Source organism: Arvicola amphibius, chromosome 5, assembly GCF_903992535.2.
Source record: "Arvicola amphibius chromosome 5, mArvAmp1.2, whole genome shotgun sequence".
Classification (NCBI taxonomy): Eukaryota; Metazoa; Chordata; class Mammalia; order Rodentia; family Cricetidae; genus Arvicola; species Arvicola amphibius.
The window spans coordinates 14,262,290-14,333,948 of record NC_052051.1 but is presented as its reverse complement, the minus strand read 5'-3'; the positions used below and the strand labels follow the sequence as shown (position 1 = coordinate 14,333,948).

General features: G+C 41.0%; 4 protein-coding genes and 1 non-coding gene across 6 annotated transcripts; 3 read left to right on the top strand and 2 right to left on the bottom strand.

Annotated features, from left to right (window-relative positions):
• Positions 1–5,334: 5,334 nt before the first annotated feature.
• On the bottom strand, positions 5,335–5,622 carry LOC119815489 (small ubiquitin-related modifier 2-like). 2 transcript variants are annotated; one of them, XM_038331629.1, is made up of 2 exons: positions 5,469–5,622; positions 5,335–5,411 (listed from the first exon to the last, which is right to left on the bottom strand). In XM_038331629.1, exons 1-2 carry the CDS (start codon positions 5,620–5,622, stop codon positions 5,335–5,337), a joined length of 231 nt encoding a protein of 76 aa, XP_038187557.1. The 2 variants fall into 2 exon arrangements, with proteins under 2 accessions (XP_038187557.1, XP_038187556.1); XM_038331628.1 differs by having other exon boundaries at positions 5,335–5,622.
• A 7,203-nt stretch (positions 5,623–12,825) lies between these two features.
• Positions 12,826–13,891, bottom strand: LOC119813993 (seminal vesicle secretory protein 3A-like). Its single transcript, XM_038329228.1, has 2 exons — positions 13,819–13,891; positions 12,826–13,583 (listed from the first exon to the last, which is right to left on the bottom strand). Exons 1-2 carry the CDS (start codon positions 13,889–13,891, stop codon positions 12,826–12,828), a joined length of 831 nt encoding a protein of 276 aa, XP_038185156.1.
• A 2,272-nt stretch (positions 13,892–16,163) lies between these two features.
• On the top strand, positions 16,164–16,296 carry LOC119815979. The gene has a single exon (XR_005285649.1). It is a non-coding gene; the product is annotated as a small nucleolar RNA SNORA84 (small nucleolar RNA).
• Positions 16,297–45,051: 28,755 nt separating this feature from the next.
• On the top strand, positions 45,052–46,132 carry LOC119814034 (seminal vesicle secretory protein 3A-like). Its single transcript, XM_038329284.1, has 2 exons — positions 45,052–45,124; positions 45,357–46,132. The coding sequence occupies exons 1-2, from the start codon at positions 45,052–45,054 to the stop codon at positions 46,130–46,132; spliced, it is 849 nt and encodes a 282-aa protein (XP_038185212.1).
• Positions 46,133–58,041: 11,909 nt separating this feature from the next.
• On the top strand, positions 58,042–58,948 carry LOC119814040 (seminal vesicle secretory protein 6-like). The gene is made up of 3 exons (XM_038329289.1): positions 58,042–58,117; positions 58,581–58,628; positions 58,761–58,948. Exons 1-3 carry the CDS (start codon positions 58,042–58,044, stop codon positions 58,946–58,948), a joined length of 312 nt encoding a protein of 103 aa, XP_038185217.1.
• The last annotated feature ends 12,711 nt before the right edge of the window (positions 58,949–71,659 follow it).

Below are 71,659 nucleotides of genomic sequence, written 5' to 3'. Positions count from 1 at the left end.
ATCTCCAGATGTTTTTCATGATTACAATCCAAATCTGTGGTATTAGGTAACACTACATTTCTCTCTCATCTCAGGCCCTCAAAACCTATTAATTCATTATGTGTCTCTAGAAATGTTATCATCCTGGGTACTTAGACAAGTGAAACAATACAATACTTATTCTTTCATATCTGGTGTTGTTTCTAATTTAATAAAATTTCAATTTTTAATAACTAAAAATTTAAAAATATTTTTTGTCTTATGTTAATGGGTGTTTTTCCCACATGTATGCCATGAGCCACATATATGTTCAGCACCTGTGGAGGCCAGAAGAGGGTGAGGATCCTCTGTAACTACAGTTACAGATGCTTGTTAGCAGCCATGTGGGAGGAGGAATTGAACCCAGGTCCTCTGAAAGCAACCAGTGCTCTTAACTGCTGAGCTTTTTCTCCAGCCCCATCCCATAATTCTATATAATCAGGAGTTTCTAAGTGTTTCAGGATAGCTAACATGAAAGGAATCAGCTGAATCAAGTCAGGAAAAAAAAAAAAACAAATCCAAAATGCCAGAAAAGTTGTATTCTTTTGTTAAAACTTGAAATTATATTTTTAGGAGTGTAAGAAATGAATAGTTGGATATGTTTTTTCAGTACAAAAGGAATCAGGAAATTTACAAGTTTATCAAATAAGACGAGGAAAGTACTTCCCATCTGAACGAGACGCTTGTAAGTTTCTGGGAGGAAAGCAGAGGTAACTGCATAGCATCTACTAGCCTGGGCTGTGCTCATTCATGCTTCCTCCACCACTGACACTCTGATGAATGGGGTGGCTATACCCATTTTTAACTCAGTCTAGATGTGTTCCAAGTGGTAGACTTGCCATACCTACCCATTGTAACTGCAGACCAGAGTGTCCCTGCAGGCCGCACGCAAAGACCCCAGCTGGCAACATAGGAGTGATATTAATCTCCAAGGAGGAATCACACATATGAGGTGTGTTATGTGACAGGTGCTCTGCTCGAATCTCTCAGAGCAACAACAAACAGGGAGACTTTCCCCAGATACAGACAGCATCCTCGGTTCTCGCCCAGTCGTGTCCTGGTTCTGGGAATGTCCACTCCCAGCAGGATGTAACTAGCTGAAGCTAGCTCTGTCCTAGCTCTCTACACACGCACTTTACCTGTGAGCCCTGAGATGGAAGATTCTGGAATAGTCAATTGAGAAAGGAGATATTTTTAGAACTCCTGATAAACAACGCTGTAGTCGATCTGGATAACCCCCTCACACAGGTGCAAGCGTTGAAGATTTGTTAGTGGGAGGTGCTTTGACCGCAGGGAGGTGTGACCAATGGGAAGCAAAGGCTTATTGACCTATACTGTAGATGAATAGGAGATGTGGCGATGGTGGCTTAGAGAAGATGGTGTTAACCATGGCTTTTCCGGGTGAGGACGCCCAAGGTTTCCTGAGCTTCAGTTGCATGGTGGTTTAGATATGATGTGTCCTGAGAAGGATTCGCATGTGGAAACCTTGGTCCTCATTTTTAGGATCCCACCACCAAGAAGGGATTGTGATTTGATACCTCTGGCATCATTGGTAAATCGATCCATTAATAAATTAATTCCCTGATGATATTACTGGGAAGTGATGGAAAAGAGGAAGTGAGCCCCAGTTGGAGGAAGTAACCCCTGCAAACATGCCTAGGGAGGGTGTACCCGCACCTCCCAATATTTCTCCTCCATTCTGCTTACTGGCCTGATATCACCACGTGAGGAATTTCTCTGTCACATGTGCATGCCACCATGCTGCTCACCCTTGCCATAGGCCCACAGCAATGAAACACACCAACCATGGACTGAAGCCTAGGAAACCGCAGGGCAAAATCAATCTTTTACTATTTTAAATCATTTGCATCAGCTTTTCTCACTGCAAGGAAAGGCTGGGAAATACAGCACCTTTGGGGGGTTTCTCCTTTTCTCTTGGGCCCACCTGATTGTCCCTGTTAGAGGAGCAGACCACTGGTAGCTATAAACGACATTTGCATCTGTTTTTCTAGAGGACCTATGGGACCATTCTGGTAACTGTCCCTCCTTCTCTTCTTGTTCTTTTACTCAGTGGGAGTTCAGTTTTCCCCCAAGTCCTTCTTCCTCCAGAATCTCAAGGAAACTTCTGCAGGACCATTAACCTGGAATGAGCATCCCATGATGTTGCTGGATACTGAATCCCTTAGACCTAAGGTTTGAGACCAGGGCAGGAGCCTTTAGACTCATTTCTGTTCTTTTCTGTGATATTTATACAGTTTAGGTTTTCTAGATATTCTTAAGGAAAGTACCATACTGTCTGTTACTCTCTCCAAGAGAGAAAATAAAGTTGTCAGAACTGCTTTACAGTCATCCCCTTTCCTTCATTGCTCTAGGATGGCCTCCTTTGAGTATCAAGATGCCATGCTGAGGGCTTAGGCTCCACCAGCTACTACTTTCCTTTTTCATATCACAGGTTTCATCTTAGCAATACATTAATTCTCCATGCTGATTGGTTCTCCTTTCCCCATCTTTGTTTTACTTTGTTTAATTAAATTTATTATTATTATTATTTATTATTAGTACTAACAGCAGTAGTATTTCACAAACTCTAAGCCCCTTGTGTTATCTGTGTCTTTGGCTCAGAGGACTGGACAAGGACTTTGTTCTCTGACCCATGAAAAAGATCAGCATCATCCTATCTGTTTTATTACAAAGCTCAGTAAGAACTGGTTCTTGGAATACAGTAAGTACTGAGGTCACAGGCACTGCGCTCAATGTTAGTTGCGCACTCTCTCAGTCTAATCTCCAAAGCCTGCTTAGGGCAATGGAAAAGAATTAGACAGATTCCTAGAGTACCACGTAGCTCTCCTATCTCAGATTTGACGATTGTGCTTTTATCTATGTTCCTTCTTCAGCACAGCACAGGGAATGGATTTCTTTGTGACATTTCCTCACAGGCACTTCGTGTACTTGGCTCACACTCCGCCTCCACTGCCTCGTCTCATTCTCTTCCACCTCTCTCTGCTTGTCTTCCTTCACCCAGAGTCTCTCTTCTGTGCTCACATATACATCTGTCTATGAAATTCTCAAAAATAAAAGATTATATGAAGGGAATCTCATTAGCGGTCTCACCGGTATGTCCCTCTCTGAGGGTTAAGGATGCTGGACATCATTCATGTATTTGCTGATCAGTTGCACTTCATCTTAGAGCAAAATAAAACACCTGTTTTATTTGTAAGCATGTATGCCTGCGTGTGTGTGTGTGTGTGTGTGTGCACCACATACCTGCAGAGACCCTCAGAGGTCAGAAAAGGGTGTCAAACACCCCAGAAGTGGAGCTATCGGTGGTTATGAGTCACCCTGTGAGGGCTGGGAACTGAATCACCGAGCTACTGTGCTAGCCCCTCTATTCCTTTTTTTTATTTTTTAAGACAGGGTTTCTCTGTGGCTTTGGAGCCTGTCCTGGAACTAGCTCTTGTAGACCAGGCTGGTCTTGAACTCACAGAGATCCGCCTGCCTCTGCCTCCCAAGTGCTGGGATTAAAGGCGTGCGCCACCACTGCCCGGCTTCCCTCTACTCCTTCTTTGAGAAGTGTCTGTCCAGTTGATTTGTCTGTTTACTGATTGGCTGACTTAGGTTTTAGGATAAAAGTTTTGAGTTCTAAGTATATTTTAAGTATCAATCCCCTAAGAACTTAGCTGGCAAAAGCTTTTTCTTTTTTGTATGCCGTGTTTTCATTCTGAGCATTGTTTCTTTTGGTCTGCAGAATATTTTTAATTTGATGCACCCCAACTTGGTCAATTCTTGCTGTTATGTTTGAGCTATTGGAGCTCTCTCCAGAGCACCACTTTCTATGCTCATACGCGGAAGTATTTCCCTCTAGCAGTTACAGAGTTTCACATTGTACATTAAGGTCTCAGATCCGTCTGGAACTGTTATTTATTATTTGCCTTTTTTTTTTCATTTTAAACAAGAAGTTTATTTAAACAACAAGGCGCTTGACTTGAAGGGAAAACTATCTAGGATCATTTTGTTCAAGAGTAATTTATCCCTACTTGAAGACAGATTGCCCTACATGTAACAGCTACGTACAAAAAAGTTATAAAATTGTTCTTGGTTTTACAATGATAAATGAAAAACATTAAAATTCTCCAATCGAACAAGGTATGCAAGGATTTTGTGGTTGGGTTCTTTTGTTAAAACACTGAGAGCAAAATAACTTCTTGGAATATAAAGATAAGAGCTGAATGAGCATGCCTCTAATGGGGCAGGGGGATTTTTCACAGAACTAGTACTTTCCCCCGGACCACCTCCATCTGCTGTCAATCAAAACAGAACATTGGCCATTTAGTTTAAAAAAGAAAAAAGCGCAATATGCTTGTGCACATACACCAGTTACTTTATGTGCAATAAAGAAATGGGCACAGGGAAATGAAAGAATAGAGAAAACTTTACTGTAGTAGTCAGGATGTGGTGGAACCAAATTGCGGCTTTCTTTTTTTTTTCTCATTTTTTTAATTAAAAATTTCCATCTCCTCCCCTCCTCCTCCCCCTTCCCTCCCCTCCCTTCCACCATACCCCCACTCCACCCCTCTCCAAGACAAAGAGCCATCAGGGTTCCCTTCGCTATGTTAAGTCCAAGGTCCTCCCAGCTCCCTCTAAGTCCAGGAAGGTGAGCAACCAAACTGACAAGGCTCACAGTGAGCCCGTCCATGCTGTAGAGTTCATGCTCATCGCCGTTGTCCTTGGTTTCTCAGTCCTCCTCCACCGTCAGCCACATTCAGAGAGTCCGGTTTGGTCCCCTGTTCCATCAGTCCCATTCCAACTGGACTTGGTGGTCTCCCGTTAGATCTGTCCCATCGTCTCAATGGGTAAACGCACTCCTCACGGTCCTGACTTCCTTGCTCATGATCTCCCTCCTTTTGCTCCTCATCAGGACCTTGGGAGCTCAGTCCGGTGCTCCTATGTGGGGCTCTGTCATTTTCTCCATCCAATGCCAGGTGAAGGTTCTATGGTGATATGCAAGATATTCATGAGTATGGCAATAGGATCTGGACATTTCTGGCACCCTCTCCTCAGCTGCCCAAGGAACTAGCTGGGGGCGTCTTCCTGGACACCTGGGAACCCCTCTAGAGTCAAGTCTCTGCCAACCCTAGGGAGGGGGGGGGATAGGGAGAGAAAAGTGTGAAGTGGAGGATGGGAAGAGCTTGGGGAAATAGGATGGTTGGGATATAGGAAGGGTGGATATGGGAACAAGGAATTAAATTGCAGCTTTCTAATTGCGAATGTATTCTTGGTCTATAACAAAATTCTGGAGTAAAGTAGCAGGTTCCCTTTTTAATAGACACCTCCTGTCCGCTGCTGGAACACATCGATCGTATCTTCATCCTCCATTTCCAACTGTGCAGGTGTGTCTGTTTCATTGATTGGCTGCCCATCAAACCGGAATCTGATCTGCCTCATTGACAAACCCTGTTGTTCACAATAGGCTTTCATTAGTTTACTAAATGGTGTATGCCTCTTAATTTTAAACTGCACCACAGAGCCATCCTGCCCTGCCACCTTCAAATTAATATGGTCGTTGTTCTCCGTCTTGACTCCTTCCTTGGGTTTCTCATTGGCCATGGCGAACGCCCGAGTCTCCTCAGCTGCTGCTTCACAAAAGAGGCACCAGGTCTGCACTGAAGGAGCACATAGGCAGCACCAGGAGCGGCCTTATTTGCCTTTTTCAAAAGTAACATATAACATGCTAAGTTTCATTTTGACATTTTATTTCCTTTTGTGGTATAAGAATTTTAGTTGCTTTTTTGTTAGCATCTATATAAGCTGTTAGTGTAAGTGTTAATACTTGCACTACCAAGAAACAAACTAATTTGGGAATTTAATTCTTTGGCAATTTCACACATGTACAGGATGTATTCTGGCTACATTCTTCCCACAACCCCCTCTTATCTCCTTTTCAAGTCTATCAGCCCCTTCCCCTACCTAACTGTCCCTTTCCCAGATTTGTGATCTTTGGTTTTGCTGCATGACCTATTTAGTTTAACCAGGGACATCAGTGTGACTATGGGATTGGGACTATCTACTGGAGCCTGCTGGGGTCACCAGGGGTTATACAACCGAAAGTCATGAGTTCCCATTTTTTGAATCTACATAGAGAAAATGGTTCATCAGTGAAGGACAGGGCCCTCTGAGTTCTTCCTACATTCTTGCTGGGCTGTTGATGGACCCATTCTTGTGCATACCCAATGCAGTCACCTTTAGTTGTTCAAAGTTCCTGATTGCGGTTTCTGTGCTATGCCTAGAGGATGGCATTTCTGAGCCCTTTCCCCTGTCTTAAAGCTCCCCACCCCCATTTTCCACAGTGTTCTTCGAGCTGTAGAGATACCCCAAAAACCCTAGATGCTATGACCATTGTTCTTTGTTACCATTCAGAATCTGATGTTTAGACTCTGCAGAAGACTCCATATGCTTGAGTCAGGGACACGGAGAACTCAAGTGCTGGAAGGGTCTGTGTACTGTTATTGAGAGAGAAAAGTAATCAGCGTCGTTGCCAACAGTGAACTCTGCAAGCTACAGTAGCAACTGCTCTAGCAAGATCAGCCCCCTGGTGTAAGAGTGACGTGAATGATGGGAGTAGCCAGCCACTCACTGCTTGGATTTAAAGTCCACTCCACGGTCCGGGCGGTGGTGGCCCACGCCTTTAATCCCAGCACTTGGGAGGCAGAGGCAGGCAGATCTCTGTGAGTTCGAGTACAGTCTGGTCTACAAGAGCTAGTTCCAGGACAGGCTCCAAAGCTACAGAGAAACCCTGTCTCAAGACACCCCCCCCCCAATAATGTCCACTCCAAAAGGTGGAACTCATTCCCAGTACTCTTAACTGGTCCCTGAATCTATGGCTCACTAGATCATGGACCCTAGGGTAAAACTACTACTAATATTCTGCTAAATGTACAAAGTAATAAACGGCCTCCTAAGTTCTTACCTTTATACCCATAGATCAATGGGTCTCGAGAAGATTCCTTTTACAGATTATTGATAGAGAGCCCCACAGTTGGCCAGTGTGCAGAAACTAAAAGACGTCAGAGTATTCTGTTCTAAATGGGATAGTGATACCATCCCGCCTACCCCTATAGATCAGGAAACATCTTAGAAGATGGAAAAGGAAAGATCCAGATACAGCCCTTGAGAGGCTACCCATGCTGTAGTAGATCATCATACACCCGTGAATACTAAGTGAACTCAGTGGGTTTAAAAAAAGAGCACATGAAATTGGGAATGTATAGTGGAGATAGATATAGAAATTGGAGGGAAAAGAAAGGGGACTGAATTTAAGCAAATTTATTACATTTGGATACCCAGTCATAACTGTGAGTCATACTAGTGTGTGACCTCACTTTGCTGATTACAAACAATCTCAACAATCTCATTTCTAAATTTTTCTAATTTTTACTTTCTAGGTCTTAGAAGTCAACATTTCATTTGTCAGAAAATCCAATTTAAGATATAACAATTTATATCTTGTCTTCTAATATTGGCCTTCCAATATGTAAATATATTTATTCTATTCCAATAATAAAAGTCTATCTGTTCCACCCTTGGCTATATAATGATGAGAATGACATGCTATAACTCTATGGGTATAGTAGTGGCACACATACCTTGGGGACAACCAAGAGCCCTCTAACTGGACTCAAGACACCCTCAACAAGAGGAAAACCATATCTGGAAACATAGCTCACTACCTATGGTTACTGAAGTCATGGGCCTTGGGGAAGAACCTACCACCAGTTCATTATAAGCTGCATAATTGCTAACTGCTTTCTAAATATTTGTTCTTATATCAACAGATCAGTAGTCTTCATCCCTTATCAAGAACATTTTCCTTTGCAATAGATGCAGACCATTACAAAAAAACCCCACAACCACTCAAAATGCAGAGTTGTGGAGCCCAGTCCAAATGAGTACATCTACAAAAGAATTTCTCACTCAAGAAATGTCCCTGAAGAGGGGGTGGAAAGATTATAAGAGCTAGAGGATCAGGGAGCTGGCTTCGTCTCCTGATAATGTCAGAAGCTATGTCCATGCACTCCCACCTAAACACCAGCTGAAGAAAGGCAACAATCGCCATGCCAAATTGCACAGGAAAAAGCCTATGAGGCCTCAGCCATACACAAAGAACTACAGGTAACTAAGAAATGCTGAGAGTGAGAGAAACTAACTGATTATCTAATACCAAATGGTCAGCCCTGAAAAGCTATATACAAGTAACACTGTAAGACTGGTTTGGTTATACTTAGGAATATAGAAGTATATTCATAACAACAATTAAAGAAATAAGAGGCCATGCATTTGAAAGAGAGAAAGGGAGTATATGGGAAGGCTAAGAGGAAGGAAAGGGAAGGGGGGAGGAAATTATCTAGTTATGCTACAGTCTCAAAAATAAAAGAACTTAAAACATCTACACAAGTAATGTGTTTCTACTCTAAAGTTGAGAGACATATGTTGGATTATGTCCATTCCAAATGGGAAATTACAAGAAAATTGACTTATATCCACCAAATTTCCAGACTTCCAATGAACTAACACCACTGTGTTCTAAACATTCTAAAGCTCAAAACAATTCTGAATTTTAATATAGTATTGACTTTATTCTTTCATATTATGTATTGATATATTCATCCCACCTTTCACTGGGAGGGGGTTCCTCCACAGTCCATTCCTAACTTTACTACCTCTCCAAACTTCATGTCCACTTTTCAAATATCTCATCGATTCCATATAATTATGGTTCTTGAACCATCCACTAGAGTGTGGTAGATCTATCAGGGTTCATATCTTTAAATAAAACTAATTCTTTCCCCATGAAGCGAGAGACTGTCCATAGCTCCTCAGTTGGGGGGGGGGGGGGTTCATGAGTCCCCTCTCTCCTCTGTATTAGCATGTTGATTGGTTGATCTTGTTCAGGTCTTGTCAGGCAGCTTTAGCATTGTGGATTCATGAATGCAGTGGTCCTATCATGTTCAGAAGACATGGTTTTAGTATAATCCCAAGACTCAGAGACCGTCTTTGCAGAGAGAGAGAGAAGGGGCACAGTAAGATTTTAAAACTGGAAGTTGAGGATCCAAGCAACATCTCTGTTTTGATGCTTTATTCACTGGACACACAGAGAATGTCAACTCCCCTGGAGCTACAGTTAAGGAGGGACCGCTTCCTGTAACTAGAGTTATACTTTCAAAAAGATGGTGGTGCTGACCCCAGGTCACGTGACTCTGGGCTTGTGGGGCCAGGGGTAGGTGTGTCAGTATTTGACCACACTGAGAGTCATTCTTTCCTCTCCACAAGCTTCAAATGTACTTATAAATAAATAAATCAGTCCGATTCCTGTCATTTTATTGCAGAAGTGAGGCAGCCCTCCCTCACCTCAGTCTTCTGGTTTGATGACTTTTTCTTTCTTGTGTAACCCATTGAGTTTAATTACATTTGTCTGAGTGAATATTAGTTAGGGGGATTAGTTATCGGAACATCAATTTATAAGCCACTCTCGACCCTTAAATGTCCACAGGCCTCCATGAAAAGTGGGGTCCACAGGCCTCCATGAAAAGTGGGGTCCACAGGCCTCCATGAAAAGTGGGGTCCACAGGCCTCCATGAAAAGTGGGGTCTCACTGAGGTCTTTGATCCACATGGATTTTACTTTTGTGTAGCATGAGACACAGGAACCTAATTGTATTCTTTTCCATGTAGACTTTCTGTTTTTCCTTTTCTCAGGTATATTTTTTTTTGCCTTTTTGCTTTTTATTGTTTTGTTGTTTTGTTTTTCTTTTACGTTGTGGTTATGGGACTGTGTGGAGAAGGAGGAGCTTTTATTCACTGTTGGTGGGGTACATACTGGTGCCACCACTCAGGATCAGTATGGAGAATCCTCGAGAAGCTAAAAACAAATCTACCAAACGACCTGGCTATATTCCTCCTGAGCATGTGCCCGAAGGACTCAGCATCCTACCCCACAGTTACTTGCTCATTCATGCTCATAGTAACCCTATTTACAATAGCTTAGAAACGGAAAAACCTTAAATATCCTTCAAAAGAAGAATGGATAATGAAAATGTGTTGCAAATGCACCATGGAAAGCTATTCAACTATAAAAAAGGTAAAACCATGATATTTAAAGGTAAATGGATAGACCTAGAAAAGATTATATTGACTGAGGCAATCCAGACCCAGAAAAACAAACATTGTACATCCTTTGTAGTTCCTAGCTCCAAATATTGTAAGTATACAACATGTAGTAACTGCAGAAACTGGAAAAGTATAAAGGGATCATAGGTGGAGGTTGGGGGTTTGAGAGGTAGAAAGAGATTAATGATATAATGTGAGAAATGGAAAAATGGGGAGGGGATTCCAGAGGAGAGGAATGGAGGGGAGAGAGGTCAATATATACTGAGAAGAAACGAGGGACAAATAACACCAAGGTTATTTGATAATTCCTCAAGGAATCAATTTATTTTATATTTACCTAAAATTATACAACTTATGTATACATATATATGTTGCTTAAAGGAAGTTAAGCTGCTTTGGGTTGACCATGCTTTCCATAAAAATCATATAATAAGAAAACCCCGGTACCAGACATGAAACGCTTCTTAATAATGGTTGGTCAGGTTATTCCAAGAAACTTCCAAAACAATATAAACTATTGATGTTACTTTGCTTACAACAATATAAACTATTGATGTTACCTTGGTTACCTATCAGAGGTTGAGAGCAGAGCAAGCCACTGCACAACTAGGATGAAGGACTCAGATGATCTGAAAAGCCTCTTTCCTTAGCCCTTCTTCACCTCCATGGCACCAGGAAATACCATGTGGATTGCCAAGGAAGGGAAGCAGCTGAACAGTTCTACCAACTGCAGCACCTAAGAACCACGGTGGTGGCCAGCATGGCACGGTATCTGCTGAAGGGGGCAACAAGTGCTGCTCAACGCTGGTCGTAGCCCACGTGTGTCTAATTGGACTTAGGCTCACCCTACAGGAGGGAAATCATGTCTGGTTCTGAGAACTTAGGCAACTTCCTAGGCCTAGTGAGGTCATAGAACTTAGAAAAGAGTCAGTTACCCCCACTTTGCTAGACCAGCGTAAGTCCCCTCAATCTTACCCTTACACCCACAGGTTAGTGTACCTACCACACCTCATCAAACAAGCCTCTCTTAACAGATGGAGACTGTCCCAGAAACCACCACAACTGGAAACGGTGCAGAGATCAGTGGAACGTGGGAGTCCCATCCACAAAAGTTACTGCACTTAAGGCTCAGGGAACATTGGAAAGAGGAGGCAAAAAGATTGCATGAAGAAGTCTGCAGTGAAAGAGTATCTACTAGAAATGGTTTAATAAACAAGACAAAACAATGGCAGTATCAATGGACATATTAATATTAAAGGGGGAGATTTCACAGGACCCATCCCTAAACAAGGAACTAATGAAACCAATGACTCCTTGGAAAAGAAGAATTAGTCTACCCCAGGGATGAGCCCCTTAATTGGTTGTAAAAATCAGACTCTTCAGCTCTGCAACCACATTCATACAAACAACAAACATAGACTCAGTAAGTTGTATTTATATGTTTATGAGTACATAAGCATATATGCATACTCAAAAACAGTAATCAAATATAAATATGATATCAACTTGAGAGTTTGGGAGATATGGGAGATTGGACGGAGGATATCTGGGAGGGGCTGGAGAGAAAAGAGGGAGGGGAAAAGGATAAAATTCTATTTCAGTCGAAAATATATGTTTTTGAAAAAGCAAATGACATCAGATAGGATGTCTTTATTAGCGAGCATTGGTGTGAGTATACGCCCAGGTTAGAAAGCCTCGGGAGCAGCAGTGTGAGCGGATCAAGAGCATCTAGGACGGCAGGGGAGTCGGCATCTTGAAGACGTCACAGTCCACACAGGTCAGGCGACTCCTATGGAGAGAGGACATAGATGCTGATGCACAAGAGTAAAAACCAGCAGACAGGAAGCGAGTGGGGCCAGGTCCCTTGTCTGCTTGGACCAAATTATGACCATTTGGAGCACTAGCCACGACTGGTTACTGGACCCACAGTTCTATGCTTTCCTTTTCTTCACACGAAGTGCCCTTGATGCAAACATGTAGGTGAGATCCTTTTCCTCCCCGGAATGCAGATTTCTCTCCCGATAGAGCAAACATCCCCTGGAACTGATTCCTCACCACCCTAGTGCCTCCCAGTCACAGTTCCCGCATCACAAACAGGGATGGTTCTTAGGACTCCTTTGCCTCCTTTATTCACAAAGATGAAGCAAAACCCTGTGAACCAAAATCTGTGGTGTCTACAGGATAAGGGAACCTCATATGGGAGGAAGAACACTAATTGGTATGTAAAACTAAAGCACTCATGCTTTGTAACAATGTAGCAAGAAACTGAGCCATATCCATCAAAAGCATAAGAAGTTACAAAAATACATCTTAATTTACATGATCTTATAAGTGCTACGTGTTCAAAGCAGAATGGCTACACGTGTGCAAAATAAGTGTAGAAAAGACTCACTAAGAAGAGGAATTTGAGACACACTGAGAGCTCAGGTAGCTTGCTCAGCCTCTGCCGGGTGCTTGCTTCACAGAGAATGGAGCTCAGCTCCACACACTTTGCTGTCAGCACATCCATTGCTGTAGCTTCACTACCAACCTCACGCTGGGCCAGGCAGTCCACCGTGTACACCTACAAACACTGGGCTAGACAGCGCTCCCACCTGCTGAGACACTCACCTCTAATGTGTCCTGGCCTTGACTGATAAGGAATGTGTTACTCTGTGAAGGCATCTTCATATAGGATTAACTCTCCGTTTGGACAGTAGCACGTCTGTTGAGGTTGGTGGAAAGGCTTTGTGTGATGAATTCCACCCTGCAGTTGCCCTTGAAACTGCACAAAATACCCATCATAGCCTTGGAAGTGCTGTCTGAAGTGCGGAAAGAACTCTGCTGTTTTCCTGGCCCAGCCAAGCTTGTGTCTGAGCCTGTGAACCGTTTTTTGCTGCTGATGCACCTGGGCCTGGTCTTCATCCAGAGCATGTGCTTTGCCCTTGATTTGCTGAGGAAAGGCTTCCTGGAGAGTTTGTGATGCCTGGGAGGATTTCAGAGGGGCTCTGTGGGATGTCAGCTTGATTTGTGATTTCACCTGGCCTAGGGTCTTTAGCTGGCCTGTTTGGGACTTCACCTGGACTCCGTGGGATTTTAGTTGTGCTTGAGATTTAAGTTGTGTTTGGGATTTTAGTTGTGTTTGGGATTTTAGTTGTGACTGGGATTGAAGTTGGGATTTTTGTTGGCTAATCTCGTCTTCTTCATCACAAACTATGTCTTCGCTTACACCTGTCTGTTCCTGTGAACTCTGAGTCTCTCCCAGGTCAGCATCAGCATCCTGGCCATATGCACGGTGCTTTGTTTGCTCAAAACCGCTTTCTTCAGCTCCATCCTCCTGTGCTCTTCTGGACCCATACTGGAAATGGTCTTTCTGGATAAACACAACTGGGAATGTTTTTACTAGAAACTGTCCTTTTGTCTCACCTGGTAATTGATAAAAAAAAAAAATGTTTGGGTTACCCTGTCTGTACTGCCCCTTCTAGTTTTATCCCAGGATATCCCCCGTCAACCCACTGAGTTACCCACAAGGCAAGTGGATTTGGGTGGACAACAGTCGGCATCCATCAAGATCACCCTGTGGAGGGTTCTTCTCCCTGCCAGAGCACCCTTGTGGACATTCTCCCTGGTGCCTTCCTGCCAGGCGACTCCCTGCACTCACCATAGATTCCTATCCCAGCTGCTTGCTTCTCCAGAAGGAGGAGCAGAGAAAGGCTGAAGAAGACGGACTTCATCTCACCAGGAGGGGCCTTCACTGAGAGCTCAGTTGACCATTGCTTTATATGTTGCCTGCTGGGTGCATAGATGTGGCTGGAGTCACAAAAGGCCATACCCGTTCCCACTTATCTGGCATGCGGCCTCTGCCCTCTTCTCAGTAGGAGATATTGTCGATATTGCTAGCGACCATAGACACGTGATGTCGGAGTCTTTGCCTAACCCCACACGTCCCAGAAAATCTTGATTGCCACTTCAAGATCATCACATGATGTTTCCAGAAGCAATTCCAGGCAGAGATCACAAGAGTGACCTGGGCCTGCCCAAGCTTTGGTGGTTCGAGTGTGGGGCCTTGTCCACAGTGCACTTTGTTTCCTGCTGTATCGCAAACATGATGTGTACTTCTGTTTCTTTCCAATGAGATGGACACGGATCTCTTTCTTCTCAAAGGGCCTATTCATAGAGATTTAAAACAACAACAACAACATAGGACGATTTATCCCCAGTGCATAAAGTGGCTTTTTGGAGTCCATTCCCTATGGAGGGATACCTTTCTCAGCCTTGGTACAGGGAGGAGGAGCTTGGTCCTGCCTCAACTTGCTATGCTAGACATTGTTGACTCCCCATGGGAGGCCTTACCCTTTCTGAGGAGTGAATGGGACTTTGGATAAGGGGAAAATGTGGGGGGAAAGAAAGCAGGAGGAGGGGAGGGAGCAGGAACTGTGGTTGGTATGTAAAAATGGAAAAAATTAAATAAAAACATTTTTAAAACTAACCATCAAAAGACATAGGAAAGAAGGCAAATTTAAAGATTCCATAGTCATTTTTAGAAATAACTGAGATACTGGTTCACAAAAGCAACTCTAAAATGCTAACCTTACTAGTGACTTGTGTGAAGATCCCCCAGTGCTTTCTTTCATTAGTAATTTCTTAGTTCCCCCTCCCTCCTCTCCTCCTGTTCTCCACACCTTCCCCCCACCCCAACCCCATCTGCTCCTCGGAGAGGGTAAGGCCTCCCTTGGGAGGTCAGCTAAGCCTGATGAGAGCCCATGAGGACAATATGGCAGGCCATCACCTGCAGGAAGGGAGCAGCAGAGACAAGTTCAAGAGTGCTCTGTGCTCTGTGTCCATGGAGCAAGCACTGGGGCTGCATCTCAAGAGGGAAGCGGGCTTTTCAAATATGGGAGACATTTACTGTGTTTGGCTAGAGACAGAAATGACTGTGATTAGTTGGAACAAGGAGAAAGGACCCTGTTTTTCTCATTTCAGTATTTTCATGAAATCACCTAAAAATCACAATACGCCCTCAATGAGGGAAAAGCCCTTTGCAATGAAAACAATTTCAGTCATCAGCTATGTCTATCGCCAGTAGTGAATGTGTTTATATATGTAGTCTATGACTGTATTGAGACTGGACACCAAGGGAGCCTGTCCAAGTCCTATAAAAGTGCAGTACCCTACAACTGCAAGAAGACCCCAAATCATTCATAAGGCTGGCCTTTAGTTTCCCAGGCAGATGCGGTGTGGGAAGAGCACAGAATTAACCATCTCTGCAGAGAGCCTGCATGTTCTCACAGCAGCCCGGCAGGGCATCTAAGAGAAGGCTTTGAAAAAGCCCTTTCTGTCTCTCTATCCCCAAATGTAGTTCACCTAGAAGGATGCTGTGTGGAGGGTTAAGGTGAAGTCCACTCATGTTTTCGTGGGAGGAACGAACATAAAGGTACTCAGTCACCAAACAGAACACGAGGATGCTGGCTTTTATCTAGGAGCTCTGAGCACCTCCTAATCTGACCTCTTTGTTCCAAGACTGAAGATAACTGAGTCCTCAGTAGAGATGCCAGTCAAAAGATTTGAAATTACCAAGAAGGCAAATCACTTCCCTTTCTTGCTGACTTCTCCACTACTCCATGCCCTTCCCTTGAGAACATACCAGGAGGCACTCTTCTTTGGAGAGCTGACTTGAAGAAGAATGAGTTAGAAAATGGATTTTGATCACTGATCAAAAACAGTCTGTGTCATGCTCTGTGTACAAGACAAAGATAAAACTGAAGAACTCTTGATATTCACAAAGAAAAACAGAAAAATTCCAATAAACTACCATGAGATCGTGACATCGGAACAGAACTCAATAGCATTTATAATGGCTTCTGGATCTCAGGATGCATGGCAATAATAAAGGTAATCACAAGCTCCATGATGTCTGAAGAAGAAACGTGGTGTGCTGATGAAAACCATCTTCATAATAGTGCATCACGGAGAAGGAAAAACCTTAGGACAAATTCAAAGTAGAATGCCCTGTGGTTGCTGGAGGCTGTTGTATAGGTACAGCATTCTAGTGTATACAATGGGCCAGAGAAATCCTGTGATTTTTGCATGGGAGCTGTTTCTTCTCAGCGGCTGCCATAGCCAGGTCATTGGTACATTATAAAAAAAAAAAAAAAAAAAAAAAAGCAAATTCAAAGTAGAGGACAGAAATGGTGTCTTCACAATTGTTTTAAGTACAGACAAATTATACTTCCAAGGCAGAAGAAAAAATGACTTTTAAAATCTTGTCTTCTTGTTAGGGGTCATGTTACAGATGCATGGTCTGTACCTGGGCTCCGCAACTCTGCTGTGATCAGTTATTCTGTAATGGTCTCTGTTGCAAAGAGAAATTTCTTCCATGAGTGGTGAGAACTACATGCTATCTGTGGGTACAAGGAATAATACTATATTATAATCTCAAAAAACCCTTTTCTATCTAAGAAAACATTTAATAAATCTTTATCATTTAAAAAACGTGCAAGTATAAAACTGTGCCCAATGGGAAGTACAGCGTCAGTGCTCCCACGCTCTCCCTCCCAAGGAGCAAGCCCCACCACCTGTGAGCCACTGTAGAGACTGAGAGCCAGGAGTTTGAGGTTGGTAGATTGCTTGGCTGCTACAGCTCCCTCTGTCCCACCTAGGGTTTGTTGCAGATCAGCTCTCTGAACCTAGTTCTTCCTGTTAGTTCACTTGGTTTTTCCAGTCTCCTTCCTCAGGCAGTGTATTTACTACTAAGAAAGAGCTGAAGGCCTCAGAGTTCTGACTCCTCCACCTTCAACCTCGGTGGAGACTTCGTTGCTTCTTTTACCTTCCCACTCTCTGACATACTCAGGAGTCGCTCCAGGGCTTGGACACTGCTGTCTCTAGGTGAAAGTCTTCTAGAGTGAGTGGGAACCTGCCAAATTCACAGGCTGAAAACTCCCTGGTACCTGCCATGGCTCTAATACCCAAAGGAGGTGCGGTTATAATGTAAAGGCAGCTCCAATGCCGAGAACTGACCCTTGAAGGCGCAAGTCCTCAGCTTGCATAGAATACCAGCTGGAACAGCAGAAATGACAGTGGAGTCCAGCAGTGACTTAGCGTTCCCCCCACATATACTTGGAAGATTTAGCAGTATAGGATCCAGAAATAGGCCTGCCAAATTCTCTGTCATTTTGAAATGATTTATAATTTTTTATTTCTTTCCTTTTACTGTATTTTTTATACTTATCATAAAAGAACAAAAAGCTTCATATAAACTTAATAGTACCACTCTCTCCTGTATTATTTGCATTGAGATCATCTAAAAAGAAAATCAACAAAATTCTGCTTTAAGCAACTACAGATTAAATATGCCAAATAGACATCTGCACACCTGAAGTTCATACTCATTATCAGAAGCCATGGAAATTTGTCTAAGATGGATCATGATTTAGGCTCCAAAACAAAGTTTTAACAAACTCAAAAGAATAAGGCACTTTCTTATATCTTATTAGTTAGAAACACTGCAGAAGCCACAATCGCATAGAGATGAACAATATTCAATTTTCAATGGTTAGTGAGTTTTTGAGGAAATCTGGGGGAAATGAAAAATTTTCCATAACTACTGAAAAAGCAAGATGCTTTGAGATAAGGCAGAGGCAGTTATAATAAGTTTATAGATATGAGTGCTTGCCTTAAAAAGCTAGATCTTATCTTATAATGAAATAGAAACCGCAAAAATACAAGGAATCTGTAAGGAGAACTGATTCTTTGAAAAGATAAACAAGATTGGCAAACCTTTAACTATATTGACCAAAAGTTACAGAGAGAAATTCTAAATTAATAAAAGTAGAAAGAAAAAAAGGGCATTATAACAGATACCAGTGAGACTCGGAAAACCATATTTAAAAACCTCTATTCCACTAAAGTGGAAAATCTGAATGCAATAAAAAAATTCTTGATGCATTCAACAAACCAAAATAATCCAAGATGAAATCAATTTTTACTGACTCCAAAACAGGAGAGAGATTGAAGTAGTGATAAAAGTCTTCCAATTTAAAAAAAAAATGAATGCCACAGGAATTCACTGCAGTTTTACCAGAACTTCACGTGGAGGACTATCATCAGCATCACTTAAATTATGACATACAACAGAAATGAAAGGCTTCCAAATTCTTTATATGAAGTCAGTATTACCCTGACAAACACATACACGCATGCGTGTGTGGAAGCGCGTGTACACACACACACACACACACACACACACACACACACACACACACACAAACATATACGAGAAAAAAAGAAAATTGCAGACTTATCTCTCTGATGAGTATAGATCTAAAAATTATTAACAAACTATTGGCAAACCAAATCCAAAATCATATACAAAAAGATCATTCATCAGAACCAAACTGGTTTCATTCTAGAAATGCAATACTTAAATCAGTAAATATCATCCATCATATAAATAAACTCAAAGGCAAATCACATTATTGGCTCCTTAGATGCAGGAAAGGCCTTTTATAAACTCCAAAGACTGATAACTGACATTTGGGCCTTGAAGTTTAAAAACTTGTGTCGAGTAAAGGAAGTGGCCAGTGGAGTGAAGAGGCACTCTACAGAGTGGGGTAAAACTCTTTCCAACGAAAACAATACAGACGATGAGGGTCCTGCATGTATAAAGAACTAAAAAATCTAAACATAAAAACAACCCAATTTAAAAAATTAAGCTATGGAATCAGACAGCGAACAGAAGGTGAAATAACTTAATGATGGAAACTATAAAGCCCCAAAGACATAAACTCAAGAGTGCACTAGATGTACAGATGTCCTACGAACATGAAGACTACATATTGCAAAACTGGCTGTCTTACTAAGAGAAACCCACAGATTCAATGTAATCTTCAAAAAAAATCCCAATGTCATTTTTCACAGGAACAGAATGGCAGTAATGTAAAATATTTGCAAACTAAGTCCAAGACCATATCCAAAAAGATCATTCATTTTAACCTCAGTGGCTGATCGCAATCATGCAGCCTAACATAAAATATGGTTTATTCTAATCTCCTAAGGGTCTATTGTTGTACTTAGGGTGCTCAGTTTCCTTCACAGGGCAAATCACATTGAAGTTATCCTGATATAAAATTGCTTACTGTTTGGTGCTGAGAAAAGGGCTCAACCATTAAGAGCACTTCCCACTCTTCCAGAGGACCTGGGTTCAACCATCATCCACGTTGCAAGGCCCACAACTGCTTGAAACCCAGTTTTAGGAGGATCTGATGTCCTCTTTCCGGTCTTCTCAGACACACACACACACACACACACACACACACACACACACACACACACACACACGTCATTCACATTGCTGACTGTGCCCGCTTATTTTTGCACCCTCTGCTGCTCTTTGGAGAAAATTTCAGTATCTTTTTCATCCACAGCTTGATCTGGAACTTTACTCATAGTTTTGGATTTCACATCTTTAATCTACTGTGCAAAACATTTATAGACAATACCAACGGGAAAAAATTTTTAAATGAAATCTCCAGAAACTTGTGGACTACAAGTAGCTGGTGATTGTGGTGGTGTTATCAGTCCAAAAATCCGTGGATGTTAAAGAAACATTTCGGCAGTTAAATGTCAAGCATGGAATCAGCATTCTGAGTGTCAGAAGAGGATGGGATCACCAAACTGTTGGTAAGAGGTAAATGAAATTTTCATCTCGAATAATTTAAACATATAAACTAACATGGATGACATTGTCTAGATAGGTAAACACATACAAGAGCTTCTGTAGTGTTGTATACAGGAATGGCTGCCAGGGAAACCTGATATTGTATGTTCAGTTCTTTGTACACTCTGAGATTAAAGAATGGGATAACGTTTATACAACCTTTTTGGCAATTTCTCAGGCTTTGCTTGTTCTAAGCTCTGAGCACAGAACACCATGCTCCAGCCACCCATGCCATTCTGTCCCCAGGAATCCTGAGTGATAAGGGTCATGAGCAGGCCACTATGTGTCCCTTAGCTGAGTCATAGCTCCTCAGTGAATCTGTGGTAGGAGCTCTACTCTGATAGAACCCAATCTTCCTCACCTTGCGGATGAAGAAGCTGGAGTCCAGTTCACTCTGGGAGGCCGAGGAAGAAATGGGCCTGGCAAGTACTCATCCTGATATTACGTCATTTCTCTTTCGGTATGATGCTGACCAAAGTGGAAGGATTTAGTACCCTTTCCCAAATCCAGAACATACAAAGAACTAAAACAATAAAATAAAATTAGAGTAAAACCAAGAAGACAAACAACCCAACTGAAAACCAGCTATGGTTCTGAATAGAGAAATTAAAAATGGCTGAGAAATACTTTAAAAGAGATCACCAACTCCAGTTGGAATGGGACTGATGGATCATGTGACCAAACCCGTCTCTCTGAGTGTGGCCAACAGCGGGGGCTGACTGAGAAGCAAAGGACAATGGCTCTGGGCTCTGATTGTTCTTCATGGACGGGCTCTGTGGGAGCCTTCTCAGCTTGGTCGATCACCTTCCTGGACCTGGGGGGAGTTGGGAGGACCTTGGTCTTAGCATAGAGTGGGGAACCCTGATGGCTCCTTGGCCTTGAGAGGGAGGGAGGGGAGGTATGGGTGGAGGGGAGGGGAGGGAAGGGGGAGAAGGAGGGGAGAGAAAGGGGAGAAGGAGGGGAGGGAGGGGGGGAGGAGGAGGGATGGAGATGGAAATTTTTAAATATAAAAAAAAATAAACCATGAAAAAAAAAAAAAAAGTCAGATCACAAAAAAAAAAAAAAAAAAAAAAAAAGTGTTCAACATCGTTAGCAATTGGAGAAATGCAAATGGAAACTGCTTTGAGGCTCCTCTTATCCAGTTAGGCTAAGATTAGGAAAACAATTGACAACAAATGCTGATGGAGATTCAGGAAAAGGAAGAACCCTCATTCACTTGGTGAGATTATAAACTGGTGCAGTCAATAGGGAAATCAGCGTGGAAATTCATCAAAATGCTAAAAGTGGGTGTCTTAGTATTCTGTTGCTGTGAGGAGACACCAGGGCCAAGACAACTCTTATAATGGAAAACATTTAATTGGGGGCTTGCTTACAGTTTTAGGTTAGTCCATTATCATCATGGCTGGAGCTTGGTGGCATACAGGCAGACATAGTGTTGGATTGGTAGCTGAGGGCTTTACATCTTTATCTGCAGGGAGAGAGAGTGAGAGTGAGCGAGAGAGAGAGAAAGAGAGAGAGAGAGAGAGCTACCAAGCCTGAGCCTGCTGTAGCTTTTGAAAAGTCAAAGCCCACTCCTAGTTCGTGATACACCTCTTCCCACATGGCCACACCTAACCCTTTCCTGACAGTTAATCAAACGGGGACTAAGCCTGCAAATGTATGTGTGAATGGGGACCTTCTCACCCAAACCACCACAGCAGGTCTACCGTATGACACAGCTATACCAGTCCTTAACATACACCCAGTGGACTGGAAGTCCCACTTCATAGATACTTGCTACTTTTCTGCTCTATTCACATAGCTGGGAAATGGAAACAATGTCAGTGTCCTCAACTGATGGATGGACAATGAAGACATGGAACATAATACACAATGAGATTCTTTTCAGATGTAAAGAAAAGGGAGATAAAAAAGTTTGTATGTAAATGGATGGTAAACTGAAAAATGTAATACTGAGTGAGAGAACCCAGACCTAGAAAGACAAAAGACAAATGTCCCAGGCTCTCTTTTATTTGTGGGTCCTAGCTGCAACTCTTCAGGTGTCAGAATATAACCTGGAGTCACTTCAGAAACCAGGAAATCAAAAAGGTACAACGTGTCGGGGGAGGGGGGTAGAGAGGGCGCTCTATAGGGGGGACGGTAGGACGTGGGTGTTATAAAGGAGGGAAGTGGGAAAATGGGAGGGGATTTATTGATGTTTGAAATGCTATGAGAAAATATTTTTGTTTTATATTTTCTTGAAAATACACATGTAGTATATATTTTAAATAAAATCACACCCCTTAGGATGATGATGCTTCACCCAAATCATAGACTAACAAAATCCCCAGTTTCCAGCACAAGAAACTTCCCTTCAAGTGTGGTCAGAGGAGAATTAGAAACTCCCCCAAACAACAGAGTAATTGTTTTTCTCAAGAATGTGAAGGTAAAGACCCAATTGCTGAAGATACTAAATCCTTCAGAAACAGGACTTGGAGGAATTGAACTGTAACTAGCCTGGAAGCCTCCTTCCTGAGGACTAACTTTCTTAATATTGAAAGGTGTTATTCAAGCTACCAAGAGAGGAAAAAAGATCAATCAATATCCTAGCCAGTTGTAAAGCCCATGACCAGCCTGCCAAGATATCCCCAGTGTGCGATAGTGGCCTTCTTACCTGGGATAATCAACAGCTCTTTACTTGGGTGTAAGTCCTGATCAATGTGTGGAAACTCATGCCTGGTATTGTAAATCTGTCCCACTACCTGTGGCTGGTGACGTCATGGACACTAAAGGGGAAACATCTATTTCTACCTTCCTAGAGCCGTATAAATTCTGTCTGGAGGTTTTAAACACCGTATATTCAAAGTGCTTGCCATAGTTTATTTTCTATATGTCATGACATTTCATGGGTTATTATCAGATTTTAATTTTTCAACTATGCTTAAATTTACAGAAAAATATAGATTAAAGCAAAATGCCTCAGTGCCATCATTTTCCACATGAAGTTTTTCAAGTTATTATGATTGTACATCATAATAACATGTGGTCACTTGGTATGATTGATCAATGAATGTAATAGGTTAAAAAATAGAGCCAGAGTCCACTCTTTCTGCTTGTTTAGTTCTATGTATGTTGACAAGTACATGCATAATAAAAAGAAGAATATTATGTTCTTGAACTCTAGATATCCATCCCTTCCTTATTTCCCTATATGAAGGGAAAAACTGAACTAGTGAACTCCCAGTAGCTCAGGTAGACTGTTTCAGTGGGTGAACCCATCATGGGCTTGACCTCTTTGCTCATATTCTTATTCCTCCCACTCTTCAACTTGACCTTGGGAACCCAGTCCAGTGCTCTACTCTGCATCTCTGCCTCTGTTACCATCAGTTGCTGAATGAAGGTTCTATGGTGATATTTAAGATGTTCATCAGTCTGACTATAGGGCAAGGCCAGTTTGGGTACCCTCTCATCTATTGCTTAGGATCTTAGCTGGGGTCACCCTTATGGATTCCTGGGAATTTCTCTAGAGCCAGATTTCTTTCTAGCCCCATAATGGCTTTCTCAATCAAGATATTTCTTTCCTTGATCTCACCTCTGTCTTTCCTCCATCTCGACTATTCCATTCCCTCAAGTTCTCCTCCCCCTCCCGTTCTCTCCTCCTCTTCTCTTCCACCCTCCCTTCTACCCTCACCCCCATGTTCCCAATTTTGTCAGGTAATCTTGTCTATTTCAACTTTCCAGGTGAATCTATATATGTTTTTCTTAGGGTTCACCTTGTTACTTAGCTTCTCTAGGACTATAAACTATAAGCTCAGTATACTTTGTTTATAACTAGATTCCACTTATGAGTGAGTATATACTATATTCATCTTTTTGGGTCTGGGTTACCTCAGGATGGTGTTTTCTGGTTCTATACATTTGCATGCAAATTTCAAGATGTCCTTTTTTCTTTTCTTTCTTTCTTTCTTTCTTTCTTTCTTTCTTTCTTTCTTTCTTTCTTCTTTCTTTCTTTCTCTCTCTCTCTTTCTCTCTCTCTTTCTTTCTTTCTTTCTTTCTCTCTCTCTCTTTCTTTCTTTCTTTAGCTGATGAGTAGTACTCTAAGTGTAAATGTGCCACATTTTTTTCATCCATTCTTTGGTTGAGGGGCATCTAGGTTGTTTCTAGTTTCTGGCTATTACAAGTAATGCTGCTATAAATACAGCTGAGCAAATGTCCTTGTGGTATGAGTGTGCATTCTTTGGGTATATGCCCAAGAAAGGTATTGCTGTGTTCTGAGGTAGACTGATTACCAATTTTCTGAGAAACGGTCTAATTTCCAGAGTGGTTGTACAAGTTTGCATTTCTACCAGCAATAGATGTGTGTTCCCCTTACTCCACATCCTCTCCAGCTATCATGGGTGTTTTGGGTCTTAGCCATTCTGACTAGTGGAAAATGATATCTCAGAGTTGTTTTGATTTGCATTTTCCTGATGGCTAAGGATGTTGAACATTTCCTTAAGTTTCTTATGGTCATTTGAGATTCTTCTGTTGAGAATTCTCTGTTTAGTTCTGTACCCTATTTTTAATTGGGTTATTTAGAATTTTGATGTCTAATTTCTTGAGTTCTTTATATTTTTTTGGAGATCAGTCCTTTGTTTGATGTAGGGGTAATGAAGATCTTTTCCCATTCAGTAGGCTGCCTTTTTGTCTTATTGATTGTCCTTTGCTTCACAGAAGCTTCTAAGTTTCAGGAGGTCCCATTTATTTATTGTTGCTCTCAGCGTGTGTGCTACTGGGGTAATATTTAGGAAGTGGTCTCATGTGCCCATGCACTGAAGACTACTTTCCACTTTCTCTTCTATCAGGTTCGGTGTGGTTGGATTTATATATCCTTTAGGTCTTGAGTTTTGTGCATGGTAATAGATATGGATCTATTTTCATTCTTCTACATGTTGGCATCCAGTTATGCCAGCACCATTTGTTGAAGATGCTTTCTTTTTTCCATTGTATAATTTTAGCTTCTTTGTCAAAAATTAGGTGTTCATAGGTGTGTGGATTAATATCCGGGTCTTCTATTTAATTCCATTGGTTAACCTCTCTGTTTTTATGCCAATACCAAGCTGTTTTCATTACTATAGCTCTGTAACAGAGCTTGATGTCAGGGATGGTGATGCCTCTAGAAGTTCATTTATTGTACAGGATTGTTTTGGCTCTCCTTTTCTTTGGCTTTTCCATATGAAGTTGATTATTTTTCTTTCAAGGTTTGTGAAGAATTCTGTTGGGATTTTGATGGGGATTGCATTGAATCTATAGATTGCTTTTGGTAGGATTGCCATTTTTATTATGTTGATCCTACCTATTCAAGAACGTGGGAGATCTTTCCATTTTCTGTTATCTTCTTCAATTTCTTTCTTTAAAGTCTTAAAGTTCTTGTTGAATAGGTCTTTTACTTCTTTAGTTAGTGTTACCCCAAGATATTTTATGTTATTTGTGGCTATTGTGAAAGGTGATGTTTCTCTGATTTCTTTGTTTCTCTGGAAGTAGAGGAGCTTTCTGGTGGAATTTTTAGGTTTATTTATGTATACAATCATATCACTTGTTAGTTCAGGCACACTGTCTCAGTGGGTGGATCATCCCCTCGTGGTCCTGACTTCCTTGGTCATATTCTCCCTCCTTCTGCTCTTCAACTGGACCTTGGGAGCTCAGTTCAGTACTCCCATGTGGGACTCTATCTCTATCTTCATCTTCGCCCGATAAAGGTTTTATGGTGATATTCAAGATAGTCATGATTCAAGGTCCAGTTGAAGAGAAGGAGGGAGAATATACAGCAAGCCAACAGCCAACATCAAACTAAATGGAGAGAAACTCAAAGCAATCCCCCTGAAATCAGAAACAAGACAAGGTTGTCCTGACTGGTGGCTGGCAGCTGCTGTCTTTGTTCTTTGGCAGCTTCATGGCATCTCCTTGCCTCCACCTACTTTCTCTCTATATTTCTGTTTGGATTTCTCACCTGGCTTTACTCTACTAAGCCATTGGCTGAAACAGCTTCTTTAACAATTGATGGTAATAAGGGTAATAAAACATATTCATTGCATACAGAGGGGAATCCCACATCAGGACACAGTCACTAAAACAAAACGACAATCTACGGAATGGGAAAAGATCTTTACTAACCCCACATTGGACAGAGAACTAATCTCCAAAACATATAAAGAACTAAAGAAATGAGGCATCAAATTACCAAATAATCCAATCAAAAATGGGCTACAGGTCTAAACAGAGAATTTTCAACAATAGAATTGCAAATGACTAAAAGACAAATAAGGAATTGCTCAATATCCTTAGCCATCAGGAAAACACAAATCAAAATGACTCCAGTCAGAATGGCTAAGTTCAAAAACACCAATGGTAGCTTATGCTGGAGAGAGTGTGGAGTAAAGGGAACACTCCTCCATTGCTGGTGGGAATGCAAACTTGTACAGCCACTTTGGAAATCAGTGTTGTGGTTTGTCAGAAAACTGGTAATCAATTTACCTCAGGACCCAGCAATACCACTTGTGGGCATAAACCCAAAGAATGCACACTCACACCACAAGGACATTTGTTCAACTGTGTTCATAGCAGCATTAGTTATAATAGCCAGAAACTGGAAACAACCTAGATGCCCCTCAACCAAATAATGGATAAAGAAAATGTGGTACATTTACGCAATGGAGTACTACTCAGCGGTAAAAAAAACATGAGATCTTGAAATTTGCATGCAAATGGATGGAACTTGAAAAAGCCGTACTGAGTGAGGTAACCCAGATCCAGATAGACAAACATGGTATAGACTCACAAACCAGCCTATAGTCCACAATTCCAGAGAAGCTAGGTAACAAGGAAAACCCAAGGATCCCCTTGGAAAGGAGAAACAGACAAAACCTCCTGAGAAATTTTGAAAGTGGGAGAGAAAGGAGATAGGAGGGGAGGGGAGAAGGGGAAGGAGGGTGCTCCAGAAGGGGGAAGCACAGCAAGGTGGAGAAAGGAAAGAGATATCTTAATCGAGGGAGCCAATACAGTTCTAGCGAGAAACATGGTACTAGGGAAATTCCCAGGAATCTACAAGGATGATCCCAGCTAAGTCTCTAAGCAACAGTGGAAAGGACACCTAAACTGGCCTTCCTCTGTAATTAGATTGATGACTACATTAATTGTCATTATAAAACCTTCATCCAGTAACTGATGAAAGCAGACACAGATATTTACAGTGAAGCACTGAACCAAGCTACCAGAGACCACTCCAAGAGAGGAAGGAGCAAGAATGTGAGCAAAGAGGTCAAGACCCTCCCTGATGGTGATACCCACAGAAACAGCTGACCTGAGCTAGTGAGAACTCACTGAATCTGTGCTGATAGTGGGGGAACCTGCATAGGCCCAAACTAGGCCCACTGAAAGTGGGGGACAGTTGTGAGGCTTTTACAGTCTGTGGGTCCACTGGCAGTAGGACCAGATTTATCCCTAGTGCTTGAACTGGCATCAAGGAGCATATTCTCTTTGGAGGGATACCTTTTTCAGCCTAGATATATGGGAAGGGCCTTGGTTTTCCTTTGAAGTGAAATGTTAGACTTTTTTTGACTCCCCATGGTAAGCCTTACCCTTTCTGAGGAATGGATAGGGGTGGGGTGGGGGTAAGAGTAGGGTGGGAGGAAGGGAGGGAGTGGGAATGGAGATAGCTTTGTAAAATGAGAAAAGACTGTATTAAAAAATTCTAAATAAAAAGAAAACAAAAACAAAGTCATCTTTATTACATTGAGGCATGTATGTCCCTTGTATCCCCAATCTCTCCAGGACTTTTATTATGAAGGGGTGTTGGATTTTGTCAGAGGTGTTTTTCTACATGTAATGAGATATAATGTAGTTTTGTTTTTCAGTGTGTGTATATGGTGGATTATAGTTACCTATTTACATATTTTGGACCATCCCTGCATCTCAGGGATGAAGTCTACTTGATCATGGTAGATCATTTTTTTTGTTAAGATAGTAGTTTATTCAAAAGATTTAAAAAGGTCCCAATCATTAAATTGAAGAAAATAATACAAATTTTTCCCTTGGTTTTCCACAAAGAACAGAGGGGTAGAGCTTTCTTTAAAATTTCAGAGGAGATTTTAAACTGTTGCACATTTTGGTTTACTTAAACTTACTATTAGAAAAATTGTCAACCAAAATGATTTTTGTGATAATCTTGTTTCAATTTTCTCTTAGTGTTGTTTAGTGATTTTTTAATATTTCACCCCTACAGAGTTAAAAAAAAATTAGTCGTTTTTGCCTTTATTGTTCAGAAATTCAGTTTGACCAAGAATATCCTCTGTTACAATGTATTGTGTGGTTCTCCCCTGATCAACAGTTGAGACAGTCTCAAAACAAATGTGTTCTTGGATTCCGTTTGCACACATTTTATTGAGAACTTTTGCTTGTGTGTTCATAAGGGAAATTGGTCTGTAATTATTTTTTCTTTATTAGGTCTTTACGTGTTTGGGACATCAAGGTAACGACGGCCTTGTAAGCGGAACTCAGCAGTGTTTCTTCTGATCCCATTTTGTGGAATAATTTGAAGCACATTGGCATTAATTCCTCTTCTAAAGTTTGGTAAAATTCTGCACTGAAGCCATCTGGCCCTAGGTCTTTTTGCATTATGAGACTTTTAATTACTGCTTCCATTGAACTAGCAGTTATATGTCTATTTATGTTGCTTATCTGATTTTGATTTAACTTTGGCAGGTGGTATATATCAAGAAAATTATCCATTTCTTTTAGATTTTCCAATTTGGGTCCATTCTTTTTTTTTTAAAGCTGTTATGTGCCTTTCCTCAAAGAAAAAAATTGCTTAATGTATCCCAAAATTATATATATATTTTCCGAAACCCTCATTGCGTCGAAATGGAAAGTATCAGTCATTTTTAGTTGATGTGTTCTCCTAATGTGTCCGATTCGGAACCAATGTTTCCTTCATTTATCAGCTGTGACCCCATAGTAACCATACATTCTTAGAACACACCTGCAACAAATGCTGGCCATGTCAGGGCATTCCAGCGGGAGAGATCGGTGGAACATACCCAGATCCCAAACTTCTGCTCTACAGCTGTAGAAGAATGAACGTGTCAGCGCTCTATCTGCTGGATGCATCCATCACCCAAACCTTCTAAGGAAAGAAGGCTGTGATTTTGCGTAAATAAAGAGATGGATATACTCTCCAGGGTCGAGGAGGAGTGGCTCTGGTAACTGCAAGAGCCTTGTTCTCACAGTACCAGGGGCAGGTCAGTTACCACTTTCTCACACTCCGAATTGTTGTTCCCTTTCTACCAGGGTCAAATACATCCTTGCCTAAGAACCCCTGTCAGTGAAGTTTGGCTGCAGAATCACAGAAGTGTCCTTACCTTATTCTGTTCAACTGTCATCTTGAAATTAACTTCGAGGTTATTGTAATGACATTCTCTTCATGTAGACACTGGAGATTTAATTGTGGAGAATATGAAGACAGATATGGTTGACAATAGGTGAGTTGCAGATGTGGAACTGGCAACCAACCCCTCATCCACAGGCCTTTCAAGATTTTTCCTCTTTGTGATAATTTCTGCTGCTGAAAACTTCCTCCCTGGAATCCCTCCTTAAATCCTGGCTCTAAGGGCATGTGGACATTAGGGTTTGTTCCTTGAAGCCACCTTTTTCTCAGATATTTCCTAGGTTGTCAGTTTAAAACCCCACTAGGAAAAGGCTCTAGAGGGCATTAGGATTATTAGCACATACAGCCACTCGCAGACTGCCAGCACCTTGTATTGTTGGGTTTCTATCTAGAATATTAAAAAAATCTGTTCTTGCCGGGCGGCGGTGGCGCACGCCTTTAATCCCATCACTCGGGAAGCAGAGGCAGGCGGATCTCTGTGAGTTCGAGACCAGCCTGGTCTACAAGAGCTAGTTCCAGGACAGGCTCCAAAGCTACAGAGAAACCCTGTCTCGAAAAACCAAAAAAAAAAATCTGTTCTTTATTATTATTGACCACGGTGATACAAGAAGGTAACTTCCTTAAATTTTGGAACTTTTAAGTACAAAAATCCCACCCAGCCCCTAAATGTGACAGAGCTAAGAAGTCTCAGGAGTCAAAAGTTAATGATGCAGAATGTTCTATTTTTATTGGAAAGAAAGTATCATAATGAATGTGAGATTTAGGATTCTCAAGACAAGCAAGTGTGAAAATGAAGCGTCGTCCATGGACTGCCTCGGGTACCACACGGGAGTTGCATGCTGAAGACATCCCAGGCTTCGTCTAGGTGATTCGACTCCTAGGGAGAGAAAGAACCATCTTAACTGTGGAGCTGGTGCAGAGGGGCCAGTGAGGAGCACCCACGTGTCTTTGCTTCCCCATTGTCAGCTGTTGCTGCTGCTATTCCTCTCCTCTGAGTCACAAACAAGGACTTTTCCCCACTCATTTCCTTCTTTTATCAAGAGAGGAGAGGAATCTGATTCTTGAATGTATGGTGACCTAAAGACGCTCTTCACTATAAAATTGCCAACATGATAAGCAAGAAATTAACCTTTGACAAGTGAAATTGTAAGAATTGATAAGATTATAAACTTATAAATGAAGTGAACTTCCATGTTTTTTTTTCACTTGTTGGATCGTACAAGAGAAAACCATTGACGGTACACACTAAGGGTAGGGATTCAGGACACAGTCACAGCCCGGGTGCCTTTAAGCTCTGTTCTGCCAGGTGCTTTCCTCACCTTCCCGAAGGTCACACACCACAGCTCCACTGGTGTGCACAGTGGGGACCAGTCCCACAGAATGACCCAGGGAGTGTCCATGCATAACTTCTAAACACTGCATAGGTATCTCCCTCACTAGGGAAAATACTCACCATCATATTGGTCCAGGCCCTCTGCTGGTCAGTGAATGGATTAGTTAAGACATGTCTTGAGAAAACTGGCTCTTCTTTCTCTTTACAAATGAACTCTCACTTTCTGCATTAGAACCACTGGGATCCCCAGAGCTAACTTTACTTTTTTTATGACTTGATTCCTCATAGCTTTCCTCACTGGAGGAGACTCTGTGGTCACTGGAAGAGATATCCATCGCCTTGTCAAGGGAGTATGATGTAGAACCCGATGCAGACCTCTTCTCCCCCAAGCTTGTCTCATAGCTCTCACTGGCCGTTTCTTCAGACTGTAAGAATTTTTCTGATAAGAAAAAAAAACCAGGTTTTATTCTCTACCTGTATCTTTCTTTCTGTATCTGTCTTTCTGGGTTTGTTGTGAAGTAAGACACTGTAAACAACCGGTGGTTTTGCTTTGATTAGTACATCTGATTGCTCTGATTGGCTCTATCTTGTGGTGCAACTTGTCTTTTGTGTTGTCTAGAAACTCCTCGATCTTTTGTCTAGTTAGAAATAGGCTTGATCTACTTGGCAACTGTAGTGATAATTCATTTGTGTTTTAATAAAGAAACTTGCCTGAAGATCAGAGAGTAAAACAGCCCCACTGGTCAGTCTTACAGACCAGGCAGTAGTGACACACACCTTTAATCCCAGTAGCCACACTAATTTTCCATAAAAACTGGGTAGCAGTGGTGCACACCTTTAATCCTAGCGCTAGAAAGGATGATAAAACAGGAAGGGACAACTCTCACTCATAGTTTTACCTGAGATTTCTAGAGGCAGGATTGCCATTTCAGACTGAGGTAAAAGTAAAAGACAGTGACTGGTTGTGCTTTTCCGAACTTCACGCAAGTTTCATTTATTAAAATGCAAATAAAATATCACAACATTTGCAACTGTCCTTTTTCCTCCACTAATAATCGGCAATAAGAATCTTTGAGTCACATGGTCTCCAATGTTCCCTTGCAATCCCTGCCACTGACTTTTGGGACATCAATTCACTGATATTCATGCAGGAACTATGGAAGAAGCTGTGCAAGACTAGCTTCTCATCAGAATTGAGAGTCTTTGGAAAACGGCATTCTTCAGATCCTAAGGGTCCCTTTTAAAGAACATTGTCTTTGTTGCTTTGCCCCAAGGTCAAACCTTCCCACTTACGTTTGGTTTTCTTCCCAGTGGCTTCTGTCGCCAGGAAGAGAAGCAACGCGAGGAGGAAGAAGCTGGCAGTCTTCATCTTGTCAGAAGAGGCCTTGACTGAAAGCTGAGCTGTCCCTAATTTATATGTTTCTGAAGTGGGTGTGCCTGGCCTTACATAAGGCACAACCCTGCTCTGCTTATCTTCCCCTCTGCTATGCAGGTGGCATAGCCATTATCTCTTGGAATTCTATAAAAGTACATCATATCAGAGAACTTCTTCTTTACCTCCAACCCCAGCCAATCTGGATCAACACCTGTGATCATTACACACAGTTTCCTGCATTTCTGAAAGAAATTCAACCAGAACCGGAGAAGACAGTCCTTTCATGGTAGAAAGTATCCATACTGTGATCAAACTTTGGGCAGTACAGTATATGGCTCTCTCTGTCCTCATCTACATTATATAAATTTGTGCTTATAATTCCTTCAAATTAACTTTTAATATATTGTACCTGACAAATAACATAGAGGTGTAAAGACACAAACAAGAATGAACTCAAGAAATCCAACTTAAAAATTCAATGAGGCAGCTAAAAACGTCAATGAAAAGCCTCACTAACAGAATGGATCATGTTGGAAGCAGGATGTGAAGAATGGGAAACAAAGTAAAGGCATTGTATCATTTAGTAAAGAACAATGAGAGATTTTTTTTAAGAATACATAAATGGAACCATGGGAGAGTTTTGACGTACTGAGAAAAGATGTAACCCCTGAATTGTGGACATAGAAGTATGAAAAATAATATAGAGGGAGTGGGGAGGACCTTGGACTTCCCATAGGGTAGGGAACCCTGACAGCTCCTTGGACTGGAGAGGGAGAAGGCGGGGGAGTGAGGGGAGGGGAGGGAAGTGGGAGGAGGGAAGGAGGTGGAAATTTTTAATAAAATATATATATAAAAGAAAAGAAAAAAGAAAAATAACATAGCAAAGCATAGAGAATACATTCAGTAAAAACATAGAAAAATATACTTTTACTAAAGAGATGCCAATTTTTGCACAAAAGGCTTACTGAACACCAAATAGGAAAGACCTGGGAAAAGTTTCCATGATATATTTAAAACAATAAAAACAGAGAATGAACTAACATAAATGTCAAGTCACATAAAGACAGGCCAACTAAAAAAACATGATTGTTCAACAGGAATCTTAAGAGCTAGAAGGGTCAAGAAAGATACATTTCAAGTCCTGAAAGATCACAACTGTCAACCAGACTACTACACCCAGCAAAACTATCTATTAAAGTTGAAGGAGAAATAAAAATATTCCACAATAAAAACAGGGTAAAGGAATTTGTGACCACTAAGCCAGATCTACAAGAAGATACTGGAAGGAATTCTCTGGTCTGAAGAAGAAACTGAACACAGCATGAAGGTACAGGGAACAAATAAACAACTGTAGAACATTTATCCAAAAGAGGCTAAAAAAGACCATAGGATCAACAAAATGAAAGGAATTGATACTTGTCTTTCAATAATAACTCAAGATTGTTTATGATCTCTGTGGTGGTTTGAAAGCAAATGGCCTCCAAAGAGAATGGCACTATTAGGAGGCGTGGGCTTTGTGAGAGTAGGTATGGTCTTATTGGAGGAAGTGTGCCATTGTGGAGGCAGATTTTGAATTTTCATATGCTCAAGTTACCTCCCAGTGTTACAGTCCACTTCCTGTTGCCGTCTGATAAAGATGTGGCCATCACCATGTCTGTCTGCATGCTGTCATGCTCTGTGCCATGATAATAATGGACCAAACCTCTGAAACTGTAAGCTACCACCTCAATTAAATGTTTTTTTAATAAGAGTTGCCGAGGTCATGTTATCTCTTCACAGCAATAGAAAGCCTAACTAAGACAGTCTACATTCCTCAAACAAGACAAAGACCAACAGACTGAATTAGAAAATGAGATCTGTCTTTTTGTTGTCACTAAGAAATATACCTCACCATCAAAGACAGATACCTTCTTAGGGTTAAAGTATGAAAAATATATTCCAAGCAAATGTAACTGAGAAACAAGTAGTGTAGCTATTCTAATAGCTGACAAAATAGACTTCAAACTAAAACTAATCAGAAGAGATAAAGAAGGACACCTTCAACTCCTTAAAGAAAAAGTCATCAACAGAACATTGCAATTCCAAACATATACTTACCAAACACATGCACACAATTTCAGAAAATGGACATTAGCTCTGAAACTCACAGATAGACCAAACACAGTGATGCTAGGTGATTTCAATACCTTATCTTACCAACAGACAGGTCATGATATTTGAATGAGCAAAGAATCTATTTTTAATAAGAGGGAAAAATGAAAAAATCTATATTTTACCAGATTGGAAAGTCTAAAGGGAACATATTAATATCTAGGGATATATAGCCTACAAAAGAAAAATCAACATGAAATAAATAATTTAAAATGATCCATACCATCCCATGAAATAGTAGTGATTAAAAATCTTGCAACTCAGAACAACCCAGGGCCAGATGGATTCAGCACAGAATTCTACCAGACCTTCAAAGAAGAGTCAATACCAATATTTCTCAAATTCCAAAAAATTAAAAATGAGGAGACATTTAAATTTTTTCATTTATTCTTCTTTCATATATTACATTCTGATCACAGTTTTCCCTCCCTACTCTCCTCCTAGTCCCTCCCCTGAACCACCTCCCCTCTTACCCAGACCCACTCCTCCTCTGTTTCACTTCAGAAGAGGGCAGGCCTCCCAGGAATATCAACCAAACATGAAAATATACAGTAAGCCTATAGCCAGTATCTTCCTAAACAGAGAAAAACTCAAAGCATTTCCACTAAAATTAGGAACAGGACATGGATGCCAACTCTGTCCATTCCTGTTCAATACAGTGCTTGATGGCATAGCTAGAGCAATAAGACAAGAAAAGGCAATGGAATTGTTGTAAATGAGAAAGGAAGAAGTCAAAGTATCTTTATTTGCAGATTATTTGATTCTGCATGTAAAAGACTCTAAAGATGCCCCCAAACTCCCACAGCTAATAAACACATTTAACAAAGTAGAAGGATACAAAATTAATACACAAAATCAGTAGCTTTCTTATATACAAATGATCAAGAAAGAAATTAGGAAAGTGATGCCATTTAGAGTAGCCTCAAAAATACGGTAAAATAGTGCTGGAGAGATGGCTCCGAGGTTAAGAGCACTGGCTGCTCTTCCAAAGGTCCTGAGTTCAATTTCCAGCAACCACATGATGGCTCACAGCCATCTACAGTGAGATCTGGTGCCCTCTTCTGTTATACAGGAACTTTAAATCTTTTTAAGGATATTGTGAAACGAACTAACCAAGGAAGTTAAAGACTTGTACAATGAAAGCTATAAAACACTGATAAAAGAAATTAAAGAAGACATGAGAAGATGAAAACATCTCTGTGCTCATGGCTTGGTAGGAATAATATAATGAAAATGGCCATCTTACCAAAAAGCAACCTACAGATTCAATGCAATCCCCATCCAAATTTCAACAAATTTTTTTACATAAATTTAAGAAATAATGTTAAATTTTATAAGGAAGCACAGAAGACTGAGGGCAGTCAAAATAATCTTGAACAACAAGTGCTGAAGGAATTGCCATCCCAGACTTCAAGCTCTAGTATGGAGCTATAAGTAATAAAAACAGCATTTTGCTGGCATAGAAACAGACATATTTATGAATAGAATAAAGTGTTGAGGACCGACATCTAAGTCCACGCTTCTACAGCTGTCTGATTCTTTACAGAGACTAACAATACACATTTGAGAAAAGATGGCATCTTCAACAAATGGTGCTGGTGAGACTGGATGTCTAAATGCATAAGAAAGAAAGTAGAGCTTCGCCTTTCACCTCACACAAAAAAATTTAACTCCCAATAAAAAACCTCAACACAAGAGCTGGTTCCCTGGCCAACCACTGGCCTGAGCTCTGGGAGTCCAGTCAAAGAGAGGGAGGAGGGATATATGAGCAACGGGGGTCAAGATCATGAAGGCAAAACCCACAGAGACAGCTGAACCGAGTTCCTGGGACGTCACTGACTCTGGATCGACAGCTGGGGAGCCTGTGTGGGACTGAAGTAGGCCTTCTGCATGTGGGTGACAGTTGTGTGGCTTGGTCTGTTTGTGGGGCCCCTGACAGTGGGACCAGGATCTATTCCTAGTGTATGAGCTGGCTTTGTGGAGCTCATTCCCTATGGTGGGATGCCTTGCTCAGGGTTGATGCAGGGTGAGAGGCTTGGTCCTGTCTCAACTTGATGTGCCAGGCTTTGTTGACTTCCCGTGGGAGGCTTTACCCTTTCTGGGGAGTTTATGGGAGTGTGGGAGAGAGTTGAGGTGGGGAGTAGGAAGAAGAGAGGGAGGAGGAACTGGGGTTGGTATGTAAAATGAATGATAAAAAAAAGAACTGGGCCGGGCGGTGGTGGCACACGCCTTTAATCCCAGCACTCAGGAGGCAGAGGCAGGTGGATCTCTGAGTTCGAGGCCAGCCTGGTCTACAAGAGCTAGTTCCAGGACAGGCTCTAGAAACTACAGGGAAACCCTGTCTCGAAAAACCAAAAAAAAAAAAAAAAAAAAAAAAAAAAAAAGAACTGGAACTCAGAATCTGATAAAGGAGGAAGTAGGGAATATTTTTTAACTTAAAGGCATAGGAAAGGACGTTCTGTTTAGGATTCCAGCAGTGCAGTCGTTAACATATGGAAATTATTAATAATTATAATTATCAATTGTAACAATGAATTATTAATAAATGGATTGCAATTAATAAATGGGACTTCATGAAGCTATAAAGCATCTTTACAGTAAATGACACCATGACTCTGCTGAAGAAGCAACCAACAGAATAGGAGAAGCATACAAGACAGACATCTGACATAAGGTCAGTGCCTACAATAGACAATGAACTAAAAAAACTAAACACTAATAAGAACAGGCCCAGAAAGACAAATTTCACATGTTTTTTTTTTCTTATTTTCAAAAGTTAGCTTTGAATCTTGAGATATCTGTGTCCCATTTGGAATAGCAGCAGAGGCTAGGAAATTATTAAGGCACCGTGGAGGGGATTTCAAAGGGAGGGAGGTAGAACTAAGAGGTGGAAACATTAAAGAAGAAGCAAGCAGGAGAGAGTCTAAATGTGGGTGGGTGGAAGGGCAAGGTATGGGGGGAACAGCACAGATGGGTCACTAACACAAAAGACCTCTCAAAAAGTCATATGAAAACCTACTCCTGTAGAAGCTTCCTAAAATACACACATACACACATATAAAGAGTTTAAACAGAGTTACCCTATAATAGAGCAATGATGTCCCTACTAGACCCCACAGAGTAACAAATCGAAAGTCCAGTGTTAGGAATGTTTACCTCTATAGCAATTGTCAGTCACTGAGGCCCCCTAGCTCCCCAAACATTACAGGCAAGTGCCAATGTTCTCAGTTACCTCCAAAACTAGACATAAGACCCTATTGCTGAAGATATCATTTACTTGAATCATAGAACACGAGAAATTAAAACCATATTGGCCTGGAAGCTTTGTTCCTACTGGCTAGATTTCATATGCTGGAAGGTGCTATGCACACTTCCAGAAGAGAGAATAATCATCAATCTCACCTAATTGTATTCCCTATGAGCTATAATAATGGGCAGCCTGGCAAGACATCCCCACTGATCCAATAGGGCCACAAATGACAAGGGAGTAATCAACCATCTGGCTGATTTTAAAGACCTCTACACAAGTTGAAAAAAAACATACCTGGCACTGTAACTGGGCCCAAGACACTGTGGCTAGCCACACCATAAGTTGTGGGGGACAACCTACTACTTTATTCTGCTAAACAGACAAAGTATTAAACTGACTCCCAATGACTTATTATTTGCTCATAGATTGACACATCTTTCCAGCCTTAGCAGAGAAGCTTTTTCTCCCCGAGTAGATGATGATTTACATGGAGACGCACAACTGGTCAAGTCATAGAGAATAAGAGATGGCATAGTGTTTAGCCCTAGATGGGACCCTTCTATCACACCCTCTCCGCCAAAGGCCCAGGGATCACTGTAGAGCCTGGGTCAATGCTAAGAGCCAGAGGCAATTGCTGACTGAAAGGAAACTGTTTTCTGGATCAGGTAGAACCGTTGTACACACAGACTCAGCACTTGCGGCAGCGCGCACAAGGTCAGGACAAGTTCAAGCCTGGCAGAGTCCAGCATGGGAAGGGACGGTAGACATAAAGCCCCACTTGTTGCTGCAGAGCTATTGGCAGCTGATGGCTAGGAAAGGGTGTAGTCAGCTTTATCTAAGGTTGTGGCCCCTAATAGGATGATTGTGCTCCACATGGAAGGCCAAAATCTAGGGGTATAAGGGTAACACAAATTGCACTTGATGTTTTTATTTTAAAAAAAAATAAGAGATAAGAAAATAACAAGATGGCTAGAGAAGGAAGTTAACTTGGATGAAGTTAGGGGAGGAGGTAAATATGATCAAAGTACATTGAATGAAATTCTCAAAGAAGTATAAAAATAAGAAAAATGCCACAAGTTAAAATAAAAGGGAATCTATTGTGAATGCGTGATACATTCTCTTAGACTATTCATTTATTAACAGCCACCTAGCCTGGTTCCATAACCTGGCCATTATGCACATTATAAAGTTAATGGTGTGCCGGGCGGTGGTGGCGCACGCCTTTAATCCCAGCACTCGGGAGGCAGAGGCAGGCGGATCTCTGTGAGTTCGAGGCCAGCCTGGTCTACAAGAGCTAGTTCCAGGACAGGCTCTAAAAAAAAGCTGCAGAGAAACCCTGTCTCGAAAAACCAAAAAAAGAAAAAAAAATAAAGTTAATGGTGTGTAGGTATCTATATTGTATGTTGCCTTTGCCATGTGACCAGGAGTGATATAGCAGGATCATAGATTTGTCCTGTTGTTAGTTTGGGATGGGTGGGTGTTTGTTTGTTTTTTAGGAACTTCCATATTGCGCACTGCGGCCCCGGTCTGCGCTCTATGTGCTAGACCCCAGTTCGCGAGCTTCGGGCAAGGGGCTGGAGGTTGAGAATACACACGCAGAGACAGACCGACACGCAGACCTTCCAACACTGATACCAAAAGCCCCTCTTTTGGTATCACCATGTAGGCTTAAATACACTGCAGTCAATGGCCAACAGGTGAAAATCCCATCCTCTGATCCTCTAGGTAAAGCACAGCTTTTAGTAACTTCAATTAGGAGGTTCTAGGAGGGAAGAGCAGCTGAAGGCCAGGACTCATTGGTCCCAACATTTCCATACTCTTTTTCAGAGTGGTTGGATGAACTTGCATTCCCACAAGCAGTGTGTGAGGCTGAAGACTAAATTTCATAGGCTCTTAAGATGGCCTGCAAGCTGCTATGGGAGGGAAACAATCAATATTCCTGTGCGTACGTTTGTACAGGATGTAAGGCAGGATTTCTTAGTTATCTACATGTCAGTATTCAATGTTGTCAGCACTAATTGTTAAAGAGGTTGTCTTTATTAAATGTGTCACCTTTGTCAACATTGTGGTGGACAGAACCGCATGGTTTATTTCCGAGTTCTTCATCCTATTCTATTTGTTATGTTTAGTATTTTTGTGTCTATCTTGCTGGGTTTGAGTCTATGGTTCTGTTGGACAAGCTGATATAGGGGACTTGCTATTGCTCAAGCATTGCTCCTTCTGATCAGGATTGCTTTGGAGGCTCAGGATCTTTTTTTTTTTAAGATTTTTATTTTATTTATTATGTATACAGTGCTCTGCCTGCATGAATCCCTGCAGGCCAGAAGAGGGCGCCAGATCTCATTATAGATGGTTGTGAGCCACCATATGGTTGCTGGGAATTGAACTCGGGACCTCTGGAAGGGCAGCCAGTGCTCTAAACCTCTGAGCCATCTCTCCAGCCTGCTCAGGATCTTTTAAAACAGGAATTTTAGGGTTGGTTTCTATATTTCTGTAATAGTATCTATAAAATAAAAGGCCAGACTATATGGAACTTTCTGGTCCTTCTGATTAAAGTTTCCAGTGTTTTTCAGGGATGCAAATGAATGTGTAGGTAACCTCAGAGAGAAATCAGAAGCAGGGAGGAAATGTACATTTAGGATCTGGCAGGCATGATTTAAATGATTTTAAATCATTTAAAAGTTCCATTTGCTACTCATGGGGACTTGGCATGTAAACCAGATATTAAGAACTTAGTAATAGAAGGAAAAATATACCCCACATTCATATTTTTTAAAAAAAATTTCCCATTGGCATATTCTTATTGCATATGACTGGGTTACACAATGTCATTTTCATATAATTATATAATATACTTTTAGTATCTTCACCCATAGCCCCCTGCCCTCACCAATCTTATATCTTTCTTTCATACCTGGATTCACTAGGAAAAATACACTAGGATCCCGATATCCTGTCTGAGGTTCCATAGTTATCTTTCAGGAAAACAAACAGAAGAAGAGAACAACCAATGACCAGCCTAGAGAATACTTGAGTTACATCATGTTCCATGTACAGAATGAGATAGGGAGACGGTCTTCCACTCAGTGATGGGTGTCACCCCACTGAGGGTGATCAGGTGCCCTTGTTAAGAGATAAGGTCAGGTACCTATTGTTCATCAGTCTTGACATTTTTTCCTGATCACACAGGCTCACATTCAATGCAGAACAAATGGTATTAGAAACTATCTTCTCACATCTAGGACATGATAACTGAGTTCCAAAGAGGAGGCTTCTGGGTTATCTGATTCAGAGAGTGCCCTGAGATGGCTTTGAATTAGAATTAGAATGGAGAGCTAACTTCTGAGAAAGGTCATACTTGGTAAAATTAGTTTATCTGAGTTCAGAGAAATGGCTGGTAGCAAGGAGGAACACACTTTAAAGTGAAGGAGCAAGACAAAGGAAAACACCAAAGGAAAGGCCATGCAAAGGGAGGCAGATGCCATGCGGTCCACGTTCTTGTCCTTCAATCTGAAACCAGCCCCCTTCTTCCTCATGGTTTAGCTATCACAACGTTGTGTTCTGTTCTGACCACGGTTTTCACTGAATCTATCACGTCTTTTGTCTTCTCTTACTGACGTGAGAACTCCTTTCTTACATCAGTCCCTCCAGCATCCTCAACGTTTAGTGGTTGGGACTGAATAATGGGAAAGAGTTTTCTAAAATCGTTAGTAAATGCAGTGGCAAACCAAAGTGGAAACATACTGAGTTTTGTTTTGTTTTTCTTTGCTTTTGTACCTGCTCTGATTACTTTATTGATTTATATAAGCATTCTTGATCTTAAAATAATCTAGAGTTGGTATTGGATAAGCAATTGGTGTGCTCTTCCCTGGGGAAGACTATTTCCTCCACTCTCAGCCCTCCTGAATTGCCTGTAGGTCTCTGTATAAGGTTGGGGCACCACTGGCATTCCCTCTTCCATATTAGGATGTTTATCGTTGTGATCGTTGTTTAGCTCCTAATTAGGCAGCCATGTTGGTGACGGTTTATGGGTGTAGATTGTGACATTCCTAGGAGACACAATCTCAAAGCAAACTGTCTGGTCTTCTAGCTCTTTCCACACCCCCTCCTGTAGTGATCCTTGAGTCTTCAGTACAGAAGTGGTCTGAGGATGTATAGGTTGGGACTGGACTCCACAACTCTGCATTTGGATTGGTTATGATTTTCTGTAATGATCCCCTTTAAAACACATGGTAGGGACTATTTGTCAATTTTCATAAACTCAGTGTTTTATTATTCCTAGAAAAGTATTTCTCAGAAAATAAAAAATAATGCTATAATCCTAGGGCATCTGGGTTCTATATGTCCTTGTGAAAGTATCTCTTTTCAATTTCTCAAAACTGTCCAATGTAACTCCGAGAAGAATAAACAAAATCACATAAACTCCATTCCTTCCACAGACTCAAAAATCCACGAATAGAAAAAAGTTTAAATTACATTTATAAAAATACCAACAAATTTTGAATGTAGGTAATTCTTGTATACAGGACTTTTCCCTTTGTAAAGAATAAAGTAGGACCCAGAAATGTGTGTGCAAATTAAGAGGTGAAAAAAAAGGAAGAGCTAACATGGAATTAACCTTATACCAAGTACATGGATGTGAGCACGAAGTGTCAAAGCTGGAGTTCAACAGGCTCAGGCAAAGGTCCTCCCAGGCATTCCCAACGCTGCAGCTGCAACAGCTAATGGCCAATATTGCTACAATAAAACTAACTAAAGTCATTACTCTCTCTATAATGACTCAGTTCTTATCTAATGTTTTTGGTTTCAGGATGTCATCCAAAATACCTCATTACATTGAGTTGTCACATTTCTCTTTGTCGGAGAATGGAGCTTTTATACATATTTTTAAAATTAATTTTTTGGGAATTTCACACATTGTACTTTGATCCTATTCACCCACTTCACCAGCTTCTCCCAGATTCACCATCCATTCTATAGTCATCCAAATTTGTGCCTTCATTGTAAGCTTTTAAACATTTCTAAGTTCCACATATAAGTATTATATTGACATCATTTCTACCATTCCCCCCGCCTCTCCTATGTCTCCCTCATCGTGACATCTTCTTTAATTAGAATTGGTGTGTGTGTGTGTGTGTGTGTGTGTGTGTGTGTGTGTGTGTGTGTGTGTAATAGAATATAATCCATTCAGTGCTGACCATATTATACATGTTTTGGACTGGATGTTTTGACTGGATAGCCTATTAGCTGCCTTGTCTCTGGAGAAGACCAATGCTACTTTTCTCAGCTGCAATTCATTTCCTGTAACTCCAAACACATGTTGGGAGGGACTGTGAGTCATATCTGGACTCGATGGTCATTTTCATTGTTCCAACTGTTATGCTATGCTAGTTGAGGGCTTGGCTACCTTGAGGGTCAGTTCTTAGCATTAAAGCTGCCTTTGCATTAGAACGTTGGCTTCTTGGAGTACTAAAGCCATGGCAGGTCCCAGTGACTTTTCATCCTGCGGTTTTTGTCAGGTCACTCTAGAAGACTTCCACTTGGAGACGGCAAATGTCCAAGCCCTGGGTTGACTCCTGAGTATGTCAGGAAACCAGGGAAGTGAACAGAGTAATGAAGTCTTTGCTGACACTGAGGATGGAAGATGATCATATTTTGCACAGTGGGTTAAACATGGACATTAATTATTGACCTGTTAAAGAGATCCATTTTCTACAATCACTCTTCTCCAAGTCAGCTTCCAAAGAAGAGTGCCTCCTGGTATGTTCTCAAGGGAAGGGCATGGAGTAGTGGAAAAGTCAGCAAGAAAGGGAAGTAATTTGCCTTCTTGGTAATTTCAAATCTTTTGACTGGCATCTCTACTGAGGACTCAGTTATCTTCAGTCTTGGAACAAAGAGGTCAGATTAGGAGGTGCTCAGAGCTCCTAGACAAAAGCCAGCATCCTCGTGTTCTGTTTGGTGCCTGAGTACCTTTATGTCCGTTCCTCCCATGAAAACACGAGTGGACTTCACCTTAACCCTCCACACAGCATCCTTCTAGGTGAACTACATTTGGGGATAGAGAGACAGAAAGGACTTTTTCACAAGCCTTCTCTTAGATGCCCTGCTAGACTTGTGAAGGCATGCAGGCTCTCTGCAGAGACGGTTAATTCTACTGTACTCTGTCCACACCACGTTTGCCTGCGAAACTAAAGGCCAGTCTTATGAACGATTGGGGGGTCTTCTCGCAGTTGTAGGGTACTGCACTTTTATAGGACATGGATAGGTTCTCTTGGTTTCCAGTCTCAATACAGTCTTAGAATTCTTATATTAACACATTCACTAGTGGCGATAGACATAGCTGAAGACTGAAGTTGTCTTCATTTGCAAAATGCTTTTCCCTCATTGAGGGGGTCCTGAGATTTTGGATGATTTCATGAAAATACTGAAATGAGGAAACCAGGGTTCTTTCTCCTCGTTCCAACCAAACACAGTCATTCCTGTCTCCAGTCAAACACAGTCATTCCTGTCTCCAGTCAAACACAGTCATTCCTGTCTCCAGTCAAACACAGTGAATTCCTGTCTCCAGTCAAACACAGTCATTCCTGTCTCCAGTCAAACACAGTGAATTCCTGTCTCCAGTCAAACACAGTGAATTCCTGTTTCCAGTCAAACACAGTGAATTCCTGTCTCCAGTCAAACACAGTCATTCCTGTCTCCAGTCAAACACAGTGAATTCCTGTCTCCAGTCAAACACAGTGAATTCCTGTTTCCAGTCAAACACAGTGAATTCCTGTTTCCAGTCAAACACAGTGAATTCCTGTCTCCAGTCAAACACAGTGAATTCCTGTCTCCAGTCAAACACAGTGAATTCCTGTCTCCAGTCAAACACAGTGAATTCCTGTTTCCAGTCAAACACAGTACATTTCTCCCACACTTGAAAAGCCCTCTGCAGATCCCCTCATTCTTGAGATGCAGCCCCAATGCCTGCTCCATGGAGCACAGAGCACTCCTGCACTTGTCTCTGCTGCTCCCATTCTGCAGGTGATGGCCCGCCATATGTCCTCATGGGCTCTCATCAGAACTACTAAGGAAAAGAAGCACTGGAGGGTTTCCATACAAGTCAGTAGTAAGGTTAGGCATTTTAGAGTTACTTTTGTGCAGCTGTTTCTCAGTTATTACTGATTTTTCTTTGGAATCCTTACATTTGCCTTCTTTCCTGTGTGATTTTTTTTTTTACGTATATGAATAGACCTTTTGAGAAAAAAAAAAACAGATCTGTGTTCTTGTCATCCAGAAAGAAGCAAAAGTGCACATCATGTTTGCGATACAGCAGGAAACAAAGTGCACTGTGGACAAAGCCCCACACTCGAACCACCAAAGCTTGGGCAGGCCCAGGTCACTCTTGTGATCTCTGCCTGGAATTCCTTCTGGAAACATCATGTGATGATCTTAAAGTGGCAATCAAGATTTTCTGGGACGTGTGGGGTTAGGCAAAGACTCCGACATCACGTGTCTATGGTCTCTAGGAATATCGACAATATCTCCTACTGAGAAGAGGGCAGAGGCCGCATGCCAGATAAGTGGGAACGGGTATGGCCTTTTGTGACTCCAGCCACATCTATGCACCCAGCAGGCAACATATAAAGCAATGGTCAACTGAGCTCTCAGTGAAGGCCCCTCCTGGTGAGATGAAGTCCGTCTTCTTCAGCCTTTCTCTGCTCCTCCTTCTGGAGAAGCAAGCAGCTGGGATAGGAATCTATGGTGAGTGCAGGGAGTCGCCTAGCAGGAAGGCACCAGGGAGAATGTCCACAAGGGTGCTCTGGCAGGGAGAAGAACCCTCCACAGGGTGATCTTGATGGATGCCGACTGTTGTCCACCCAAATCCACTTGCCTTGTGGGTAACTCAGTGGGTTGACGGGGGATATCCTGGGATAAAACTAGAAGGGGCAGTACAGACAGGGTAACCCAAACATTTTTTTTTATCAATTACCAGGTGAGACAAAAGGACAGTTTCTAGTAAAAACATTCCCAGTTGTGTTTATCCAGAAAGACCATTTCCAGTATGGGTCCAGAAGAGCACAGGAGGATGGAGCTGAAGAAAGCGGTTTTGAGCAAACAAAGCACCGTGCATATGGCCAGGATGCTGATGCTGACCTGGGAGAGACTCAGAGTTCACAGGAACAGACAGGTGTAAGCGAAGACATAGTTTGTGATGAAGAAGACGAGATTAGCCAACAAAAATCCCAACTTCAATCCCAGTCACAACTAAAATCCCAAACACAACTAAAATCCCAAACACAACTAAAATCCCAAACACAACTAAAATCTCAAACACAACTAAAATCCCACGGAGCCCAGGTGAAGTCCCAAACAGGCCAGCTAAAGACCCTAGGCCAGGTGAAATCACAAATCAAGCTGACATCCCACAGAGCCCCTCTGAAATCCTCCCAGGCATCACAAACTCTCCAGGAAGCCTTTCCTCAGCAAATCAAGGGCAAAGCACATGCTCTGGATGAAGACCAGGCCCAGGTGCATCAGCAGCAAAAAACGGTTCACAGGCTCAGACGCAAGCTTGGCTGGGCCAGGAAAACAGCAGAGTTCTTTCCGCACTTCAGACAGCACTTCCAAGGCTATGATGGGTATTTTGTGCAGTTTCAAGGGCAACTGCAGGGTGGAATTCATCACACAAAGCCTTTCCACCAACCTCAACAGACGTGCTACTGTCCAAACGGAGAGTTAATCCTATATGAAGATGCCTTCACAGAGTAACACATTCCTTATCAGTCAAGGCCAGGACACATTAGAGGTGAGTGTCTCAGCAGGCGGGAGCGCTATCTAGCCCAGTGTTTGTAGGTGTACACGGCGGACTGCCTGGCCCAGCGTGAGGTTGGTAGTGAAGCTACAGCAATGGATGTGCTGACAGCAAAGTGTGTGGAGCTGGGCTCCATTCTCTGTGAAGCAAGCACCCGGCAGAGGCTGAGCAAGCTACCTGAGCTCTCAGTGTGTCTCAAATTCCTCTTCTTAGTGAGTCTTTTCTACACTTACTTTGCACACGTGTAGCCATTCTGCTTTGAACACGTAGCACTTATAAGATTATGTAAATTAAGATGTATTTTTGTAACTTCTTATGCTTTTGATGGATATGGCTCAGTTTCTTGCTACATTGTTACAAAGCATGAGTGCTTTAGTTTTACATACCAATTAGTGTTCTTCCGTCCCATATGAGGTTCCCTTATCCCGTAGACACCACAGATTTTGGTTCACAGGGTTTTGCTTCATCTTTGTGAATAAAGGAGGCAAAGGAGTCCTAAGAACCATCCCTGTTTGTGATGCGGGAACTGTGAAAAGGGAGGCACTAGGGTGGTGAGGAATCAGTTCCAGGGGATGTTTGCTCTATCGGGAGAGAAATCTGCATTCCGGGGAGGAAAAGGATCTCACCTACATGTTTGCATCAAGGGCACTTCGTGTGAAGAAAAGGAAAGCATAGAACTGTGGGTCCAGTAACCAGTCGTGGCTAGTGCTCCAAATGGCCATAATTTGGTCCAAGCAGACAAGCGACCTGGCCCCACTCGCTTCCTGTCTGCTGGTTTTCACTCTTGTGCATCAGCATCTATGCCCTCTCTCCATAGGAGTCGCCTGTCCTGTGTGGACTGTGACGTCTTCAAGATGCCGACTCCCCTGCCGTCCTAGATGCTCTTGATCCGCTCACACTGCTGCTCCCGAGGCTTTCTAACCTGGGCGTATACTGACACCAATGCTCTCTAATAAAGAGATCCTATCTGACATCATTTGCTTTTGAGTATTGAAATCTCCATTTCCTAATAGTTTGGGGGCTTGGATAGCATCCTTTCAAATGACAGTTCCAAATTGAAGTGTCAGAACATTCTTGTAGCATTACAGATAATAGCAGACACATGTTTCCCAATAAAGACATTATTTCGGCATCAGTTGCTTTTAATATGTTTATATGCTATGATTACGTGTGTGTGTGTGTGTGTGTGTGTGTGTGTGTGTATGTGTGTGTGTGTGTGCATGTTCTTGCCTGCCAGGTATGCTTACGAAGTTCAGAAGATAACTTTGGGGAACTGATTTCTTTTTCATTTTTGTGGGGTAAAGTGATTGAACTTAGGTCATGGGCTTTAAAGAACAGGTGCTTGTACCCATTGAGACTCCTGCTGACACATCCTTTGCTCTTGCCTGTTTAAAGCCTTTGGTTCCTTCAAGATTATGGGTTTGGAAGGCATACCTCTAAGTGACTATTCCAATTATGGATAATAGCAGTCACAGGCATATATGCAGATCTCTGTCTAGAAATGCAACATTTTAAAAAAAGCAATGCATTCTCCAGTCACCCTGTGTGCACATAGAACACAATTTTCAACCTCCTCAGGATTTAATAGTGGGATTTCAGAAGGTAGATGAAACCTTTTTGTAGAATTACTTCATACTCTGTATGGTCATACAGGTTAATATCATAACAAAAGTTTAATATATATATGTAAATAAACATATCTATACTAATCTTATACGTCATATACTTTCCCCCTTCTATCCTTCCCCCCTTCCTGGGCATCTTGTTCCCTCATATTCTCTTCCTCCCTTCCCTTCTTCCCTCCCCTCCCCTTCCACCCTTCCATCTCCCCCACACACTCCCAATTTTCTCAGGAGATCTTGTCTGTTTCCCCTTCCCAGGGGGATCCATATATGTCTCTCTTAGGGTTCTCCTTCTTATTTAGCTTCTCAGGGATTGTGAACTATAGGCTGATTATCCTTTGCTTTACATTTAATATCTATGTATGAGTGAGTACATACCATGTTTTTCTTTCTGGGTATGGGTTACCTCACTCAGGATGGCTTTTTCTATCTAGTTCCATCAATTTGCCTGCAAATTTCAAGATATCATTGTTTTTTACTTCTGAGTAGTACTCCATTGCGTAAATGTACCACATTTTTTAAATCCATTCTTCAGTTAAGGGGCATATAGGTTTTTTCCAGGTTCTGGCTATTATGAGTAATGCTGCTATGAACACAATAGGGCAAATGTCCTTGTGGTACGAGTGTGCATTCTTTGGATATATGCCCAAGAGTGGTATTACTGGATCTTGAGGTAGATTGATTCCCAATTTTCTGAGAAGTCACCACATTGATTTCCAGAGTGGTTGTACAAGTTTGCACTCCTACCAGCAATGGAGGAGTGTTCCCCTTACTCTGCATCCTCTCCATCATAAGCTATCATTGGTGTTTTTGATCTTAGCCATTCTGAGTGGGTTTTTTTTTTTAATATTTATTTGTTTTATTTATTTTGTATACAACATTCTGTCTGCGTGTGTGCCTGCAGGCCAGAAGAGGGCACCAGACCTCATTACAGATGGTTGTGAGCCACCATGTGGTTGCTGGGAATTGAACTCAGGACCTTTGGAAGAGCAGGCAATGCTCTTAACCATTGAGCCATCTCTCCAGCCCCCTCTGAGTGGTTTAAGATGGTATTTGATTTTCTCTTCACTAAGGATGGTGAACAATTCCTTAAGTGTCTTTCGGCCATTTGCAATTCTTCTGTTGAGAATTCTTTGTTTAGATCTCTACCTCATTTTGGATTGGATTATTTGATAATTTGATGTCTAGTTTCTTGAGTTCTTTACATATTTTGAAGATCAGTCCAATGTGGGACTAGTAAAAATCTTTTCCATTCTGTAGGCTGCCGTTTTGTCTTAGTGACTGTCTCCTTTGCCTTATAGAAGCTTTTCAGTTTCAGGAGGTCCCATTTATTAATTGCTGCTCTCAGTGTCTGTGCTACTGGTGTTATATTTAGAAAGTAGTCTCCTGTACCCATGCATTCAAGGCTCTTTCTCACTTTCTCTTCAGTAAGATTCAGTATAGCTGGATTTATGTTGAGGTATTTGATCCATTTGTACTTGAGTTTTGTGCATGGGGATAGATATGGATCTATTTGCTTTCTTCTACATGTTAACACCCAGTTATGCCAGCATCATTCATTGAAGATGCTTTCTTTTTCCATTGTATAATTTTAGCTTCTTTCTCAGAAATCAGGTGTTCATAGGTGTGTAGATTAATGAGGAGGCCATTAAAAGGCTCATAAGAACTATGACACTAGGGAAATTCCCAGGAATCCAGGAGGACGACCCCAGCTAAGACTCTAAGCAACAGTGGAGAGGATCCCTAAACTGGCCTTCCCCTTTAATCAGACTGATGACTACCTTAATTGTCATCATAGAACCTTCATCCAGCAACTAATGGAAGCAGATGCAGAGCTCTATAGTGAAGCACTGGGACAAGCTACCAGAGACCACTCCAAGAGAGGGAGGAGTGATAATATGAACAAAGGGGTTAAGATCATGACGGTGATACCCACAAAAACAGCTGACCTGAGCTAGTGAGAGCTCACTGACTCTGGACTGATAGAGGGAGAACCTGCATAGCACCAAACTAGGCTTACTGAATTTGGGGGACAGTTGTGAGGCTTGGGCAGTCTATGGGACCACTGGAAGTGGGACCAGGATTCATCCCTAGTGCTTGAACTGGCATCTAGAAACACATTCTCTTTGGAGGGATACTTTGCTTAGCTTAGATCTAGGGGGAAGGACCTTGGTTTTGCCTTCAGGTGTCAGACGTTGTTGATTCCCCATGGAAAGACTTACCCTTTCTGAGGAATGGTAAGTAGGGTGGGGGTTGGGCAGGAGGAAGGGATAGCTATGTAAAATAAGAAAATTCTATTTTTAAAAATTCTTAATAAAAAAAGAAAAGAAAAAATAAATCTTATACCTTAAGAAAAACTGTTGAAGAGTCAATATAAAACCAAAGGATTATGCAATTAGTGGCAATATAATAGTCCTTAAATATTTGTTTTTCTTTTGTTCCATATCAAGTGGCTCTTCTGACATGAGACAGAGATTTTGGATTTTACTTTAATAATCATGTTAGAGAAGGAGAGAACCACACTCCAACTCCAAAGCCATCTTTGAGTTTTAATTTGAGTGGGATTATAAAAAAACTATTTGCATTATATATCTTTAGAGAACAGCAGAAATAAACATTTGTGAAGATTTATGAAATTTTTCTGTTGGAAATGTGATGTACCAATAGGCCAATTTACTCTTTTTCTTGAGACAATTTTTTTCTGGATGATTTATCCTTTTTTTTCTTTAGATGTATAATTTGTCCAGTGATCTCCAGATTCCTGAGCTGGATACCTTTATTCACCTGAAAAGATAGAAACAAAACCCTTCCCAAACCCTCAAAGCAATTCCACTAAAGTCAGGAATAAGACAAGGTCATCCACTCTCTCCAAACCTATTCAATATAGTACTTGAAGTCTTAGCTAGAGCACTAAACAACAGAAAAAGTAGGTGCAGGAAATAATCAAATTGAGAGCTAAAATTAACAAAAAAGAAACAAAGAAAACAATACAAAGCATCAATGAGACAAAGAGTTGGTTCTTCAAAAAAATTAACCAAATAGACAAACTTTTATCCAAACTAATCAAAAAGCAGAGAGAACATCCAAATTAGCAAAATCAGAAATGAAAGGGGCATATATCAACAGACATGGAGGAAATCCAGAAAATCATCAGATCATATTTCAAAAACCTCTACTCCACAAAATTGGAAAACTTAAAGGAAATGGACAATTTTCTGGATAAATATCATTTACCAAAATTAAATCAAGATCAGATAGGCTATATATAAATATAAATATAAATAGACCTATAACTGCTAAAGAAATAGAAACACTCATCAAAAGTATCCTAACAAAAAAAAAAAAAAAGAAAAAAAAAAAAAACCAACCCAGGACCAGAAGGTTTCAGCACAGAATTCTACAAGATTTTCATAGAAGAAATAATATCAATCCTCCTCAAATTGTTCCACACAATAGAAACAGAAGGAACATTGCCAAACTTTTTTTTCTGAGGATGTAATTACCCTGATACCTAAACCACACAAATACATTACTAAAAAAAGAGAATTACAAACCAATTTCGCTCATGAGCATTGATGCAAAAATACTCAATAAAATACTGGAAAACCAAATCTAAGAATACATCAGAAAAATCATATACTATGATCAAGTCAGCTTCATCCCAGAGATGCAGAGATGGTTCAACATACAAAAATCTGTCAATGTAATCCACATATAAACAAATTGAAAAAAAAAGATTATCTCATTAGATGCTAAAAAATAAACATCCTTCATGATAAGGGTCTTGGATAGATCAGGAATGCAAGCAATATACCTGAACATAATAAAGGCAGTATACAGCAAGCCGTACATCAAACTAAATGGAGAGGATCTCAAAGCAATCCCACTGAAATCAGAAACAAGACAAGGTGGTCCACTCTCTCCGTATCTATTCAATATAGTACTTGAGGTTCTAGCTAGAGCAATAAGACAACAAAAGAAGATCAAGCAGATACAAATCAGAAAAGAAATCAAACTCTCACTATTTGTTAATGATATGATAGTTTACATAAGTGACCCCAAAAACTCTACCAATAAACTTCTACAACTTATAAACACCTTCAGTAATGTAGCAGGATACAAGATTAACACAAAAATTAGTAGCTTTCCTTTACACAGATGTTAAATGGGCTGAGAAAGAAACCAGAATAACATCACTCTTCACAATAGCCACAAATAAAATAAAAGATCTTGGAGTAACTCTACCAAACAAGTGAAAGACTGGTATGAAAAAAACTTTAAATCTTTGAAGAAAGAAATTGAAGAAGACACCAAAAAATGGAAAGATCTCCCATGCTCTTGGGTAGGTAGAATTAATATACTAAAAATGGCAATCTTACCAAAAACTTTCACCCACACTACTAGAGTTATTGGTATTGGAAGGTACTCTGCATGCTACCAGAGGAGAAAGGTAAATACTAAAATAACTACAAACCCCTCAGTCTTTAATGGTGTCCTGCCTGCATCATAAGTCTGTACAATAGTGGCACAAAAGTTGTAGGAGTAACTACCCACTATCTGATTGGATTTAAGGCCCACTCCATGAGAAGCAACTCATCCCCAACACTGCTTGGATGGCTAAGAATCTTGATACTAGATTGACCATGGACTTAGGGGAAAACAAAATACTACTATAGTCAATAACTCTTAACGAGGAATCCAATGCCTGGCACTGAGACTTTCATTTAATAACCTATACCTTCTGGTGACAGCATTGTCCACAAAGGCAGGATACCTGCCACAGAGACACATGCACATTGGTGTTGCAGCCGTATTTACAATAGCAAAAGTGTGGAATAGGCCCAGATGTCTACCAACAAATGATTGGCCATATATAATTTAGTTTTAATCAATCATAAAGAGAATAAAATTATGTCATTTGTAATAAGAGAGAGAGAGAGAGGAACACACAGAGAGAATTGAATTGGATGTCATTATGTTAAATGAAATAAAACAGAGTAATAAAAATAGATACCATATGCTTTTTCTTACATGGGAACTCTTGTGTGTGCATGTGTGCGCACATGCATGTGTGTGTGCACGTGTGTGTATGAGTGCATATACCTAAGACAGAGATGGTAGGGTAAATGGAGGTGGAGTGTGAGCCGAGTACACGAAGTGCCTGTGAGGAAATGTCACAAAGAAATCCATTCCCTGTGCTGAAGAAGGAACATAGATAAAAGCACCAATCATCAAATCTGAGATAGGAGAGCTACGTGGTACCCTAGGAATCTGTCTAATCCTTTTCCATTGCCCTAAGCCGGCCTTGGAGATTAGACTGAGAGAGTGCGCAACTAACATTGAGCACAGCGCCTGGTGAGCTCAGTACTTACTGTATGCCAAGAACCAGTTCTTACTGAGTTTTGTAATAAACAGATAGGATGATGCTGATCTTTTTCATGGGTCAAAGAACAAAGTCCTTGTCCAGTCCTCTGAGCCAAAGACACAGACAGCAAAAAGGAGAACTAAGATTGGAAAAAAGAAAGCAAAATATAACAGGCAAACAAAAATCAAAAATGCAAAACTAACTAGCATGATATTTTAAGAGCAGAATTCAAGGGAATTTGGAAAAAGAATCTCAACATAGAAAATTAATGTAATAATAATGATGAGACCCATGACATAAAAAGCAAATGGGTATCTGGGGGAAAATAAATCATAGGCATTGTGTCTTCATGCTGAAAGGAAGAAGTCAACCTGAAACAATGAAGTAAGGGAACTTGAGGATGCTTGAAAGCCAAAGTTACCAAGTGATTGGCAAACTAAAATATTGTGTTTGAAATATTAGCTGGAGCAACAATGCAAGAGAAGGAAATCAAAGGGACACAAACTATCCCTATTTGTAGAACACATGATACTATACATTAGAGATTTCAAAGGTTCTACCCGAAAATGTCTAGAAATGATCAAGTATTATAAAATTAATGAAACCACAAAGACCCCAGATGGCCCAAATAATCTTGAACCAAAAAACAATGCTAGAAGAATTACAGTTCCAGGTCTTAAGCTATATTACAGAGCCAGAGTACTAAAAAACAATATAGTACCAGCACAAAAACAGAAATGGAGACTAATGGAACAAAATTGAGGATCCAAACATAAGTACACATAACTTCAGCCACTTAATATTTGACAAAGATGCCATTAGGGGAATGCCAATCAAAATGACTTTGAGATTTTGTCTTTTACCTGTCAGAATGGTTAAGATCAATAACATTAGTTGCAGCTCATGCTGGCAAGGGTATAGAATTAGGGAACACTCATCAATTATTAGTGGGAGTGTAAACTTGTACAGCCACTGCGGAAATTAGTGTGATAGTTCTTCAGGAAGATGTGAGTAGATCTACCTCAAAATCCAGCTATACCATTTGTGTGTATACTTAAAAGACACTTCATCAGCCGGGCGGTGGTGGCGCACGCCTTTAATCCCAGCACTCGGGAGGCAGAGGTAGGCGGATCTCTGAGTTCGAGACCAGCCTGGTCTACAAGAGCTAGATCCAGGACAGGCTCTAGAAACTACAGCAAAACCCTGTCTCGAAAAACCAAAAAAAAAAAAAAAAAGACACTTCATCCCATCCTACCACAGAGAAACTTGCTCAACCATGTTCACTGTTGCTTTCTTCCTAGTAGCCAAACACTGGAAACTACCTAGATATCCCTCAGCAAAAGAATGGATAAAGAGAATGGTGTACATTTATACAACGGACCATTACTCAGCAATTAAAACAAAATGTCATCAGGAAGTTAACAGCTAAATGAATGGAACTAGAAAAATCTTCCTGACTGTGGTATCCCAGACCCAGAAATACAAATGTAGTATGTATCTGCTTCTATGTGTATATGAGCTGTTAAATCAATGAAAACCAACCTACAATCCATAGAACCTGATTTGACTAATATCCACTCCACAAGATGCAAAACATACCCAACAGTTGAATGGCCAAGGACCAGAGATTAGGTAGCACAGGGACCTTGAGTAAACCCAAATACTGCTAGTCTAAAAAAATCCAAACAAACAAAGAAAAACTCAGAGCAATAAGTTACTCCTAATGACATTCTGTTATACTCATAGATTAATGTTTTGGTCAGCCATCATCAGAGATGCTTCCTCCTGCAGCAGATGAGAACAAATACAGAGACCCCACAGACAGACATTATTCACAGAGTGAGAGACCTTGGAACACTTAGCCCTAAACAGGATTATCTCCATCACATTCCTCCCCTTAGGGCTCAGGCAACTCCACGGGAGAAGAGGTGGAAAGAGTGTGAAAGCCAGAGGGGACTAAGGACACCAAGGACACAAAGCCTTATTCACACAGTTGGTCTATCAACTCACAGAGATGGGGCAGCATGTGTAGGGCCTGCACAGGTTTCTACTGCTCCTCTGCTTATATATTATGGCTTCCAGTTTAGTGGGGGTTTGTTTTGTTTTGGGGGGATTATTGTTGTTGGGTTTTTTTTTGTTTGTTTGTTTGTGTTTTGAGGGTTTTTTTGAGGTAGGGTTTCTCGATGTGTATAGTCCTGGATGTCTTGGAACTCACTATGTAGACCAGGCTGGCCCCAAACTCGGAAATCCACCTGCCTCTGCCTCCCAAGTGCTGGGTGATTAAGGGCATGCGCCACAACTGCCTGGTATGGAATTTCTGAGTGTGAGAATAATTGCGTCTCTGATTCTTGGGTCTTCTCTTAGGCTCTTTATATTTTAAGCAACTCCAATGTGGTAGTTTTTGTTTTATTTATTATGTTTTATTTTATTATATTTTATTATTATCCCTAGAAGTCTATTTTTTTTTATGAGAGGTGGAAAGGGAGTGGATCAGGACAGGATGGGAGGTAGGAAGGAAATGGGAGGAGAAGAGGAAGGAGAAACAGTAAGGATATATTATAGGAGAAAAAGGTCTATTTTCAATAAAAGAAATATACATAAGAATATATATAATTTATAAACTTTATTACAAGAAATAATGTAAAAATACCACACACCAAAATTAATCAAAAGTCTATGTATCTTAATGAACTTATCTACTGAATATTTTGTTATTTCTCCTTCTCTTTCCTCCCTCCAACCCCTTCTATTCCTCCTCCACTCCTAAAATTTATGGCTTCTTTTACTTTAACTGTTATTGTTACATATATTTGTATTGATCAAATGCAGAGATACATAAATACAACCTGCTGAGAGCAAACCATCTGGTACTGGGTGACTACTTAAAGGACTCAGCTCTGGGAAAACTCATTCTCCCTCTCTCAGCCTCCCCCTCCCACATCAACACAGCTGTTTGTGCTCTCCTTGATCAGGTCTTGTTTAAGCAGCCATGTGGTTGAAGTGTCATGGCAGAAGTTTGTCTGCCATCGCTAGGGGACCCAGTCTTACAGCACCTGTCCTGGTCCTTAGCCCTTACAGTCTTTCTGCCTCTCTTTAGCAATGTTTGCCAGCCTTGGTTGTAGAATTCTGTTGCCAATGTGTCTGTTGGGATTGGGCACCCCACAGTCCGTTGTTCTCTGTGTTCTTACCAGTTGTGGTTCTCCGTAATGGTCTCCATATGCTGCGAAGAGAATCTCAGACAGGGATGAGAGTTACAATTATCTGTGGGCATAGGATAAGTATTCAGAATTCAGCTAGGAATGATGCTGGTTTAGCCCAGCAACAGTAGAAGGGTCTCAGTGACATCAGAAGGGTCTCCTCTCAGATCCATTACCTCACTAGCCCGTGTTGACTAGATTTCCAGTACAGGCATGATTTCCGTCTTGTTGAATGGTCCCAGGCGTGATTTCCGTCTTGTTGAATGGTCCCAGGCGTGATTTCCGTCTTGTTGAATGGTCCCAGGAGTGATTTCCGTCTTGTTGAATGGTCCCAGGCGTGATCTCCGTCTTGTTGAATGGTCCTTACATCCAGTTAGACAGCTTTTGGTTACCACCAAGATATTAGGTTTATCTTGCCATGCTGGTCACTGTTGTGGCTCATAGGCATTCCAGCTGCATTAACAGCTTGCATAACGTGTTCTGGTATGGCTTGCTCAGCTGTATTCACTGCTGCCCATTTGCAACAGACAGGAAGCGAAAACAATCCAAAAGCCCAATCCAAAAGGCAAACGGACAAGGACACTTTAATACATATACACTATGCAATACTAGTCACCTGTAGGAAAAATGAAACCATAAAATTTGCAGGTAAATAGATGGAACTAGAAATATTATTTCAAGTTGGGTAACCCAGACCTAGAAGTACGAATCCCACATGATCTCTCTTATCTATGGCTCTTAGCTCTGAATCTTCAGGGGAGAGCATATAACCTGGAGTAACCATAGCAACCAAGAAAACACAGAATGTGCAATGTGAGGACTGGGAGGATACAAAGGATAAAAGGGGGGAACAATAAAGGGAGACTTTACTGGGGAGGAAGTACGTACAATACAAGAGGGAAGGATGAAGGAAAAACTGATATGTTTGAAAGACCCATGCACAATTAGATTATGTCTTGTTTCTCTAAAATGCCACATAAGTGTATATGTATACCTATACATATATAGTCTAACTGAAGGTATGCTACTTGGACTGACCCCAAGAGCCATAGACTATCTAACAAAAACTCCACATTTGAAATCCACATTCAGTTTGTTGGTCAGAGGAGTCCAAGAGACACAAAACGATACAGACTATTGGCTTTGTCTATGGTTGCTTTCAAGAGACAGAAAGTAAGTCCCTATTGCTGAAGACACCATGCACTTTAACCACAGAACTCCAAAGAGGCAAGCTGGGTCGGTTATGAAAGCCTCCTCCTGGAAGACATGGTTGTATGTGAAGATTTATGTGAAATCAACAGAACTTCAGAATTCTATCCATGATGAAGCATTTCAGTGATGGTGTCTTAGAAGGCATTGATTTCTGGACAATGAAGGCATGATTAAGTCCTGCATATTTTTTTGCAGCCTGAAGTCTCTTCCGCACTCTGAATTGAAATATATTTGGGAAGTACAGAAATTTTTGTATGATGTTCTCAAAGTATAAGGGAAGATTTCTGAGAATGCTCTGATGTTGTGTCCTTGCAGGAAATCGCATCAAGATTCCTACTGAGCAGAGAGAATGAAGCTGACATTTACAGATAAGAAAGGTCACTGCCTTTCCTATCTGCAGGCAAAGCTAGTCAGGAAATATATAAAGGAGAAGCTCAGCTCAGCTCTTAGCCAAGGCCCTTCCTGGCAAGATGAATCTCACCAGCTTCTTCCTCCTTACATTGCTCCTGGCTCTGGTGACAGAAGCATCTGCAAGGAGACCCCGTGGTGAGTAACAAGTTTGTTCTATGGGAAAGATATTTGAAAAAAAAAAATGTTCTCAAAGGGATCCACTTGGATTCTGCAGAATGCTGTGCTCCCAGGGCTTCTATCCCTGATGCTGACTGAGTCTTTTTTGAGTCTTAGCCATACGTTTTACGTGACTATCAGTGATATGGGTGGCAAGCAAAATGTCAGTATTAAGGGGCTGCAGAGGTATGTGGGGCACCAGGTAACAAAAGCACCCCCATTATCAGCTGTGAGGGGATTTGACAAGTAGATCATTCTAACTTCTACCTAGACTAAAAGATCAATTACTTCATAGACAACAAAGCAGCAACAAGGTAGATCTGAACACAGGTCCATCACCAGAGCAGAAGCACGGGCCTCTCGACAGTGTCCCGATGCACAGCTAATCCAGAATATACAGAAGGATAGAGATAGGGAGTGAGACATTCTTTTCTCTCCACAGAAAAATTCTCACAAGCGTCTGAAGAGAATTCTAGTGAAAGCTCTGAAGTAGGCGGGAGCAGTGGGGGATCAAGTTCTGCCAATGAGGAATACAGCCGAAGTGAGAGCTCATGGAGTTCCTTTAAATCAAAAAATCCAAAAAGTGGCTTCAGCGAGGAAGGCTCGTGGAGCTCCATTAAATCAAAAAATCCAAAGAGCAGCGTCAGTGAGGAAGGCTCATGGAGCAGCTTTAAGTCAAAAAGTGCAAAAAGCAGCGTGGGTGAGGAAGGCTCTGACGGGGACAGAGCCAGCGAGTCCGCAGGGGAAATGGAACGGTCTTACACACGGAGAAAGGAAAAGCAACGGTTTGGACAAGAAGTAGCCAAGTGATGCGGCTATGGGACCAGCTGGAGATCTGGGTCAGTACAAAGGTAAGGATACAGCTAGGGGAGGGAGACACTCACCCCAGGGTTTCGAAGTTGTGCATGAGTACTTCCTGGGCGGCTATGGGACTGGTCCCCATGATGCACGCCAGAGGAGCTGTGCAATGTGACCTTAGGAATGGAGAGGAAAACACCTGGCAGAGTAGCGAAAGGTACTGAGCTCTGACTGAGTCTTGAATTCCTACCTTTAGTGTGTTTTCAGTCCATTCCCCTTGTATACGCCAACAATACAAGGAAAACAAATCTTACTCCGTTCCACATGTACAAGTCCATTTGTCGGGTTGTAATACAAGCTTGTTAATTGTTAGAATTTCGTTTGGCATGACTTTTTTGTGCTCATCGTGGAACAGAGTGTTACAGTATTATATTCTTCCCATTCTGCACACCCCTGTTCGGATGCATTTATCTCTTTCAAAGACGATGGGTTTAAGATTTAGCTTCCATTTCCCTCTCAATGAAACAAAGAGACATATCAGAAAGAAGAGTGCCTATTTGTGACTCACTAGAGCTGAAAGTATCAGTAAGTCACAGAAACATGGGTGGCCCCTTCCCCTCTGCCCTCCACTGGCACAGTTCCCAGGTTGTGCTCTTTTTCCCTAGGAGTCACCTTGCCTAATGACGCCTGTCATATCTTCAGGATGGAGACGCTTGTGAAGTCCCAGAGACAGATCATGGCTTTCGATTCTTTCTCATACTTGTTTTTTTTCCCCTGAGGTTCCTAACCCCAGCATTTATTAAAACACTTTCTTTCCAATAAAAAGACAACATTCTGCATCAAATTTTGAGCCTTGAAGTCTCTTCCTTCTGCCATATACAAGCTGGATTTAATAGTTCCGCCATTAAAGGAAGTGACCTTCTTGTGTTACTGGTGTGTTCATACACATTTCTTAAACTGCATAGAAAACACTGAAATTCTCACAGTCATTGTACGGACCCTAAATCTCCTCTTGACCCTATTCCTAGTGGGATTTCAAACTGGCAACCTAAGAAATGTCAGAAAATACTTCTTTCAATAGACCATGGTAAATTCCTGAGCTACTGGTGCCTCCAGTCCCACCAGCCCACAAAAGTACATCTTTGCACTTGGTTCAATGATTCTGTTCATGGTTATATATCTTTTTAAGAGTCCATGTCCCTAAGTGTGATACATAAAGTATCTACATCTCATGCAAAGAGAGTGTGCTACACAATGCCATCTGTGGAGACGCACACCAGAGGACTGTCTGGCTAGGGAAGGTGTCTTCAAGTGCAAATCCTGTTGCTCGAATACCTTTCTATAAGTCATTTATGAGAAATTCAGGAGGCAAATAATTATTCAAAAGTAAAACCAACACAATCCGATGGATGAGGAGTTTTGTTCCACGTGTGCCTTAGGAACACACTTATTTTAAACCTAGGTTGTCTTTATTTTCTTTAAAATTAACTCTCTAGGGTCTATATGGACGTAATGTGACTATACTAATTTCAAACCTCATTAGAACATCGTGAATGAAGCAGAGGCCAGAATACTGTAATTCTGCAGACAAGCATTACTGACAGGCTCTTAGCCAAGGACATGCTTGGTCTTTGTGGAGAGAGGAGAACAATTTTAGGTGTGACCAAATGGCAACTGACCTGCCTGTGACATCATGAGAACAGGGTCTCATGCCCAGAGGTCAGAGCCACTTATATATTTATGCATCTCTCATAGCTAGTAGTTAAAAGTTTTGGGACCATCCCCTTAATGCACCCAACAAACAGAGAAAACAACATTCTTCTGCAGCTTTTTAAAATTTTTATACCTTCTTTATTTTTAAAAAAATCTTATTTTACATACCAATCCCAGTTCCCTCTCCCTCCTGTCCTCCCACCCCACACCCCATAAACTCCTCAGAGAGAGTGAAGACTCCCGTGGGGAGTCAATAAAGTCTGTCACATCACTTGAGCCAGGACCAAGACCCTCCCCCTCCCGTATCTAGGCTGAGCAAGATAGCCCTTGTAGTGATATTTCATTGGTATTTTAGTAAATAAAGCTTGCCTGAAGGTCAGAAAAGCAAAATAGCCACCCTAGTCAGGCAGTAGTGACACACACCTTTAATCCCAGTGGCTATGCTAGTTTACCATAGAAACATGCAGTAATGGTGCATGTCTTTAATCCCAGCACTAGAGAGGAATATAAGATGGGAAGAGACAGCTCTCAAGCTGAGTCTCATTCTGAGGGTTTCTGGAGGCAGGAATCACCATTTCAGACTGAGGTAGAGGTAAGAGTCAGTGGCTGACTGTTTTGCTTTTCTGACCTTCCACCATGAAGCTAGATGCTCAGAAAGCTAAGGAATGGGGTGAATCCAGCCATCAAAGCTTTGACTTTAATCCTAGCCATAACATTTAGCAAATTAAAGACTCGTGTGGTCCAGAAAGAGAGTAAAAAATAGTTTCAGATGCAAAAAAAATCTCTAAATGGTTTACAGTGTGTTTAAAAATATATGTAAGCTTGGGAGAAAAAGGATAAAGTCCTTAAAAGAAAAGAAAGGGAGTAGTTGAGTTACACAGACCTTTAATCCCTGCACCTGGGAGGCAGAGGCAGATAGATCTCTGTGAATTCAAGGACAGCCTTGTCTACAGACTAAGTTCCAGGACAGCCAAACATACACAGAGAAACCCTGTCTCAAAAAAAACAAAAAGTAAAACTAAAAATAAAAGAAATAGAGTTTAAAATAAAGCTGTGTAAAGATGGAAAATACACAGAGAATCTGGATACTGTATGTTATTGTGTTGTCTTTGAATTGTTTGATCGCTGAGGAAGGAACAATAGCTGCTAAAAGACATTTGATTACAAATGCTACTGGATTAATCCAATACGTATTTTGAAAATACCTTGACTTCAAAATTTAAGTCAAAAGATATGTTACTTTAGAGAAGATGTTTTGTTTTTGTTTCCACAGGAAATGAGAGGCTGTGGATTCATTTTGGGTTAAGAAAAATCAGGATTAATCAAGGAAGAACCCCTGAAAAAAACTCCAATAGGAGTGGATAGCCCAAGATGATCTAATATTTCTGAGGGCCTCTGTTGGGATTTCCTCTGGATTCTATATCCAAAACAGCCTCAAGATTGCTGGCTGTGATGATCAAGCCTCACAGAATATTCCAGTCAGGACTTGACCATAATCTTAAATTTTCTTTAGGTCCCCATAAGATTATCAGTGCCTCCAGTCAGCAGGAAGTAGCCTAGGAAACTATGCCCACATTCCCAAAAAATGGATTATGGATGCTTGAAACAAAGGAGATTAGACTCAGAGTTCTTGTTTTAAAAAAGAAAAAAGAAAAAAAAGGGAGAAGTACTGTGGGAGCATGGTCTTGTCCTCTGTAAAGATTTCTCACTTGTACTGGTTTAATAAAATGCTGATTGGCCAGTAGTCAGGCAGGAAATATAGGTGGGCAACCAGAACAGGAGAATTCTGGGAAGATGAAAGGCTCAGTCTTCAGTTGTTACCCAAGCCAAGAGGAAGCAAGATGTGAGTGCCTGACTAATAAAAGGTACCAAGCCACATGGCTAACACACACAAGAATTATGGGTTAATGTAAGATATAAGAATTGGTTAATAAGAAAGCCTGAACTAACAGGCCAACCAGTTAATAGTTAATGTAGACCTCTGTGTGTTTCTTTGGGACTGAACAACTATGAGAAGAACTCTAGCCCATTTTCTTTTTAATCTAATTTATTTTTTTATGTATTGGTATTTCACCTGCTTATGTCTGTACACCAAGTGTAATACTTTACAGACAGTTGTGAGCCACCTTGTGGGTACTGGAAATTGAACTAGTCAGTGCTCTCAATAATCAAGGCATCTCTCTAGTTCTTACTAGCCCATTTTCAATGAGGTCATTTGTCTTCTTGGTTCTTTGGGAGTTTTGATTTGCGTATTCTGGATCTTAATCTTCTATAAGATGTATAGATGATATTTCTCTCCCATTCTATAATTTTCCTCTTTTTATTTGATGTTTTTCTTTGCTGTCCTTAAAAATTTTAGATTTATAAAGTTCCACTAGACAAATGTTGCCCTTAATCCTTCAGTGGATGGATTCTTATTCAAAAAATCCTTTCTTGTATGTCTGTCTTACAGCATACTACCTATGTTTTCTTCTAGCAGTTTTAGCATTTCATGCTTCACATTGAGGTCTTTGGTCCACCTGGAGTTCATTATGGTGCAGGGTGATAGATACATGTCTAATTTCACTCTTCCACATGTGAACTTACAGTTTTCCTATTTGTTGAAGATACTTCTTTCCCCAACCTCCATGTGTATTTTCAGTTTCTTTGTCAAATATCAGATGACTGCAATTACATGCACTTGTGTTTGGGTCCTCTGTTGTGTGCCATTGTTCAAGCTGATCCACATTGTTAAATTGGTGAACGTGGTGGTTTGAATGGAAATGGCCCTCAAAGGCTTATGGGAGAATGACACTATTTGAAAGGATTAGAACTAGAATGGGTGGGTTTGTTGGAATAGCCTTAGACTTGTTAGAGGAAGTGTATCACTGGGGTAGGGTTTTTGGGGTTTCAGAATCAGGCAAATGTCTTTGCCTTTCTCTTCCAGCTGCCTGTAGATCTCATGGTAGAACTCTTGGCTACCTCTCTAGCACCACGTCTGCCTGTATGCCACCATTCTTCCTACTATTACAATAATGAACAAAACTTCTGAAACATTAAACCAGTCCCAATTAAATGTTTTCCTATATAAGAGTTGTCATTGTCATAGTGTCTCTTTACACCAATAGAACCTCAGCAAAGCAAACATTTCACATGATTGACTTCAATTAGCCTCAGCTGTATTAGACCATGGTCCACAGCTACAGTGGAAGAGTTATTGGAATGAAGAAGCTAAAGTCCTTGAACATCAAGGTAGAGTCAGAGGTTTTGAGGCCTCCAAAGATCAAATTCTTGGTGAGGGCTGTTATGCTGGTCCAGACAGCCAAGCTATATACAATGAACACATCTTGTCCCTATGCTGTACTGCAACCTTGAATGCTTGGGACAAGATTCAAGAACTAGGAGAAGAATTGTATCATAAACTAAGGTTAAACAGGACCCAAGAGAAGCATTTAGTGACTTTTTGCAAAGATTAACTAAAACTGTACAAATAGGGGTAGCTGATCCTGAATCTAGACAAATACTCATTGAATCTCTGGCTTTTGAAGATGCTAATTTAGAATGCAAAAGGATACATGGGTCAGATCAACACCAATGGATGAATGGATCCTACGCAGCCAATGTTGAGTCCTTTTGCTCTAACACTGAGGACTGAGTAGAAGTAATTTCCAAAGGCATGAAGAGACACCTAAATATCAAATGTTTTAATTGTGGTGAAAATAGACTATATGAGAAGGGGTTGTAGACAGGGCATTTCTAGATATAGTGTTTCTTCTGGGAATGACCCAAATAGAAGGCCCCAAACTTCTGGATTATGTAGAAGATGTGGCAAAGGTTGACAGTGGACCTATGAATGTAGACCAACAAGAGACAAACAGTGTAATCCATTACCACTGGGAAATTCCTTGAGGTGCCTCTAGCAGGCCCCTAGGTCAAACGTGGTCCAGTAACTGTAAAGGACATGCCTCCCCAGGAAAATTAGAAAATCCAATGCCTGTTGTAAAAAAAAACAAAAAACAGCCGGGCGGCGGTGGCGCACGCCTTTAATCCCAGCACTCGGGAGGCAGAGGCAGGCGGATCTCTGTGAGTTCGAGGCCAGCCTGGTCTACAAGAGCTAGTTCCAGGACAGGCTCCAAAGCTACAGAGAAACCCTGTCTCGAAAAAACAAAAACAAACAAACAAACAAAAAAAACAAAAAAATACTACTATGAATGATAGAATAACCATGGCTGATGAATCAAAAATTCCAGTAGAAAATAGAAAACACATATTTTGGTAGACTTCTATACATGATCAAAGACCAAAGCTCAGGGTGTGAATAATTAACATTATAATGAAAGACTTGTTTAGACACAAGTGCGGATGTGACTATTATAATTCCAGAATCATGGCATCCAAATTGGCCTCTTCTGGGAGCAGATGTTATTCTTAGGAATTGGAACACTATCTCAGGTAAAAAAAAAATCATTGGTTGAATGCATAGAACCAAAAGGAAAGAGAGGAAGGCTAAGTCCATATGTGACATTACTAATATGGCAGTAAATCTATGGTGTCATAATCTGTTACAACAATGGAATACCAACATAAATATTCCTGCAGTCTCAGAAACAGACAATAAACCAACTCATGCTTCTGGGAAGGATATTATAAGATACTATAAAAAACAGACACCAACCATTCAGGCTGTACAAAACATAGAACAATGACTGGCAAACTCTCAGAGGTACCAATGGCCCTACATTTAAAATGGTTGACAGACAACTCTGTATGGGTTAAGCAGTGGCTATTAATAATATAGAAATTGTAGACATTAAAACCAACTGGTACAGGAGCAACTAGATGATTAGCATATTGAAGAATCAACCAGCCCTTGACATTCTCCTGGATTTGTTCTTAAAAAGAAATCTGGAAAATGGAGAATGGTAGCAGATCTAAGAACTGTGGTTAATAAGGTGATCCATCCAATGGGCCCTCTACAGTCTGGAATTCCCTTGCCTTCCCTATTGCCTAAAGAATGGTCTCTAATAGTTATTGATTTAAAAGATTGTTTCTTCACTATACCTTTACAAGAAAATAACAGAAAAATTTGCCACCACAGTGCCTACTTATGAAGATTCTCAGCCTGTTAAAATATATCAATAGAAGGTTCTCCCATAGCAACTATTGAAAAGCCCCACCCTGTGCCAATATTTTGTAAGTCAGCCATTGGAAATGATATATAAGCAATTTCCTAAGTCTATAGTTTACCATAACATGGGCAACATTTTGCTATCTGATTCGAATGTAGATACTTTAGAAAAATATTTGAAGAAATAAAGAAAATTTTGCCTCATTGGGGATTACAAATCATTCCTGAAAAAATGCAAAGAGGAAATTCTATTAATTATTTCAGGTATAAAATAGGGTTACAGAAAACTACACCACAAAAGGTGAAAATTATGAGAGATTGATTGCAGACTCTTAATGGTTTCCAAAGATTTCTAGGAGATATTTCCAATCTACAACCCAATACTAGGATAAATCCTGATCAAACAATTCATTTAAACAAAACAGTAGATGGTTACAAAGACTTAGACCCAAGGAATTTTCAGAAGAAACTGAGAGAGAATTGACTTTGGTTGCAAAGAAATTACAGTAGGCACATGTGGATCATGTGGATCCAAATCTTAATTGCATTCTGGTCATATTATCCTCCAAATATTCCCCTACAGAAATTTTAATGCAAAGAAAAGATCTGATCTTAGAATGGATCTTTTTTAATCACATAAACTGAGTAAAAAATAAAAATCATATGTGGAAAAGTTCTTTAAGTTAATTATAAAAAGAAAATTGAGACTTTGTCAATTAGCAGAAATAGACCCAGAAGAAACTATAGTACCTTATACTAATGATGAAATTATCAAATTATGTGAAGACAGTAAACCCTGGCAAAGAGCTTGTACTAAGTTTTTGGGAGATATTAATAACATAAGATATTAATAAGATATTAATAACACTAACCCAAAATGGAGAGAATTCTACTTATAAAGAAATGAAAAAAGAACAATGGCTGCAGAAAGACATTAGATAATAGAAAAGACTTCTGAATTAAATCAACTAGTGTACTTCAAGGATGTGTTGACCTCAGAATGGAAGCCAGGGGATGCACTATGTTGGGGAAGGGGATTCACTCTTGTTTCCACAGGAGAAGAAATGTTATGATTACCATCAAAATTAACACCACTAAGCTGAAAAACACCACCTAAAGACCAGTTTTGGACTACAAACTGCTCAGAACAATTTTGAGGTGGCTAATTAAGAGACTAAGAAATCTCCCTCCATGGCTAAGGAAAGCTGCTGAGGCCAAGTGTGTGCAGGAGTGTCCCTGCATGGAGCCCAGAGATGCCACTGTGTGAAGCTGTGAAAGTAAAGCCTGAGTTTCAGGGGAGACTCCAAGATTTTGGAGATTCCCAAACAGTGGAATACCTGCCAAGGAGAGTTACTAACCAGGTGTGGGACCAATCCTTAGTGAGAGATGTGTGTTGCAGTCAAAAGAGCTGAAGGAGTTGTGTTGTAAGAAGCCACTTGTTTGTTCCCGGATGCTCAGCCTGAAATAATCACACAGAAACCATATTATTTATAATACTATTTGGCCAATAGCTTAAGCGTATTTCTGGCTAACACATATCCTAAACTAACCCATCTCCATTAATCTGTGTTTCGGCATGTGGCTGTGGTTTACAGGGTAAAGTTCCATCCCAAGCATCTGTCTCTGGTGGGGCTACATGGCTTCTCTCTGACTACACCTTCTTTCTCCTAGAATTCAGTTTAGTTTTCCCCACCTAGCTCTACTCTTTTGCTCTATCACAGGCCAAGACAGTTTCATTATTAGCCAACGGTATTCACAGCATACAGAGGGGAATCCCACATCACCTCCCCTTTTCTGTTTAAATAAAAGGGAAAGTTTTAACTTTAATACAGAAAAATTATGTATAACAAAACAGGTATCAAGCAAGAATTACAGTTATAATATTTATATCTACTTTATCTTTTATAATAACTAAGGAAAACTATAATTATAACTATCTATTCTTCAACTCCATCAAAGGCTCCAGAAGGATATAATATAACCTAAGTTAACAGGAAATACATTGTAAGCAACTTCTAAAACTCTAGAATTGAGAGAGACATCTCGCTGCCTGGACAGTCACCAAAAGTTCTGTATCGTTGGAACATCCATCTTCAAACTACAGGCATATCATCTCCAGCAGACTTTTCCATGAATCAGGAAATTTCAAAAACAGTTCTGCCTATATTGGCAGTTTGTCAGTCACATTTTTCTGTGTCCTGCAGAATGTCTAGCAGACTCTTTAATAAATCAGGAACTCCAAAGGATTGTCTCACCTTTAGGCAAGTTCAGCTGTCATTTCTCTGTGGGTCCTGCATGTCCAGTTCATACAGCATAATGTAAAGCAACCCAGGCAAGAGCAGTTTCTTGCCCAAATGACTAGCAAACTCCATAAAGAGCTGGCGAACTAGAAAGCTGCTGCTTTGAAACTGCGTGGTTTCTTTGTTTTTTTTGTTTGTTGTTGTTGTTTTAATTTGCAATACTGTTAGATCTGAAGAGCCTTCTGACATCATACATGGAGATGCAGAGTTTGGAGTTTGCACAGCTGTTCTTTGGTCTTGCTTTGGTCCAGTATTTCCTCATTATGCTCCCTTTCCTCCCTTTTGGAATGGGAATGCATATTCTGTGCCATTGTATGTTGGAAGTATGTATTTGTTTTTTTGTTTTATTTTTTTCGGGAGGCGTGTCACAGCTAATAGATTGCCTTGAGTCTCAGAAGAGACTTTGAACTTTGGACTTTTAAACCATCTTGAGACTTTGATAGACTACAGGGATTTTTGAAGTTGGACTAAATGCATTTTGCATTATGATATGGCTACAACCATGGGAGTCAGGGAGTGGGATGTGGTGTTTTACATTCCTTTATAGAGTTGCCATGGTCATGGTGTCTCTTTACAGCAATAGATCATTGACTAAGACAGTGAGCACTCCAATTATCACTCCTGTATTTATTAAGATGTCACTCACTTCCTCCAAGATAGTCTTCCTTCACATTCTTAAGGAATATTCAAAATGACCTTTCTTTTTTGTATCCATTATTATTTAAAATTTTGACATAATATTTTTTTAAAAAATGGAATTTTACAGCAGATAGAAGAAAAATATTTGAAATGCTGGCTGGGTTTTTGTTGTTGTTGTTGTTGTTGTTAGCTTGATACAAGGCAGAGCCATTTGGGAAAAGGAAACCTCAATTGAGAAAATACCGCACCAGATCCAGATTGGCCAGTGCGAAAAGCTCTGGCAATTTTTCTGATTGATGACTGGTGCCTTTCGTTACTTACTTTCAAAATGATTGTTCAGCAAGTTTTACTTATTAAACTAACTGGAACCAATATATCTGATTAACGTATGCTTGCTTGTTTCTGCCCCCTGGGTTGCTGATTCTTGTTTTCATTCTGATGAATGCTTCTTTTAATGACTTCTTTATCAATAGCAGCATAATACTGTGCTCTGTGATTTCTGGACCTTTTTTTTCAGATATGTTCCATAGATTTTATCTGAACCTTTTGCACATTAGATTAGATAACAGATTAATTCTTTAATCTAAAAATACAACCCAAGCTAGCAGGTCCTTGCTTTCACAATCAGTATCTGCATGAAGCACTCCCTGGAGGTTTCCCAAAAGGAAAGAAGTGGGAGGAGTAGGGGCCAGCAGGCACAGGAAGCAGCGTCATGTCAGGGTGATTCCACAGTGGTCTAAGAGCTCTGCTAGGGGTGGAATCACTACACCGAGAACAAAGTGAGAACGAATGTAGCAGGGCCACATCCAGGCCATGGTTTTCCTAAAAACATGCTCTTCTTTTCCCCTCGCCTTGCACACCGTGCTCCCTATGGCAGATTAGAATTTAAGAGGAGATAAATAAAAATAAACTCTACCTGTCTTACCTTCAGAACAACCCTGGCTCTGCTGGGACCACACCCAGGCTCACTGCAGGGATACCCTTTTCTTCTCCCTTGCTGTGCCCATAGCACAGGCTCCAGAACTCACTTGGAAGTGTAGACTTCCACACAGGTGGGAATAGTCACTCTGATCCCAGCTTAAAGATTGCACTCAGTTTATGATGGCCGAGAGCATCCCTTGGAGATCATTTTGAGTGCAGCTGTGCAAACATGCCCATGGGAAAGTCTCCCCTTTAACGATGTACTCTGCAGAAACCAGGAAAGCAGAGGGGGCCATTGTGAAGGTAGAGGTGTGAATTGTGATAATGAAAATATTGGGGTACAAGTAATCTGAAGGGGGTGATGGAGAATACAAGGAAGGGGAAGATACAGACGTAGAAGGAGGAGGAGGAAGGCAAAAATAACAGTAAGGATGCTGGAAAAATCATAAGGACTCATAGTATTAATGATCTACCTAAAAATACAAATAAGTCAGTATATACACATATATAGTTTAAATTAAGTTTTTCCACTTGGGCTGACAGTTCACCTTCCAAAAACCATAGACCATCTAACAAAAACTCCAAGACCAGGTATGAGAAGCTCTCTTTTGAGTTGTTGGTTAGGCTTCTCCAAGAGACTTCCAAAACCTCTAGTCTATTGCTATTGTCTTTGGTTTTCTCCAGAAAGGTGAAAGGTAAGCCACACCATGCACTTCAGACACAGGGCCCAGAGACCCCTGAACTGAAGCTGACATGAACCCCTCCTCCCTGAGATCTAGTTTTCATGATATCAAAGGTGTCATGCAAGCTTCCAAAGGAGTGAGTCAGCCGGGCGGTGGTGGCGCACGCCTTTAATCCCAGCACTCGGGAGGCAGAGGCAGGCGGATCTCTGTGAGTTCGAGGCCAGCCTGGTCTACAAGAGCTAGTTCCAGGACAGGCTCCAAAGCCACAGAGAAACCCTGTCTCGAAAAACCAAAAAAAAAAAAAAAAAAAGGAGTGAGTCAACAAATAGTCCTACCTAAGACTGTGATGCCTATTAACCACAACAATGATGAGAAGACAAGATAGCCCTAAGGATGCAATAGTGGCTTCCATGACTTGGTGATCACCAACAGCTCTCTAATTGGACTCAAGACCCACTCAGCCAGAGGGAATCATGCCCAGTGCTAGAAATCTTACCAACTACCCAGGCTAGTGAAGTCATGGATCTTAGAAAAAAAATCTCCCACCACAACTTTACTAAGTCAGCACAGTCCCTAACTACATCCTAAATAGTTGTCCTTATATCCACAGATAAGTATAGTCCCTACCCCACATCAAGGACAGACAGAAAAACACAACCACTCAAAATGCACAATTGTGGAGTCTAGTCCCAACTGGCATCTACAATATAACTTTTGCATCTAAGTTCCAGAGGTCATCCTGGAAGAAGGGGTGCAAAGATTGTAAGACACAAATATATAGTGTTTGCTGTGATGCTGTATCTCCTAGAAATGTCCGAAACCACACCCATACAGTCTCACCAATGTGATTATCTAAACATAAGCTGAGCAAGGACAACAATAACAGACACGCCAAAGTGGATGACAGAAATGAAGCCATAACCCTAGACAGAGCTGCAGGGGACTACGGACCACTGAGATCAGGAGAAAGTTCTCCGCCGGAAAGAGTACACAAGTTGGTTATCCAATCCCAAATACTCAGCCCTGAAAACAGATATACACAAGTCCCATTACACAGACTGTGCAGGTTATACTAGAATATTTTGCAAGATACATGTATGTAACAACAATAAATGAACAGGCCTTGAATTTGAAAGAGAGCAAGGAGGGCATATGAGAGGGCTTGGAGTAAGTGGAAGTAGCAAATGATGTAATTATATCAGAATCTCAAAAACAAGTAAAAAATAATTTATAAGAGACAAAATAGATTAAAAAGTAGTCTATAGAGACCAAAACCCCAAGAGAAATATGAAAATATTTTACTTTTTATGCCATTGTTAGGGATTTAGCTTGCCACCTATATCTTGCTTACCCATAGGAA

Bases quoted from the DNA above. Each gene is read 5' to 3' on its own strand.
- LOC119815489 (XM_038331628.1), bottom strand. From the start codon at position 5,622: ATGGCCAATGAGAAACCCAAGGAAGGAGTCAAGACGGAGAACAACGAC.
- LOC119813993 (XM_038329228.1), bottom strand. From the start codon at position 13,891: ATGAAGTCCGTCTTCTTCAGCCTTTCTCTGCTCCTCCTTCTGGAGAAG. The intron at 13,584-13,818 runs GTGAGTGCAGGG...ATCAATTACCAG, and splicing joins AGCTGGGATAGGAATCTATG to GTGAGACAAAAGGACAGTTT.
- LOC119814034 (XM_038329284.1), top strand. From the start codon at position 45,052: ATGAAGTCCGTCTTCTTCAGCCTTTCTCTGCTCCTCCTTCTGGAGAAG. The intron at 45,125-45,356 runs GTGAGTGCAGGG...ATCAATTACCAG, and splicing joins AGCTGGGATAGGAATCTATG to GTGAGACAAAAGGACAGTTT.
- LOC119814040 (XM_038329289.1), top strand. From the start codon at position 58,042: ATGAATCTCACCAGCTTCTTCCTCCTTACATTGCTCCTGGCTCTGGTG. The intron at 58,118-58,580 runs GTGAGTAACAAG...TTCTCTCCACAG, and splicing joins ATCTGCAAGGAGACCCCGTG to AAAAATTCTCACAAGCGTCT. The intron at 58,629-58,760 runs TAGGCGGGAGCA...GCTCCATTAAAT, and splicing joins TTCTAGTGAAAGCTCTGAAG to CAAAAAATCCAAAGAGCAGC.